This window comes from Gossypium raimondii, chromosome 13 (assembly GCF_025698545.1).
Source record: "Gossypium raimondii isolate GPD5lz chromosome 13, ASM2569854v1, whole genome shotgun sequence".
Lineage (NCBI taxonomy): Eukaryota > Viridiplantae > Streptophyta > Magnoliopsida > Malvales > Malvaceae > Gossypium > Gossypium raimondii.
In genome coordinates this window covers 21,758,248-21,830,336 of record NC_068577.1, presented here as the reverse complement: position 1 = coordinate 21,830,336, position 72,089 = coordinate 21,758,248, and the positions used below count along the sequence as shown (strand labels likewise).

Sequence of the window (72,089 nt, the reverse complement as noted above, 5' to 3'; positions counted from 1 at the left end):
TTCGTGGACCTGAATTGAACAAATGTGAAACTTTAAGGGTAAATTTGTAAAATGTCAAAAAGTGACCAAATTGCATGAAATGAATTGTTTTATTATTTAAATTAGTAAATTGAATGAAATATTAATTTAGATCAAGATTGGGTGGAAATTGAGAAAATAGAAAATTACCAAAATGTCCCTAAATTTTGGTATTTACGTAATTTAGCCTCGGTAAGTTCGTATGAACTATATTCGTATAATTTTAATTAAAGTGAATGTTATTTGGTGATGAATATTATATAGATATGTGTTTTATTATTGGAATTGAATTATTATTGGTAATATGTACAATTATTAGATGCAGTGAAATGATTATCGGAAGCTCGATTGTGGTTGGCAGGAAATGTTGTATTATTTATATTGTGAAGAATTATAAAAGCATGTTAAAAATTTAAAAGTTTTAATAATTAATAGAATTTTATAGCTCGGTTCAATACGTTTACAAGTGTACGTGTTCTAGTAATGCCTCGTACCCTATTCCGATGTCGAATATGGGTAAGGGGTGTTACACTTTCGAATCTTATCAATTGGAGGTCTGTGAATATTTACCGAAACTTGAGGACAAGAGAGTGCCATAGAAGGCACGATTAGGAGTGGAGGTTGTGAACTCGAGGAAGTAGCTCCCATAAACCATTTAAATCATCAATTCATCATTTAAAAGAAAGCATAACATTTCATTTCTGACCCTTGCAGAACGGGAGAATAATGACTAGCTTCCTGATTGGAAGTGAGTAGGTTACTATCAATCTCATCAGGTACTGGTACGACACGATTTGATTCGGTCGACATAGTTTGTCTATAAGAAAACTGAGTCATATCATATCAGAAGGCATCACACTATTACATGTTATTATGGCATGTACTTCTAGACTCAACACACACAACGTTAAATTCTAGAATCGACTAAATTGTAGCTTTGATATCACTAAATGTAACACCCCTCGCCCAATCCGATCATCATGTTTGATGTACAGAAAGTTATGGTTGAAAATAGAATAGTTACAAACATTTAACAAACTAATCAAGTAATACATCGATAACTTCTATCATATTAATCTTTTAGTGCAAATTAAAACTTTTCTCGAGCCTTATACGAGCTTACGTGATCTCTAATATTGACTCAAGATTGAACAAGGACAAAATTGCAAAGTTTCAAAAATTCAGGGCCCACATCACGACGTCACTTCCTCCATGTCGTGACGTCGCCAAAATAGTATGTCACAACCCAACGTTGGACCACTCAATGTCGCGACGTCACAAACTATAGGTTGACTTTCTAATATGGGGAAGTTGTCATCGGGACAAAGAATATATTTTGGTGCAAAATAGACCATTTAACACTTACTTTATACCATCTTTCAAAAATAACCAAAGAGGTGCATTAAACACAACCTATACCTTCTCCAAACTTATCAAATTCATACCAAAGCACACCATTTGAACATCGTTCCAAACATCTAAACTAATATGCCAAAATTGACACAAATTCACATAAAATCTACATATATCATTACAAGCTATTCAACATTCATCTCCTCAAATAAATTCATATTCAATTATGCAACATTAGATACCATTCACACATAACACATCATGTTACTAAATACAAGTACATGTGCCATTTTCCATTCACATCACAAGTTCATTATCAACTAAAGTTCGAAACCAAAATTATCATGTTAAGGTAACATAACAACTCCTAAATACATGCAACATATAATCGAGCTTGTATTAATCAAAAGACTACTGATTCAAGAGACAAATAGTGTGAGCTTCAAAATGATCCGATCGAGATGCTCTGCAAGCCAAAATCTATATGGGAAGGAAAAGTAATGGGGTAAGCAATACGGATGCTTAGTAAGTTTAAATGAAATTACGTAACTTACCTTGACATTAAAATACGTTAAGCTATTAAAACAAATTGGTGTTTAACATGGCATCCTTTGACATCCTTATACTTTCATATACATTTCAACAAAACAACCAATAGGTTAGTTTTCTTACACATCAAACACTTATAATACGAATCATGAAACACCCCATACTCAGCCCGGTCTTCGGACCAAAGTAACAAGACGCTACATCAAACATCAAAGCTTTACACATATACCAAGACTGTCTTTGATGTTACGACATACCCCTGGAGCTGAACCAAGAATCCAGCATACTGCCTTCGATGTTGCGACACTGACTAAATCACGCAGGTATCAATACATATGCCCTGATTATCAATACCTTTGCATAATTCGACAAAAATAACACAAAAAAGGACTATTTATCATAACCATACATATACCAACTAATCATGCATTTATAGGCTCAAAATTTAGCATTAAAATCATCTAAAATTACAAATCAAAGCATCACCGATAGTTTAAGCGAAGCAATACCAATAAACTAATGTCAAACGTCTATAAATTTTGTGAATAAAAAATCCAAGTAATCATCCCAAAACATCAGGGAAACATTCAAGCAACAAGTCTACCATATTGCCTTATTCTCATAGTTCAAAATAATACCTATAATTCACCTACTTAAAGGCTAAACTACTTAGATTAGTCCCTTGGAAAACATTCCACACCGCTCACACCGCAACGCTTAATAGACTACAAAGGTTTAAAAAGAAGTGGATGAGCTTAAACAAGCTCAGTGAATAATCAGAATAACCATTACGCAAAAATGTCATTATGCATTAACGAAGCATTCATATAGCCCAATTACAACATTTCCAACTTTAGCGTCATATTACTTAATTATGCATTATTCAATGGCTTATTTACATAGAAGTCACATACTCATTAAGCTTATATCACATCACACACATACTCACATTTAATGATAATTTGACACTTGAGCTATGAGACATAAAAGTGGGCTCTACCACCACACATCAGATACACGGATCTCCAACACACCAAATGACTCGTAAAGTCGAACATATCTCAAAAGTGAAGCATATAGCTAACACTCTTCAACACTAACATATCCCAGTGAATGGAGCTTAGCTCACATTCCTTATATTTCCAAAACTTTCTCGGGCCTTAATGCCCCAAAAACACAACTCATATAGGTGAGTACTCACAATCTTATGGCATGCCAACTATATCCAATGGTCTCAAAGATCACAAGGCAAAAATATTTGTTATTAAACACACATATTACTTACCGTTTTCTGTACTTTTTTACTGTATATTCACATTATAAGCACAACATAATTACTATCATTTGGCACGTATAACATGCCCACAATAAACTCTTTCACAATAGCCATCATAAGCTTATTTCACATATTAGAATATCATATCTTAATCTACAAATTCACAACACACAATCACATATTAAATCAAGAGTATGAGAAAGCTTACACTCAGAATTTAGAGTACGAGTTTAGGCTACTTCTAAATTCCCAATTAACACAATGAATCATGTTTCCAAGCACCGATTCCATACATTCACCGTTCACGCTTTTACATAGACGCCGAAAGCTCAAACTAGCTTTTTCTTGCCTTTTCTCTTTACTCGTAGAAGGTCCTAACAATTTCGAAGCTTCAACCAAATAATTCACACAACAGCACAATCAACATTTAGCCAATGACTCACCAAAATCATTTAAAAACATAGGCCTAAGCTAAATTCTCTTGAAATTGAAACTTTTGACATAGCAAACTTGAAATTCAAATATCTGAATCTTTTCTCATTCCCATTACTTATAATCGATTCCAATAATAAAATTATATATATAATAATAACTACCAACCTTCAAACTACTCAAAACTATGACAATTCATGGATCTAAATTTTCAACATACAATGGCATTTTCACAAACACTCAATAAAACGTTGGAGTTTTTTAACGAAACTTTAAGGAATGTTTAGAAACCTTCTAATCATGTCAAAACTAATTTTCAAAATCACATTTGAAACCAACATTTTAACGAAACATTTGAAACCACGTTTTTACTCAAAATCCCAAAATCCACCATTAACGACCCAATTTTCGGCTTTTATTCAAAACATACGATTTAATAGCTAAAAACTCAGTTTCAAAAGCTTGATAACATTAAAAACTAATAAGAAAATGATTAATTATCTTTGATGGAAGAAAAATAGATGTTTAGTAGAAAATCTGAAAAAACCCACAAACTTGAAAGATGTCAAATTCAATGATATTTTGGATGTTTTTCTTGAAATTCTATGGAGATTTATGGCTTAGGTGATTATAGAAATTAAATGAATGAAGTTTGGGAATCAAAATTAAAGGAATAGGGTTTGGGAAAATAATGAGTGGCAACAACAAATAGATGGAGAAAAAGTATCGTGACAAATATATAAATGAAGGTGAAAATAGGGTATTTTTAAAACTTTGGGATATTTACCTTAATGGTACTCCTAATTCAAAATCTTTTTTTTCAAAACAGTCCTTTATTCAAAATCAAAGGTCTTTTATACCTTATTTTCAAGAATTGACTTGATTTCCAAAAAAAAAAAACTATAGTAAAAAATAATTTAGGTTACCACAATTCAAAATCTCTTAACCTATTCCGAGCCAAAATTCCCAATTTACCCTTAAAACTTCTAGGCCCAATTTTGGGGGGTGACAAATCACATGTACAAATTCAACAATTCAATGTAGAATAATACATGATATCCAATTCATACTTAATTCATTTGCATACAATTTAATTCATGTTTGATCTTTTGACCATTTCATATCCGTCTAATTTCCATTTTCATTTCATTTCATATCCAGATACACGAGACTAATTTTCTCATGTACACTGACATATTTAGGTTGTTAACACTAGCTTCAAACCAAAGTTGTTAACATTAGCTAGTTTGGTGTTGCTAACACTAACTTCAAAGAATTCGCAACATATGCAGGATCTCAAACCTTCGTATAATACTAATTTGGTTTGATGCTACTAACACTAGCTTTAGAGAAATCTGCAATAGATGTTGGATCTCAAGCCATCGTTTTAATTCCTGATCAAACACACGTTTTCCTTTATGGGATCCTAACGGCATGCCATTCATATTCTAATCGTTTACTACGTTCATACGGACACTATTACAACTCGTACCATTCCAATCTCTGTAACTGTATACACACTTTCATAATTCAATTAGCAATTCATATGCATTTTAGACCTTGTAACATCATCATGTACATATCATCCTATTAGGTAACAACTTCTCATTCATTCGATACCACGCATCTATTCATATTTATCATATATTTCATATTTTATGATTTAGTTCATTCCATGCCAAAACAATATATATAACCAACAATTTAAAACTAACGAGCAAAATAAAATAATACAAACATGTCATGAAATAAAAAATTAAGTCTAAAATGAACTTGACAAAACAACAATGACATGACGCCGATGACTAATATAAAATTTTCTTTTTCCTCGATTGTCTTTCGATTTGTTCAATTCTCGATCTATACGATCATTTATTTCAACTATCAATTCAAAAAATCTTATAACAACCTATTTTAAAAATATATCAATTCAATTTCATTTTTCGTATGTCCCTAAGTTTCTCATTTTATTCAATTTAGTCCCTAAAATCGAAATAGCTATATCTTTTGAATTTGAGCCTCAATTTTGAAACCGATATCAATTACATCCTTTTATAACCCTCTATTATTAATAATTGTATAAATATTTCATCAATTTCAAAAATTATGAACTTTATTACCTATGTTAAAAAACTAGTAAGTATACTTTACAAATTAGTCCTTTTTCACTTCTAAGCTTAAAATCTAACAATTTAACACCAATTTCATCAAGTATTTATTAATGCAAAATTTTAGAAATTATAACATTTTTGAAAAATAATATACGGGCTAGCGAAATCGAGTTCCTACGATTTCAAAAACGTAAAAATTACGATAGATGGGTTAGGAATTGCTCACCATGAAAGGACCAAAAAGATGGAACCTTAAAACAATGGCTTCTTCTTCTTCTTCTTCTTGGTTTTTCAGTGGAGAAAACCAAAATGAAAAGATGATGGCTTTTATTTTACCATTTTTAGCATATAATATTTATTTAAATTTTAATAATAATATGTAACTTTTATAGAAATCACCACCTAACCGTCCATCATATAGTTAAAATGCTCTATATACAATTTTATGCCTTGTTTAATTACTCTATATGTCCTTTAACAAATAAATATCTATAGCGATTAATTTTTATCACTTTTATGGTTTTGTTCTTGAACCTTAATTAACTATCCAATTAACAAAATTAAAGGATCAAACTCTAATTAAACCTCATTCCAATTAACAAAATTAAAGGATCAAACTCTAATTAAACCTCATACTAACCTCATAAATATGACTCAAATATAAAAAATGGGGTTCGAAAACCACTATTTTCGATACCACTGAAAAACGAGTTATTACATGTGGTGCCAACTTCCAAGTTGGCTATCACCTGTCTTTTTCTCTCTCTCTCAAATTGTTTCTTTCTTCTTGCTTCTCATTCACTTCACGTGCCTTCTCTCTCTTCAGTTTGTAGATTTATTTTGTGGGCATCATTGTCTTCATGGACTGTTATGGATAGACGTTGGTGCCTACCATCTAGAACCTTCATCGACCACCAACATTTTCCCTTAGAAAGTGGGTTGGTCGTAGATACTTGAATGGTGGCTCTTCGTTAACACCTTGATTTTTTTTTGTTTTAAGAATATTTCAGAATAATAAAGATTTCATAAGTCAGTTTGGATCTGTGTTATCTTTAAGTTTTATGTGTTTTGTATTGTTTCCCATTATTTAATAAATCTTCCCCTTTTCTTATCAAAATGGTGGAAGTTTTTTTGTCTTATCTTGTACAAGTTTTAGTCTTTCTTTTGCAAGTGTTTCTAGGGATGGATTTGTTACCATCTCTCCAATTTCGTGGATGCTCGATCACTTTAATGATTTTACCCACCACTTTGGACCCTCTCGGTTGGTTCTCTTAATGTGATAAGTGTTTGCAACCACTCTAGATATGACATGCTTGCGTTGTGACAAAAAAAGTGGTTATTAACGTGCTATAATGTTCTATTCTCTCTAGGTGTTAGCTCGGAAGGATCAACTCGTGAACGTCGATAGAGAAATTGAATTGGCCTTTGAGATGTTATGATGGAAGCAATAAAAATTGTGCAACAAATAACATAAGGATTTATAGTGGTTCGGCCCCAATTGCCTACTACACTACCTTAGCTTACCACAACTAAAAATTTCTCCAAATTCACTAATTTGGTAACCTTTGAACAAGGTTTAACCTTACAATTCTCTTAAGATTTATACCCCAAAATCATAAGATTGCACTCCCTTAAGGTTTCTACCCAAACTTTAAGAATTAACCCACTCTCAAAGAGAACAAATAAGCAAACTAAGAAGTAATCCTTACAAGATTAGAATGTTTTCTAATTAAGCACTAATACAAAGAAGAACACTTGAGATACATGAATACAAAGAAAGCTCACAAGTGTTTACAAGAAACTGTATGAAAGAATTTAGCTTTTAGGTTGTTTTTATTGATTTTTAAGCTTTGCACATATTTCTTGTTGTTATAGGATCTTTGGAAGATGGTATTTATATCCTCTAATTAATTTCCAACTGTTGTGGTTGTTGAGAAAGTGAATATAGTCATTGGGATGAAAATGCCAGTTCATTTAATTCACCTACAACAAAATGTATTAATACTTTTTCCATGAGTATTGATACTATTAGCATTTAATGCTTGATTCAGTGATCATTGAAATAAGTTTACAATGATACCAAAGACAAATTATCGAAACCTGGTAAAAGTTATCAATTCTTTTTGTAAAGGTATCAATACTTTTTGTGTAATTTGAAAATAAAATGTAAATTTGGTATCAATTTTAGAATGGGTATCGATATCTTCAAAACTATCGATACTTGGACGAAAAGTTTCGATACTTTTTGTCTTGGAGCAATACTAACTTGTTTGAAAATAGTTAAAAACATTGAAAATGTTTGATTTAATTGAAATCATTTCAACTTGATTTTATCAATTTGTTCAACTTAACTTTGATTCAAAAACGCGTTAATTTGTTATATCAAAACATATTATCAAATAAGGCTTAGTTTAAAGTAAAGCTGAAGCCTTTGTAGTGTTTACAAATCTTGTCCTTTACCACCGACAACGAGTGTTTATTATTTTTGTCTTTTCCATGGATTGTATGATCCCATATTCATTCATGGAATGAATGAATTATTTTCCTTTAAAAAAATATATTTAATATTTTAACGAGTTCTAACCTTAATGATTAAACAAATTTATTAGCAAAACTAAATGCTCGTGTAAAAAATAAAATATCTCTCCAATTTTTTCATTTTCAATATTGAGTAACTTAGCCCTTTAAAAAAATTAAAACAATTTAATCTCTGTCAATTTCAAAAGTGAGCAACTAAGGACTGCTAATGATAATAATTAATTATTTTTTGTCAATTGTACATAATTTTGATTGGTATAATAACAAATTAAGCTCTCAATGTTTATATATTTCATTAATTTGGTTTCGATTCTAAAAATATTTATAAATTAACTTGGCCAACTTGCTCAAATTTGGAAGGATACAAGATTTATTTTACTTAAAACGTTAAGGTTAAAATATACTATAAGTCTTTGTACATTTCAAAATTAGAATTTAGTCCTGTACTTTTATTTCATGAAATTTAGTCTATCTACTTTTCAGCTTTTCTAAACTAAGGTCCAACTGTTAAAACTACTATTTTTTTTTGTTAAATTCAAGTTAATTACAAAAAAAAATTAGCAGTTTTAACAGTTGAATCTGAATTTTGAAATCTACAAAAGTAAGAGGACTAAATTCCGTGAAATAAAAGTACATGGGCTAAATTCATATTTTTCGATAAGTAAGGGACTTGTGGCACATTTTAACCAAAAATAATAATTATCCCAACTATCCCAATAAATATAATAAAAGACCAGGAGAGAAGTTGCTTGGAAACTTCTCAGTCATGTATAATTTTGTGTCCGAGATTTGGACGTGGATCCACGATAGGTAAATTACATAAACGTAAAACAGAAAACTAGATTAAACTCTTCTTCTTTTCTTTGTAAGCGGCACGTTAATGTTCAACTCGGATCCTTAACCAAAAATGGAGATCGAGGAATTACCTTGTGAAGAACATCATCAGATCTTAGACATTCACATTGCCGGTAGTTCATACCCCCCTTTTGTTCTTTCCTTCAAAAACTTAACTTACGATGTCAAAGTTAGCACCAAATCTGGGTTTCCCTTTCGTTGGAAGAAACCAAGTGTTTCTTCAGGAAATACAACCAAGAGCTTGCTCAGAGGGATCTCAGGTGAAGCGAAAGAAGGCGAAACAATGGCGATTTTAGGTGCAAGCGGGTCGGGTAAATCGACCCTGATTGATGCGCTTGCAAACCGGATTTCAAAGCAAAGCCTCAAAGGCTCCATCACTTTGAATGGGGAGGTCTTGGATTCCGACGTGTTGAAGGTGATTTCAGCTTATGTTATGCAAGATGATCTTTTGTTTCCGATGTTGACAGTGGAAGAGACGCTCATGTTTTCGGCCGAGTTCCGGCTTCCTAGGTCGGTTTCCAAGTCGAAGAAGAAAGCTAGGGTTCAAGGTTTGATCGATCAACTAGGGTTGAGAAATGCAGCAAAGACTGTGATTGGCGATGAAGGTCATAGAGGTGTTTCGGGAGGTGAACGAAGGCGAGTTTCCATCGGTATCGATATAATTCATGATCCAATACTATTGTTTCTCGACGAACCGACTTCTGGTCTCGACTCAACTAGTGCGCTCATGGTTGTTAAGGTCCTTCAACGAATTGCAGAGGGTGGAAGCATTGTAATAATGTCAATCCATCAACCAAGTTCGAGGATTTTAGGACTCATTGATCGCTTGATAATCTTGTCACAAGGAAGAACATTATATAGCGGTTCTCCATCGAATCTCCCACAGTTCTTCAGTGATTTCGGGCACCCAATTCCAAACAACGAAAACCCATCCGAGTTCGCTCTTGATTTGATCCGTGAACTCGAAGGAACATCATCAGGAACCCAGATTTTATTCGAATTCAACAAGACATGGAAAGCTTCATCAATGGATGATAATGGCGGCGATGATACTATTTCCAACAGACGATGTACTCTTCCACTTAAAGACGCCATAGCAAAAAGCATTTCTCGTGGAAAGCTCGTCTCTGGGGGCAATGGTGCCAATCATTCATCATCAGTTCCATCTTTTGCCAATCCATTTTACATCGAACTGATGGTACTGTCAAAACGATTGTTAACAAACTCGAGACGGATGCCGGCGAAGTTCGCAGTCAGATTAGGGACGATAACTGTCACCGGAATCGTCCTCGCCACCATGTTTTGGCAGCTGGATGACTCCCCCGCCGGTGTCCAAGAGCGATTAGGTTGTATATCCATTTCCATCGCCACAATCTTCTTCAACTGTATTACCGAAGTTCCCACTTTCATTCAAGAACGATACATTTTTATGCGAGAAACCGCATACAATGCTTATCGACGTTCTTCGTATGTTCTCGCTCGTTCTTTAACCCACATTCCATTACTATTCAACCTTTCCGTCACCTTGTCGTTGATAACCTTTTGGACCGTCGGCCTCGCCGGCGGCGTCCCCGGTTTTTTATTCTTCTTCGTGACAATTCTCGCCTCGTTTTGGGCCGGAAGTTCTTTCGCGGCGTTTATTTCAGGAGTAATCCCCGACGTCTTCCTTGCCTTCGTTAGCGGCATCGCTATTGTCTCCTACTACCTCTTCCTTTGTGGCTTCCTTGTGGCTCGAGATCGGTTACCTAAATACTGGCTATGGTTTCATTATATCTCATTGGTTAAATACCCATATGAAGCTATCTTGCAGAATGAGTTCCTTGATCCAACGAAATGCTTTGTTTTGGGCGTTCAACTGTTCGATCAGTCGGCACTTGCAACACTGCCGGCGCCGGTGAAGAGTGAGCTATTGGAGAGCTTGGGGCGTGTCGTGGGGAGGAATATAACGAGGTCAACGTGTTTAACAACGGGGAAAGATATTCTAAAGCAACAAGGGATCGTGGAGTTAAGTAAATGGAAGTGTGTGTGGGTTACAGTTGCATGGGGCTTTTTCTTTAGGATTTTATTCTATTTAACGTTGTTGTTTGGGAGTAAGAACAAGAGGAAGTAAAGAGGCTATGTTACAATCTGGTACTCATTGCAGGCAATAATATTTGATGAAATTCGAAGCATAAAAGTCTACTTTATTGAGTATAGGAATTTATAATTAATTATTATTTAATTATAAATTAAATTATTAATATATATTTATAATTCTTCAACTATTTTTATATTTAATAATAAAATATTTTATTATTCATCGATAACATATTAATTTTTTGTGTGTGTGTTTTCCTTTATTTTCCCCTAAAAAGGAAGCACACATTTTAGAAATCACCCTTCGCTTCGAGCTTTGACTTCAATTTCGTCTAATAGGAAGCTTGAGGTTTAATTTCTATAAAAATTGATATAACTATTATTTTAATATCTCATCTGTGATGAACTTTTCAATATATTCCTTTTATTTTAGTTCAACATTTTATTTTATTTTATTTTATATAAAGGTATTCTTTAGTAGGTGATGAGGTGAAGTTTTCAAATATTTACAGTAAGAACGAGAGGAAGTAAGAATTTCATGTCAGAATGCATCGACTGTGTGATTTTCTCTATGCTTTTCTTTTATTTTAATTTATTTCACCTTTAACTTTATAAAAAAAGTCAGTGTTAATTTTTTTATTTCAGTTTTAGTTATTTTAATTTATAAATTTATCTAAAAATATATAAAAATTAACTTCGCTTACTTTGCTAACGTAACATTCTTGTGGTAGTCCATGTGTATACCACAATTTCAATTAATTATTTAAAAAAATTAAAAATATTAAAACATATATATTTTTATAATTTTTACTTTTTGAATAATTTTAATATTTTTAATTTTTAAAAATAAATTTTATCAATTTTTAAATTTTAAAAATAAATTAATTGTTGCTGTGGCACTCACATGTTTTATCAATTCTATCCATTTTGGGGTAATTTGACAAATAATGCAAGTTTAAGAACTAAAAGATGTAAAAAAAATGGAGGGCAAAAATAAATTTTCTTTTATGTAAAATCTAAAAATAAAAAAATAAACATGATGAGATTTGGCTATTTTAACAAAAAAAAACCGATTTTTTTTCTAAATTTACCGAAATGGGCCAACTTTTTAATTATTTACCGGAATGGGCCATTTTTCGCGAAATCGCAGCCACGTAAGCGCGATGTCAGGGTACGTGTCAGGACATCGCGGCCACGTCAACGCGACCTGCTGACGTGGAAGGAAATCGCGTCCTTGAGGAAGCAATTTCCTTCCACGTCAGCAGGTCGCGCTGACATGGCCGCGATGTCCTGACACGTAGCGCGATCCCGGGGACGCGGTTTTGACCTGATTTTACGTTTGGGTTTTTTGGCTTTTTAGGGGTTAGGGGTCCCGGAATTTTTTTTTAAGTTGACGTTTCTGGTCAAATAGTGGGAAATCGCCTCCAGCAGGATGCTATTTGAGAAGAAATTGTGAAATCGTGCCCTCATGGACGCGATTTCGCTACAGTTGGTCATGTAGGAAATAATTATTTTTTGACGTTTTCTGAGCAAATAGTATAAAATCGCTGATACCAGGATGCTATATGAGAAGAAATTGTGAAATCGCGCCCTCGTGGACGCGATTTCGCTATAATTGGTCATGTAGGAAATAATTATTTTTTGCTTCGAGCAAATAGTGTCAAATCGCTCGTGGACGCGATTTTGCTACTGAACAAGTTTTAATGAGGCTATAAATTAGGCGAAAATGTTCTTAGAATGCATAACTCACAGCAGAAACATTTTAGAGAGGCTAAGAAAGTTAGAGTTTCAAAATGAGTGAGCGACATCATTGTTATTTACTACGATGGTGAGGTTTGCCACACCAAGAATGGTGTTGTTTTTTGTCGGAGAATACGGTGCATTGTCATTTAGCCAAAACATAGATTTGATGAACTCCGTAAAAGAATTAGGCGTAAAATCTTGAACGACGCCAATGAAAGTTCATCAATGACGATCGATTTTGTTCTTCGTTGATCCGGTGACATATGACTGTTCGACATAAAAGGTGCTCGTAGCTTGGAGGCAATGGTGCAGACTCATCTTGCTAAGCGAGCAACTTATATTGAGTTATATGTACAATTTACGCCGCCAACTAATGTACTTCCGTCCGGTGTTCGAGATGTATACGACCCGGCCGACACTCGGTTAGCGTGTTACAAAATACTGAACAGCCCATGTTCGATAGCGGGTGTGAATGCACATCCCCAAGACACTCGTCGGTGGATGGGACATGTACGTCGGTGGCTCGACGCTTGACGCCGGAAATGCGAATGGGAAGCGCATCAAGTTCTAGTGGATGGCAATCTACATCCAATTGGGGACGTTATCAAATGCCCAGAAGAAGGGATGACGTACTACCTACGACATCAACCGGTGAGGGGACATCGTACGTTGCAGATGATTGTGGGTTAGAAGATGACTCCGATGTGGATCCACCTCGAGAGCCCAGGCCGGATGGTGCAGAGGTGGGATTATTTTCTGAACCGGAGCCTATTCCAACAGAAGGTGAAGATGGTGATAGGAGTGCAGATGATGAAGAAAATCCACAATTCAGAGCATACTCACCTCCAGCCCACATGCATAATGTCGATCTGTCAGCATATGATGCGTTAGAGTTTCCAGATCTACCACACCGGTTGTGCGATCGTACAAGTTCGGGGGTAGATCTCGGTGAACTTGAAGTTGGTAATCAGTTTACCAATAAGGATAGTTTTATTGGTGCTTTGAAACAGCATAACATCAAAAACGGTGTTAATTACCACGTCGTTAAATCAAAATATGATAAGTTTGAGGTGAAGTGTGCGGTGCAAGACGGCACATGTTCATGGAAAATCGTCACCTCGTTAAGGAAGAGGACAGGGTTGCGGGAGATCAAAAAGTACAAAGGTCCACATACATGTGCTGCAGGTACAGTATTGAATGTGTCTGAATAATATTTTTATTTTCCAATGTTGCATTATTTAATGTACTCCTTCCCTCTGTACGTGTTTCAGAAGATCATCCGAAAATGGATTCAGCTATGTTGGCTAGCTTGATACTGCCCACGATAAAAGCAGATCCTAGGACTTGAAAGGGTGATAATTGCCAATATCCGTAGCCAAATGGGGTACACGCCTCTTACCGCAAGGCTTGGATAGCTAAGCAAAAGGCATTGGAGAAGATGCATAGTGGGTGGGACGCCTCATATAATGAAATATGGCAATGGTGTCAGGTGCTAGAGAGATACGTCCCAGGTGCCATCACAGACCTTGAAACGGAACATGCGTACTACAACGGCCGATTGCTACATGGATGCCAAGTGTTCAAACGCCTATTTTGGACCTTTAAGCAATACCGAGACGCATTTTCATACTACAAGCCGTTGGTACAAATTGACGGTACCTTCATGTTTGGTAGGTACACTCATCGGCTATTGGTTACAGTGGCACAGGACGGCGGTGGGAGAATTCTTCCAATTGCATATGCAATAACACCGGGGGAGTCGTCTGATGACTGGGATTTCTTTCTCTCTAGGTTAAGGAGGCATGTGTACCCCCAACCTGATATCTATGTTATTTTAGATCGGGGCGCTGGTATACTAGCTGCATTTGATCGAGAGGGAAGCTTGTGGCAGCGTACACACCATAGATATCGCCTGAGACATGTTGCTTCGAACTACTACAGGCAATATCCATCTAAGACGGAATGACGACAAGTGACCAACATGGGTATTTACTCTATAACTGTATTATTTCGTTTGTCAATTTGAATTAGTTTTATTGGTAGAAGTGGTATAAAATATTCGCTATGTTCTTATATTGGTAGGGTATGAAATGAATAAAGATTGTTTTCACGAGATGTTGGCAATCTTGCGATCCCAAAACGGAGAAGGGGCGGACTACCTTTGCAAAATACGTTTCGAACAGTGGGCACAAACATACGAAGGAGGCCTACGATATGGCCATATGACTTCGAACCTGGCAGAATGCATAAATTCTGTTCTTAAAGGAACGCGTCATCTACCGATAACAGCGGTTGTGCGAGAGACATATTTCCGTTTGGTGGCGCTATTTCCAAAGCGAGCAGCAAGTTATGCATGCCAGATGCAGGGTGGGTATGTATGGTGCAGTAAGGTAGTTTAAGAAATTAACAAGGCGAAGGCGAGGGCAAACATCATGCACGCTGTATGTCACGATCGAGACAATTTATGGTTTCGCGTGACGGAGTTCGACATACCGCACCAAGGTGTTGTTGGCGGGCAATATCGTGTACACTTGCGAAACAGGACTTGTGACTGTGGAAAGTTCGATGCACTTCATTATCCATGCGCTCATGTTATTGCAGCCTGTTAGAAACTCCGTCTGGATCCGCTGAGTTATGTGGACGAAGTGTACAAATTAGAAAACATGTACACCGTATGGAGACACGTTTTCCCACCGGTCCCAGATGAACGTAAGTGGCCGCCCGTATCTTCTGCTCCTTTTAAGCTGTTACCGGATAGAGAATTGCGTCGCAAGCTGAAGGGTCGACCTTGCTCCAGTAGAATACGGAACAATATGGATATCGAGAAAAACCGATCAACAAAGTTATGCGGATGGTGTAGGAACCCGAGCCATACAAGTCGATCATGCCCTAATCGCAATAGTTGAATGTAATTATAGAAAAATTACCTTTTATTCAATTATTAATTGATAATTGTATTAATTGTTAGTAAAATTATCAAATTACTACAATTTCTTAAATGTTAGTACCAGTCAAAACATTTTACTGAAATCCATCATTACGTAAAACTAGGTAAAATTATTACATCCCAAAAACTTTTGTTATGGTTAGTAAACTTATCAAATTATGTAAAATTATTAAGCCCAAAAAGTGTGTTAATGGTTAGTAAGATTATCAAATCCATTGAGTTATGTTAGGGTTTTTACATTAATTAAATTAGGTTAGGGATTTTAATTAAATTAGGTTAGGGTTTTTAATTAAATTAGGTTAGGGTTTTAATTAAATTAGGTTAGGGTTTTTAATTAAATTAAATTAGGTTAGGTTTTAATTAAATTAGGTTAGGTTTTAAATTAAATTAGGTTAGGGTTAGGAATTTTAATTAAATTAGGTTAAGGTTTTTAATTAAATTAGGTTAGGTTTTTAATTAAATTAGGTTAGGGTTAGGGATTTTAATTAAATTAGGTGAGGGTTTTAATTAAATTAGGTTAGGGTTTTAATTAAATTAAATTAGGTTAGGGTTTTATATTAAATTAGGTTAGGGTTAGGGATTTTAATTAAATTAGGTTAGGGTTTTTAATTAAATTAGGTTAGGTTTTTAATTAAATTAGGTTAGGGTTTTAATTAAATTAAATTAGGTTAGGGTTTTATATTAAATTAGGTTAGGTTAGGATTTTAATTAAATTAGGTTAGGTTTTTAATTAAATTAGGTTAGGGTTTTTAATTAAATTAGGTTAGGGTTTTAATTAAATTAAATTAGGTTAGAGTTTTAAATTAAATTAGGTTAGAGTTTGTAATTAAATTAATTTAGGTTAGGGTTTTAATTAAATTAGGTTAGGGTTTTAAATTAAATTAGGTTAGGGATAGGGATTTTAATTAAATTAGGTTAGGGTTTTTAATTAAATTAGGTTATGGTTTTTAATTAAATTAAATTAAATTAGGTTAGGTTTTAATTGAATTAGGTTAGGGTTTTTAATTTTAATCAAATAATGTCAAAATAACTAGGAAAAATTTCTATGTGTATTACATCGTCATAAACTTCTATTTCATTACATCAAATGACCGGGGGATTCGGTTCCACATGGCGGCCGTCGACGGTTACGCGCTGGATTCCTCCTTCCTCTAGCTTTCGGCGGCGGTTGTTCTTCCTCCGGTGGTGATTGTTGTTCTTCCGGTTCAGCATCTGCTTGTCGGACTTGGGATGATGATCCACCTTCAAAGAATAGTGTATGTGGAGTTTAGGATGAGCCTAAAATGTTTGCATCATGAACGGCGACGGAGTTTGAAATCCATGCATTGCTGGCGATTGGTAAAAAGGAGAGCTCCCCGACGGCCCCCCTTGCGACCCCTCCTACGCCGTTGGCTTAGTTATCGGTGGTCCGCTCGGCATTACAGGAAATGGAGCTGATCCGAGCATTTGGCTCCAACCTGCCATAGGATTCGGAAAAGGATACATGTACGGGTTAGGGTACATATAAGGGTTAGGAAACATACCTAGCATCATAGGGAAAGGCGATTGCGTGGGTATCATCTGTTGAATTGCTGCGTCAGGTGACTGCGTCGGTGCTCTTGTTGGGGACGGTGATTGCATTGCCGTTGATGATGAGCCGGGTAAATGTCTGGGCCTCGTTGAGGGCTGCCCTCGTAGTCTTGTCCCCTTGGATTTAGAGGCCCGCGCCGTTCCCTTCTGACACATATTTGCCGCTGCCTCTCCTCTGGCGTAAGTAAATACTGCTTCCCATGGATCCTAAACCATGGCATGTATTCTGGAACGCACGCTAACTCGGGAACGATGATTTGTTCCCGAGTAGGTAGATATTCATGTCGATTTTCCCACATTTCCGTGTACTCTGACCAATATCTAGGCCAATCCGTACCTAATTGCCGAAGGTCGATTTTGTGGTGCTCGTCAAACACCTCAGGGTCCACAGGGATCGGTTGTCTACATCCAAACTGTCGTAGGACTCTGTCTGTCTGGTGGGGCTCCACGGTTGCATAGTTGATCAACACCACTTTCACGTGCCAAGCATTCGGATTTTGCAGAAACTCTTCCGGGATTACTGCTCGGATTGCCGGATCCTCGTATGGTGTCCATTGAAACTACATGAACATGATAGAAATATTACTTATATACATAATACTAAATAGTAAATACTAAATATCAATCCACTAGCGAATGTATGGAAATATCTATTTGCAATAATACTTACTTCTGCTTCCGACCGTTGCTCCAATAGAAGCCGTATATCTTCAAGTTCAGACGGTAATCCACGATAACTCGCCCGATGGTTCCACCTAATTAAATAAATTTTTAGCATATTTTTATTCTTACAAAATCTACATAACAATTTCAAAATGTAATATAAAATTTACCTCGTTACAGTGGGAATGTATATGGGTGGTTCACTCGAGGACGAGAAATGGAAAGCGAAACCATGCCCATGATTGCAGAGTGACAGCAACCTTCGATTTTTCTCTCCTCGGTTTGGTCGCCCAAGACATCTCCCGATATAATGTTGCCAAGACGGCAGACCCCAACTAAATTCACCGTACCGCTCTAAAATCAACGAGTTTTAGCACCACCTTAGATGTACACGGCTCTCGTGACGTGTCGGCCATCGATAGCCTCCAATTATTTGAAGAATGTATGATCGAGCATATCGATTCTTTCAATTTGGTTGAATTTTCATTCAGATCGAGGAAGGTGGCACGTAACCAGCCCATCTCCACCTTACCTCCATCCATTTTATCCTAGCAGCGCTTAAGCTCGTAGCACACTGCCTCCCAATTGCTAGATTGGGCAGACCCGCCATCCTTGGGTGCCCGCCCACCGACAATCCCAAATGCAGATGGACATCTTCTAGAGTGATAGTGCACTCTCCACATGGAAGATGAAATGTGTGCGTCTCGGGTCTCCACCTCTCGATCAACGTACTGATCAGTTTCGGCTCCAGCTTGCATCCCCGGCCTACCATCGCCACGTGCCAAAATCCCACTTCTCGCGCAGGTAGTTCTCTACTAACGATGATGGAGGAGCATGCATATTCCGAATATTGCATTCCAATACCCGATCTTTAGCCTTTTATAACAAAAAATAAATTAATAATTATCTAAAAATACATAAATAAAAATATCTTAAATAAAATTTAAAACTTAAATTTAATACTTACCATGTTCATTTGCTCCACCGATATGTGATTCCTATCAAGACGAATCAATGATCCAACCATTGTTGAAAATATTAAAATTTTAAAATTATTTTAAAAATAAAAATATTTAAAATTTTCTTAAAAAATGAAATTGAATGGAAAAAAATTTAATATGGATTTGGAGATTTTTTGAAGGAAATTGAGAGGATTTTGGAAGAAATTTGAGAGTTTGAGAGAATTTTGGAAGGAATTTGAGAGAATTTTTGAAGTAAATTGAGAGAATTTTTGAAGGGTATGAGATTGGATTTGTTTGTGAAAAAAAGGGTATGGGGTTTATATAGTAATAAAAAAATTGTGACCGTTGGGGGGGGCAACGGTCAAATTTTTGACCGTTAAGCCTTGTTTCAGCGGCGTGGCCACATCAGCGTCCACGTCGTAGCGACTGGCGACGTGGAAGGAAATCGTTCCCTCAAGGACGCGATTTCCTTCCACGTCAGTAGGTCGTGCTGACGTGGACGCGATGTCCTGACACGTACCCTGACATCGCGCTTACGTGGCAGCGATTTTGCGGAAAATGGTCCATTCCGGTAAATAATTAAAAAGTCGGCCCATTTCGGTAAATTTAGAAAAAAATCGGCTTTTTTTGGTAAAATAGCCATGAGATTTATCAAAAACACTGTAATCTTTAATATTTTGAACACCTTTTAACTTTATCAATTTCAATTAAAACTTCTTTTATACCTTAACTATTTATAAATATATTTATTAAATAAAAATTATTATAATTTAGTACTAGTTTTAAAACAAAACCATTTATATTCACCGGTACACTAATTCTAACAATCATGATTTGACTTCAATTTGAAGCTTTACGTGGGGAATGTACAATAAAGTTAAGAGTAAGAAAAGAAGAAACTTCAGAGAAGGTGGCAAAACAAGCAACGCCACCTTGATATCCCCTTACATCAAAGGTTCGTATCTATGGCTACAGCTATAGACGATATCTGCTGCCAAAATTATTTAAAATTTTTGGGTAATCCATTTCAATAGTTACTTTTATTTTGATCATCCCAAAATTTTTATTGTTAGGTTGGTCACCAAAAGAAAAAATTGATCAATTTAGTGTCTTCACGGTTAAATGCTAATAGAGTGTTACCTGCATATTTTCATATTAGTCACTCTAAAATTAAGGTAAACTATCTGTGTTAGTAACTCTAGGGATAGTTCATATTTTGAACACCCCAAACAATAAGTGATGGTACATCGTTAGTATTTTCCTTACCATTTAGTGGTGGAGTAACTAATTTGATACAATTTTTTTAAAGAGACCAAATTGACAAAATAATTTTAAGTGACTAAAATAGAAATGACCATTATCTAAAGTGGCTAATGGGTAATATACCCGTTTTATACAAGTTCTAAACCCAGTTACAAATTACTACTTTATTTAAGATATTTTCTGAAAGCTACTTGATGTAAGAGTTTATTTCAGTTTTGGGGTCCATATTCCGCTCCTAAAAGGAATAAATTATAGTTAGCAATTATTTTGGACTTTGTATTAGAAAAGTTGTTAGTATAAAATCAAAAATTAATTAGTTCTTTTATGGAGAAGATGTCTTGGTATAAATTATATTAGGATCATTTTAAAATTTTAATTTTAGGCATCAATAAAATAGTGTCACATTATCAAAATTTAAAGATAACATAGTATTATTATATACTCGTTTATATCTATTATCTTCTCCAACTTAATTTACTTTTAATTAAATTACTTAAAATAATTAATTTTTTAATTATAAACAAACATCTTTTCTTCTTTTACAATTTTTAATCATTTTGTTTTTCCTAGAAGTTAATATTTTATTATTGTTCAACAAATTTTTTAAAAAAATTTAGTTTCTAGACAGTGGATTTTTCATTTTAAATAGTTTTCTATTTCATACTATACTTTTTTTAAAAGTGAAAATTACATTGCAGTGAATCTCTAGTAACAAGAATTATTTAAATTTTAAAGTTTTTATGTTATTTGATTTTTTTAATTTTAATTACTTATGTTTTTCTAAAATATATATAGAGTTGGAGAATAGTTTGATTATGAATGGGTGCATAATAATAATAATTTAATATCTTTAAAATTTGATGGTATGGTGAAATATTATTGGTGCCTAAAGCCTAAGGTTTTAGGCTCATCCTAATATAAGTTATTCTCATAATTAATGAAAATCATTGTTGATGAATTTGAAGGTTGTTAAACTTACAAATAGAAGTAATGAGAAGTTAACATGAGGAATGCAATGTGGATGATGACATTGAAAATTTACAATATATATATATATATATATATATATAAATTTAAAACATTAATTAAAAAGTCAATAAAATGTATATCCAAAATAAATCTGGACATGGATGCTTAAGTTCATTTGATTTTGAACATTAATTTATCCATTATATTCATTCTGGATGAGTGGAAAATTGCAAAAATAAAAAAAAATATGGCTTCAATAGGGACCGCTGTAAAAATAGATATTCAAAGACTTCTAACCAAGGATTTAGCTACTACACCAATATAGGCTTTTAGCGGCAGTTTTAGCGGCGTTTAGATGAAAAACGCCGCTAAAGTTAGATCATTAGCGGTGCAAAACGAAAAACACCACTGAAAATAAGAATATGCGGCGTTTTTCGGTAAACGCCGTAAAAACCAAAGCCCAACGACACCATTTCCGTGTTTTTGGGGATTTAGTGACGTTTTTAATCAAGCGCCACTAATAATCCTAAGCCAAACGGTGTCGTTTCCGTAGTTTTTGGGATTTAGCGGCGTTTTTGGGGAAGCGCCGCTAAAAAACCTAAGCCAAACGGTGTTGTTTTCTCAGCTTTCGTGGAATTAGCGGCGCTTTGATGATAGCGCCGCTAATGTTTAGGGCTTTAGTGGCGTTTTTAGAGAAGCGCCGCAAAAAACATATGTCCAACGACACCGTTTTCAGATCTTTCGAGGCCTTAGCGGCGTTTTTAGTGAAGCGCCGCTAATGCTTGGGGGTGCCCAACGGCACCGTTTTCTTAACTTTCAATGGCGTTAGCAGCGTTTTCTAGTAAAGCGCCGCTAATGCTTACTTTATGGCGTTTTTAGAAGCGCGCAATAAAACTAAGTTGAACGGTGCGTTTTGAACTTTTTGGGATTTAGCGTTTTTGGGAAGCGCCGCTAATGCTCAGGGGTTTAAAATATTTTAAAATATTCGTTAAAAATGGAAAAATTAAAATACTACTATTTAAAATAATTTTAAAGTTTTTTGGATGCATTACTGATTTTTTTAGATTATATATTAAATAGTTTCTTATATAATCGTAAAAGAGATAGTATTAATTTTAAAATATTGAATTAATTATCTCTATAGTATACGGTTTAGAGTTTAAGGAGTAGTCTTGGGTATGGATTTAGGGTTTGGGATTTAAAGTTTAGGGGTTAGGTGTTATGCTTTAGGGGTTAGGGGTTAGGGGATTTAGGGGTTACAGTTAGGGTTTCAACGTATCAAAGTGTTGAGCAAAATCCATCGTTTTATTTTAGGTTTTAGGGTCTAAAATTTAAGATTTAATGTCAATGGTTTAGGGTTTAGGATTTATGGTATACTGTTTATTAATTTGGGTTAAGTGTTTATGTGTTAGAGATTGAGTTTGGGGTTTAAGGTTTGAGTTTAGGGTTTTAGCTAGGGTTTAGTTTGGAAATTGAAGAACATTTGGATTTTATTCAGATTCATGCCATTTTGTACTACAGCCATATATATAATATAATAATATAAAATATATGCCTTGTACTACACTAACACTGGCCACACGAATTCTCAAAAATATGGTTTAGGTTTATGGTTTAGGGTTTACGGTTTAGAGTTTAGAGTTTTAGGTTTGGCGTTTAGGATTTAAGATTTAAGGTTAACCTTAAATATTGACGGTCGGATTTTGGGGTTTGGTTTGTTGGGTTTAGGGGTTAGATTTTTAGAATATAAATGTAAATAAGATAAATATAAAATATTAATTCAATATATATATATATCAAAATAGGTTAAATCCCAAAAGCGTACATGAAGAACAATTTAATGTTCAATTGTATACATGAACTTTAGTTTAATCTAAATATTGTAAAATATTAACACAATTATTGATATATTAATTAACATCATTTTTCATTTATATATTGCATACATAAATATTTATATTTATTCAATATAAAAATATATTGATGTAAAATTTTTTAGAACATGAATTTATTTTTAAAATGCATTATTCTCCCAATTTTATTAATTAATAATTTCATTTTATAAATTTTGTTTTAATTTTGGATCAAATTGAATTCAATCTTGGAGGAAGGCATTAGCGGCGTTTCAGAAAAACGCCACTAAAGGTCATATATTACCGGCGTTTTTTGAAGAAACGCCGCAAATTTCCTTTAACTGTAACAAAGACGGTGCCGTTTTGTTGTTTACTTTTAGTGGCGCATTTAAAAAACGCCGCTAAAAGTGATATATTACCGGCGTTTTACGAAGAAACGCCACAAATTGCCTTTAACTGTGACAAAGATGGTGCCGTTTTGTTGTTTTTTTTTAGTGGCGCATTATAAAAACGCCACAAATATTTATTACGAGCTGAGGAAACGACGTCGTTTCCTATTTTTATTAATGGCGCTTTAGCTAAAGCGCCGCAAAAATGTTTAATGTTATCTTATAACGGTGCCGTTTTGTCCTTGTTATTAGTGGTGCATTTGAAAATCGCCGCAAAAGGTGATATATTACCGGCGTTTTACGAAGAAACGCCACAAATTTCCTTTAACCGTGAAGACGGTGCCGTTTTGTTGTTTTCTTTTAGTGGCGCATTTTAAAACGCCACAAATATTTATTACGAAATGAGAAGCGGCGCCATTTCCTATTTTATTAGTGGCGCTTTATTTGAGCCTATAAAAATGTTTAATGTTATCTTATGACGATCTTTGTTTTATACGTGTTATTAGTGGCGTTTTTACTCTAAGCGCCACAAGTTTTACTCTAAAATGTGTTAAACGACTGCGTTTGTACTGATATTAGTGACGCTTATTGTTAAGCGCCGCAAATGATTTCAATTTCATAGAAAAACGTCATCGTTTTTTTCCCATACATTTTACCGAAACTTAGAGCCCCAATCGTGACTTATCCCCCCAAATCCCATTCTCCCCCAAATCCCTAAATTTCCCCTAATCCAGATTTCCCCAAAGCCGACCTCTTGCAACGTTGCCATTTCCTCTGCCGCATCACCGTCTCCCTCCGTGGGTCTCCTCTGCCCCATACATTTAACCGAAACTTAAACCCCAACTATTGTGACTTATCCCCAAAATCCATTTCTCCCTGAAATATTGAGAAATTCCCCTAATCCACATTTTCCCAAACCCGACCTCTTGCAACGTTGCCGTTTCCTCTGGCGTATCACCGTCTCCCTCCATCGGTCTCCTCTGCCGCAACAATCAGTAAGTTTTCTCAACATGATTCTTCTGCTGCAAAATATCCGTCCGTACTTACTTCTTGTTCTTCCTGCCCCAATTACGATATTTTAAATTGTTGTAATTTAATTTAATTACTTTTAAAGTGTGCATTATGTAACAGATAAGCTATGTATCCGTAAAAAAATGATTTTGCATCCGTAAAAAATGATTTTGCATTTAGATTTTGCATGCTGGAAGAAAGGGGGTAGCTTGTAAGTGGGGAGCACGATTGAAGGCGAATTGGCCAGCCACTCCAGAGCCTATAGGAAGCCAATCTGATTTTTAATTTTAGTGAAAAGAAAAAATTTGATATGAACTGGATGTTGCTCCCCAGATGTGTTTTATGTATATTATTATGATGCAATGTTCTAATCAAATCATAACAGACTCTTTCTGGTCTAAAATTTGAACACACCAATCAGCTCCCGCTCATGCGGGCACACCAGCAATTATTAAAAATGAAAAGTACCGCATCAGGACATGTGTTACGCAGTTGAAAATAAAAGGATTTGAAGTCGAGTTAGCAAGAAAACTTGGTGTCTGGCTTTTCACATGTTTGCATTTTGAAAACCATTTGAATTTAGTGTTGTTAAAATTTAGTCAGAATAAGCTTAGAATTAGGTTGGACAGAAAGCAATGGAATGGAGCTATTTTGACCAATTTATTTATATTTCTAGGTGAAAGCCCATCAAATATTGAAAACTTGACCACTTTTGAAGCTGCGGTTAGATTCTAATAACAAGTTATCAGGTATAATATCAATTTTTCGCTTTTGTTCTTACATTATGCAATATCGTTTTCATAACGATATTAATTTGAGCATCATTTTATGATAAATATGAGCTTTGCTTTATGATAAAAGTTGCAAATTGAGGGATGTGGTTTTTAAAAAAACATGAAGCTTTAGGCAAATGGTTGTTAAAAAATACGACCTCTTGTTAAAAAAAGATGAGCCTTGTTTGTTGATAGCAGTAGCCATTGCTAGTGGTTCATTGTAAAATATGAGTGTTTTGAACATTGTTATGTAATGACACAGTTTAGCTTATAGGTAATGGCTTATTTTAAGAGAACCCAAATGGACTGTCACGTATTATCAAATTGCTGTCATTCTTGTTGAGTTTTGTGAATAAAGTTTTTGTTACCAAAATGTGTGAAATTTGGTAAAATTATTTCTGTTTTTAAATCAAATCAGCCCATGCCCTGAGCTCGTAACTTACATATTTAGTAGGAAAATGAATTCCACAATAAATTACATCTTTTGGTCCAAAATGTTTAGATTTGGGTTACTACGGCAAATGGAAAGTTGTCTTATTTCGAGGTGATTGGGCCGATGTTAATACAGCTCGTGAATCAAGCAAGATCAATTTGGTTTTACAATGGTGAACTTTGACCGATTGATTCACACAAGACAACAACTGATAGATGAGCCGTATGTATTCTCAAGTCAAGTCAAACAAGTTTTTTACTCAAAAGATCTAACTGATGAGGGTTGGTACGTTGTACTCCGTAACATCCCTAGAGACTTGTTTGACATGGGCAGTGGAAGTAGAGATAACATCGACGACAGATCAGAAACTTTGCCATTTCCAGAACAAAACTTAAACGATAATATCTCAATGGGTTCGTCAAGATACGGATGAAGATATTTACGAATAATGATGTAGTAAGATTTTACGATTGTTTAATTATATGTAACTTACATTAGTATTAAATCTTGGTCTTATTATATATTTCAACTATTTTATATGTTTGTTATTGTTGTAATTAGTTATTAAGTTTAATTACATTTTATGTGTATTGCGATAAAATGCCTAGAAGAAAAATTATAAGGAAATCATTGTTCAAAATAATCCAAACTCGTGAAACAAATAATCTTGAACAATAGACAGCAATTGGATCTTCGAATGTTCCGATTACACACGAGGATCCTACGGAAGTTCAAAGTAACTTACATTAATTACATGCGTGTTGACTTATAATTGATTTATTTTTTCAAATTCTTATATTATAATATACCATTTGTAGCTGAAAATGGTGAGACGCGTAGAGGTCGAGGACGTACGATACTTAGAGAGTTATACGAGTTAGATCCAGTCGAGCGTGTCACGGTATGCAGAAACAGTTTTGGTCAGCCTGTTGGATCAGAAGCTCGACTTCTAGCAGGATACATGGGCATTTTAGCACAAAATGCGAATATGTTGCCTATCAACTACGAGTCATGGCGTCAAATGCCCGATAGCAACAAAAACCAAGCCCTCGATAATATTAAGGTAACAAAATGTTTATGTCATCTGTAATGCTTGGGAAATAGTTTCATTTATATTTACTTTATTAACTTATGTTTTTTGTAGGCGAGGTTTGCTTTAGAGGTCTCGGATGTTTATGTAAAGAAGGCATTGGAAAAAAGATGGAGAGACAATAAAATTACTTTGAAGAAAAATTATTATAAGACAAAAACAACCCTGGATGAGAAATTGCAAAATGTCCCGCCGGGTATGTTGAGGTACCAATGGGAAGATGCGGTTAGATTTTGGCATTCTCAGAAAGGCGAGGTACGACGTATTCCAAACTATTGTAATTATTTTGGTTTATAGTATTTACTATTTACGTACTAAAAATTGTATAACGTAGGATCGTGAGCGAGTTGGAAAAAGCGGGTGACAACAAAATTCACTCACACGGTAAGGTCGAGAAGTTTTGCATGTGTAGTGAGGCGGAGGTATTTTAATTTTTAATTCTCAAATATGTATAACTTTCTATTAAATAATATTTTTACTACTATATTGTAGGAACGGTCGTCCGGTCAAAAAATTAGACGCCTTCAACTTTTCGAAATTACACATAAGAAAAAAGATGGATCTGCTATGACTCCTGAAGCTGGTGAAATTATAGTACGTTTACTTAATACGATTTCACTTGTTTTAGTTATTTATAGTGTTTATTTTCTAATGGTTTAATTCATTGCTTGTAATGCGACTATTGTTATATTGCATTTGTTTTTTTTACTATATATTGCGTTCCTAACTATGTGATTTATTTATTAAGAAAAACTAAAAGAAAAAAAGACGGAGTACGAAGCGATTGCTTCTAGTGATAGTTCTGTTCATCTTGAAGACATTGATAACCGGATTATTCTGAAGTTTTGGGTCTGAAAAGTATGGTCGAGTTCGATTTCAAGGATCTTTTATCATTAACCCAATATTTTGGATCCATTTCGCACCAATACATGGCTTGGGAGTCAATCTCAAGTGAAGTTCAGAGGTTAAAAGACCGGATGACTCGGATGCAAGTGACCACATTTGAGGTTCAAAGGAAATATGAAGAACTTCAACAACCTTAAATCGAGGCGCCAAGAAGGCGAATGATGCCGCAATGAGAGAAGAAGCGATAGAAGCGAGAGGTTGAAAGAAATGTGAAGAACTACATTACGACTTCAAAAGATGCGGCATCGAGAGAAGCGAGAGAGCAAAAGTACGACGAACTTCAACAAAGCGACTTGATTATGATGAAGATGTTTCATGATCATAACTTCCGCCCATCATAGTGTATGTTGCATAAATACTTTTAACGTTTTGTAAAGAAAAGTCTGAAATCCACTTTTATTTATATCAATTAATATTATTTTATTAATTTAATTTGAAATATTATATAAATTTATTGTTTTGGTTAGTTTAGATCTGGTTGCTTTTGATTTGTTGTTGTAGGAGGGCTGAAAAAAATAGAAAATTTTATTTTAAAAAATTCCCAAAATTAGTGGCGTTTTTTAAAAAAGCGCCGCTAAAAGTCATATCAAAACAGTGGCATTTGTGAAACAAGCGCCGCTAAAGAACACTACTTTTAGCGGCATTTTTGAACAAGCTCCGCTATAGAACATTACTTTTAGAGCGTTTTCTTCCAAAAACGCCGCTAAAGAACATGATCTTAGCGGCGTTTTTTTAAGCTACCGCTAAAGAACATGATCTTTAGCGGCATTTTTTCTAAGCTACCGCTAAAGAACATGATCTTTAGCGGCATTTTTTTCCTAAGCGCCGCTAAAGAACATGATCTTTAGCGGCGTTTTTTCTTAAGCGCCGTTAAAGAACATGATCTTTAGCGTTTTTTCTATAGCGCAAAAGTTAGCGACGTTGTTGTTAACGGCATTTTTGTGGCGCTTCTTCAAGCGCTGGAAATGGATTTAGTGGCGTTAAAAAGCGCCGCTAAAAACCTGTTCTGGTGTAGTGAGCTTTCTTACAATGATATTAATTATATAAAATTAAATATATGTAAAAAAAATTTTAAAATTCAAAATAAAATTAATATATATAATTGCTATAATTATTATTTATACTATATAAAATATAACTAATTCAAAAATATACAAAAATTTCTACAAAAATTCAAAGAATAACCTAATATTCAAAATAGTTTATATAAAAAAGTATGCAAATATATAAAATAGAAAAGATTCAAATATATATATCTTATATCTTAAGGCTCGAGTAAGATAGAATCATAAACATAAAATTTAAAAAAAAATTTAAAAATGAATGACATAAAACATATTGGTCAATGTTGAGGCAAGTTTTGAACTAGCCTGTTAAGTGCTTGTCAGAAGTAGCCACTTCCATCGACTCTGTAGCAGTCCAACAAATTTGTCATATTTGGAGTTGACAATTTATTGAAATAAAATCTTTGGGTTTTGAACTATGCTAATATTGTGGATATATGGAAGCCAAACTTTGAACACCAATCTATTAAATGCTATTATCCTTGAAGATTGGATTGGATCAGAATCACATTGAAGACTTCTTTAAAGAATGAATCTCCATTGAGTTTACTTTATATTGCAGCTAATTAGTATATTGCTTTTGCTATTTTTTAGATAATATTATTAAGGGCTTGGATTGTAATTGGTCTCTAGTATGTTTGCAAGTCTCAAAATCTCTTATATATTGAGAAAGTTGTATAGGTTTTGTAAGTGAACATAGAAAGCATTTTATTGTTCATTGAATAACATATTTTATAAATGTAATTGACAGTAAACAAATTATGTTTACAGCCTAAATTCTCAAGGGGAGAATATAGAGGTGAGTGTTCTAACCTTTAGGTACAAAAGTGAGATCTCTATACTTAAAGAGTGACAGGGCTTGATCCATTTGTTGTATTGTGAATTAAAGATAACAAATTACTCATTGAGCTAGGCTCTACAGAAGTTGAAAAACCAAACTACGTAAACAATCATATGTGTTCATTATTTACTTTGTGTACTTGTTTTGTGTAGTGGCAACTAAAGTGGCCACTATAGTCTGACAGTTCAATTCAACATAATTTGTTTAAAGAGTTAATAGATTTAGGTTCCAAAAATTGGTATCATAGTTACACACTTAAAGTGATTAGTGGTGATTCCTAGTGTTATTGATTGCTAGCAATGAAAGGATCTATTTGTGACATCCCAAAATTTCCAATAGCGGACATCTAGCACTATTCTGGTAGTAGATATAGTGAATTGCTAGAAAAATTTGGAAAATAAGTAAGTTAAAGGAATTCTTAGGAAAAAAAATTGATTTTGGATATGACAATTTGTGAAAAGAGTTTTATATGTAAAAACGCGACAAAAGGACTAAATTGCATATTTTGAAAAGTTTAAGGACCAAAGTGCAAATATGACCACATTAGGAAAAGTGAGTCTTTAAAGGTGAACAAGCATAAGTTGGAATATGTATTGGGGTAATGAAAATCACTTTTGGGACTAAATTGGAAAGGTTGGAAAGTACAGAGATTTAGTTTAGTTGAGGATGAAATCAAGTTTTGGAGGCTTGATTTTGTGATTTGGAGCATCCAAAGGTAAGTACCTTGGATTCTCTTACTTATTTTAAAAGTTTATGAAATTGATAATATTAATGTAAAAAGTATTTAAATCATTACATTATATGAAACATACATATATCAGTGGTGAAGAATTTAGTTATTATAAAGTTAATAATAAGTGTTATTTGAGGAGTATAAACTATGTTGTTAATGTGAGAAAATAAATAATGTTATCATAGTAAAAATAAAATTATATTACTTTATTAGTTTCTTCAAGTGGTTGATAAAGTCGATTTTAGGTAAAACATGGAGAAAGGCTATGTAACACCTCGAAAATTTTTATTTACCTTATATTGTTACCAAGGAACTCGGTAAAATTCTAATATGAGAAATTTGATTTTCGATGGATTAATTTATTTTAAATTATTAAGGAGCCTTTATAAAGTAATTTATGTTAACACGATTGTATTTTGATTTTCCTCTAAATTTAATTTAGATATATTAGAGCCCATGAGAAATTAAATATTAGAGTAATTTTAGACTTGTGGTGATGAGATGATGAAACTTTTTCATTTAAATTTTATTATTAAAATGATTTTTTTAATCACATGTTGAATTTGTTATTGACTTGTTGGCCATTTCAACCATTTCTTTTCAAAATAAACATGGGTTAAAAGAGAAACATATATTCTCTTTTATTCATAGCAGCGGCCGACCATCAAGAGGAGAAACTTCATTTTTCTCTATTGTTCCACCAATTCTACTCATTTCTATCCCTATTTCACCATTTTCAACATTTCTTTGTCAAATCTTCATCATAAAATCTTGATTGAGCCATTTCCCTCATCATATCTATCATCCAATAAGTTAGGGTTTGAACTCTAGCAAATGATTGAACTTGGTAGGAGTGAGAAAGGGTTGTTTAAGGTATAGGTTTTAAAGTTTTGATCTCATACATGCCTAATTTCATATTTATTACAAGCTATTGAGTTTTTGAGCCATATTAATGGATATTTAATTATTATATGTTAATTGAAGAAGAAACAAAGAAATCAAGCACGGGGAAGCAGAAAAATAGTAGATTGAGAGTGAAGAAATCTTCTCCATCACTTTTGAGAATTTTGTGTGGTAAGATTCTACGGAATTCTCATAAAAATACTTATCTTGTGATTTAATATTTTTTATATTATATTGAGTATAAAATTGTATGATGGTACTTATATGTTTGTCAAAATATGGTTTCAAACATGTTTGTAAAAGTTTGACTTTGTCGAATGATGGTAAAATTGGTTAATGTCATGAAAATTATTATATAAATGATTTTTGAACGAAGTCTCCTTGTGGAGATGTAAATGAAAGCTTTAAAATTTGATTTTATGCTATGACTGAAATTATTTATTTCTGTTATAGTGGTTCTTGCTTTGAACATTGTTTCGGAACTATAAATTTATTTTGGAACATAAATAAAAATAATCTAGAAATATTTAAACAAGGACCTGGTAGCTTAGATAAATAGTTAGGATACAATTGACATGCTAATAGGGGACATTTATTACATCTGTTTGCAAATGTGGTTTCGATAGTGGCTTAGCCTTTGGGCTCAGTAATTCGGTACTCCTATTATTGGACATTTAATCGAAAATTACCTCAACACTTTCGAGTCAATACTTTACTATAGTCAGATCGACCCCATTTACTTCACCAAACTCCTTACCACCCAACGCCTGTAGATGCTCAACTGGCAGGAGCAGGGTTGGCACCAGGAATCCGCTGAAATGCCCAAATCATGGCTTGCATAAGAGGGCCAACACTCTCATCCGATATGTTTACTCTACAAGGCGGCATAGGTGGTGCAGAGGATGTACCATCCTGTGGAACGTTCCTATTCACATTAACACGTCTATGAGGCATATTATAACTACTATAACCACACACAAACAAATAAATAGTGTGAATGGCGACGATGATCCAAGGCTTATTACTGTAAAAACATTTCAACAAAGACAATGTGTTCTAAATCTTACCCCCAAAACAAGAAATTTCACAATAATTTCGAACAAAGATACTCAAGTCAAACAGTCTAAGTACTATGAAAATCTAGGTCTAAGGGTTACGTTACCCTAGTCCCGGGTATTAACAACTTAGGTTCGAGTGTTCAAATAACCTACACTCTGATACCAACAAATGTAACACCACTAACCCAGCCCAGTCCTTGGACTCGAGTTACAGGATGTTACAACAACTACTAGAACTTATACAAATAAATGCATAGCAACAAATAAGTACAAATGTCATCATAGTTAACCATTACAGATGAAATCATGACTAATTACACTTTTAAGTGGTAATAGAAGTTGATTTCCTTGAGAAGTAAGGACCATTTTAATAAATTTCAAAACTCTATAGTAAGTATCGATACTAAAAAAAAAGTATTGTTTCTTATTTTTTAGGTATCAAACTAAAGTACTTATCGATACCATTTTAGCACTCTACCAAAATTTGGTTCAAAACAATTTATCGATACCTTGTGGAGGTATCGATATTTCTATCACAAGTATCGATACTTGTCTTTGGATATTGATATCAAACTTGGTTACTGTTGATTTTTGAAAACTTTTCATTTGGTAAGGTATCGATACTTTGGTCCTGAGTATCGATACTTCTACTTAGTTTGCTAAAAGTCCTTAAGTTAAAGCATACTTAATGCTCAAAGTAGTGTTCCAGCTTAATTTACAAATGATATTTAACTTAACCAAGCCTAAATTGTGTATTCCGAAAATAATCATGCAACTATTTCCTAACTTTTAACCAGTGAGAATCATTTATAAACATTCAAATTGTCCACAAATCAAAACTTGAAACATATAGAAACCATAAGAAAGTCTAATTCTAACAAAAATATCCCACATTGCTTTTATTCTTAGAACTCAAAACCACAAAACATACTTAACCACAATGGCTTGCATGGATCACTTCCTTGCCACTTCACACTCCCCAAACATATTATTTCTAAGCAGAATTTAGATAAAGAGTTGACTTCAAAAAAACTCAATGAATGTTCGAAAGTACTACTAAGCATACATAATAGCATAGGTTAGACAAAGAAACATTTTCATGCTTCATTATCTTATAAGTTTGTCACATTCAATCACATATGTTCACATACAACACAACATATACATATATATATTACCAATAATGATAATTTAACAACTTGAGAATATGCGACATATAGGTGGATTCAATAACCACACATTGGACAAAACGGATCTCTATCACACCAATAACTCAAAGAGTCTAACATGTCTCATAAGTGTAGCATTAAGCTAAGCACTGTCTAACGCACAAAAATCTCTCGATGAATGGAGCTTAGCTCGATATTCCCTTATCTCTCCAATCTATCCTAGGGCCTTAAAGCCCAAATCACAAAACACAAGGGTGAGCACTCACATTCTTATGACATGCCAACTATATCTAACATTTTCAAGAGTTTAGAAGACCAAAATATCCATAATTACACATATTTATTTATTGTTTAAATGCACATAATCTCTATTCAAGTTTATCAGTTTCACATCACAACTTCATACATGACATGCTTTTCGGTCACACATTTAATTGGAGTAGAAATGTCGCAATTGTGTTCATTGCGCTATCATATATAAAACCTCATAAGTGTGCTTTAAAAATCAGTAAATCACATACCATATTCATGTATTATCACACATTGCCTGCTGCACTAGCGGCACAGGTGGTAAAAAGGATGTATCATCCTCTGAAGTGTTCACATTCAAATTAACACGTCTACGAAGCATATTGTAACTATTCTAAACACACATAAGCAAACCAATAGTGTGATGGAAGCAATGATCCAAGGCATATTCCTATGAAACCATTTCAATAAAGGCAATGTGTTCTCAATCCTACCCCAAAACAAGTAATTTCACAATAATTTCAAACAAAGATACTCAATTCAAACAGTCTAGGTATTATGAAAATCTAAGTCCAAGGGTTACGTTACCCTAGTCCCGAGTATTAAGAACTTAGGTCCAAGTGTTTGACTAACCTACAGTATGATACCACCAAACATAACACCGCTAACTTGGTCCAGTCATAAGACTCAAGTTACAAGATGTTACAACAACTACTAGAACTTATACAAATACATACACATAACAGATAAGTACAAATGATATCATAGTTAAATGTTAAAGATGAAATCATGGCTGATTAAAATTTTAAGTGGCAATAGAATTGGATTTACTTGAGAAGCAAGGAACATTTTAATAAATTTCAAAACACCAGAGTATCGATACTAAACAAGTAGGTGTTGTTTCTTATGTGTTAGGTATCAAACTAAAGTACTTATCAATACCATTTTAGCTCTCTGCCAAAATTTAATTCAAAAAAATTTATCGATACCTTGTGCAGGTATCGATATTTCTATCCAAATTATCGATACCCATATTTGGGTATCGATACCAAAATTGGTTATTATCGAGTTTTGAAAACTTTTCCTTTGGTAAGGTACCAGTACTTTATTCCCAAGTATCGATACTTTTACTTAGTTTGCTAAAAGTCCAGAAGTTAAAGCATACTTAATGCTTGAAATAGTGTTCTTGCTTAATTTACAAATGATATTTAACTCAACAAAGCCGAAATCGTGTATTCCGAAAGTGTTCGTGCAACAATTTCCTAACGTAAAACCAATGAGCATGATTTATAAATATTCAAATAGTCCGCAAATCAAAACTTGAAACATATAGAAACCATAAGAAAGACTAATTCTAAATAAAAAAAATCCCACATTGCCTTTATTCTTAGTTTGAAAACCACGAAACATACTTAGCTAGAATACCTTGCACGAATCACTTCCTTGCCACTTTACACTCTCTAGATGTACTATTTCTATACAGAATTTAGATAAAGAGTTAAACTCAAACAAACTTAGTGAATGTGTGAAAGTACTACTAAGCATACACAATAGCATAAGTTAAACAAAAGCATGCTGAGGCATATTTGCATTATATTTCTTGTGAAGTCAAAGAAACGTTTTCATGCTTCATTATCTTATGAGTTTGTCATATTCAATCACATATGTTTACATACAACACAACATATACATATATATTACCAACAATGATGATTTAACAACTTGAGAATATGCAACATATAGGTGGATTCAATAACCCCAGATTGGACAAAACGAATCTCCATCAGACCAATAACTCAAAGAGTCTAACATGTCCCATAAGTGTAGCATTAAGCTAAGCACTCTCTAACAAACCAAAATGTGTCGATGAATGTAGCTTAACTCAATATTCCCTTATCTCTCTAATCTATCCTAGGGACTCAACGCCTAAATCAGAAAACACAAGGATGAGTACTCACATTCCTATGACATGCCAACTATATCCAACAGTTTCAAGAGTTTAGAAGACCAAAGTATCCATAATTACACATATTTATTTATTGTTTAAATGGACATAATCTCTATTCAAGTTTATCAGTTTCACATCACAACCTCATACATGACATGCTTTACGGTCACACATTTAATTACAGTAGAAATGCCACAATGGTGTTCATTGCGCTATCAGATATAAATCCTCATAAGTGTGCTTTAAAAATCAGTAAATCACATACCACATTCATGTATTATCACACTTTGCCTGCTGCACTAGCAGCACAGGTGGTACAAAGGATGTATCATCCTTCGTAGTGTTCGCACTCAAATTAACACGTCTACGAAGCATATTGTAACTACTATAAAGACACATAAGCAAACCAAGAGTGTGAGTGGTAGAAACAATCCAAGTCATATTCCTATGAAACCATTTCAATAAAGGCAATGTGTTCTCAATCCTACCCCAAAACAAGCAATTTCACAATAATCTCAAACAAAGATACTCAAGTCAAACAGTCTAGGTATTATGAAAATCTAAGTCTAAGGGTTACATTACCATAGTCTCAAGTATTAACAACTTAGGTCTGAGTGTTTGACTAACCTACACTTTGATACCACCAAACGTAACACTGCTAGCTCGGTCCAGTCACCAGACTCAAGTTACAGGATGTTACAACAACTACTAGCACTTATACAAATACATGCTCATAACATATAAGTAGAAATGTTATCATAATTAACTGTTAAAGATGAAATCATGACTAATTAAGCTTTTAAGCAGTAATAGAAGTGGATTTACTTGAGAAGTAAGTAACATTTTAATAAATTTCAAAACACCAGAGTAAGTATTGATACTAAACAAGCAGTTGTTGTTTCTTATGTGTTAGGTATCAAAGTAAAGTACTTATCGATACCATTTTAGTTCTCTGCCAGAATTTGATTCAAAACAATTTATCGATACGTTGTGCAGGTATCGATATTTCTATCCAAATTATCGATACCCATATTTGGGTATCGATACCAAACTTTGTTACTGTCAAGTTTTGAAAAATTTTCCTTCGGTAAGGTACGAATACTTTGCTCCTGAGTATCGATACTTTTACTTAGTTTGCTAGAAGTCCAGAAGTTAAAGCATACTTAATGCTTGAACTAGTGTTCCTTCTTAATTTACAAATGATATTTAACTCAACAAAGCGTAAATTGTGTATTCTAAAAATATTCGTGCATCAGTTTCCTAACGTATAAACAATGAGCATAATTTATTAATATTCAAACAGTCCGCAAATCCAAACTTGAAACATATAGAAACCATAAGAAAGATTAATTCTAAATAAAAAATCCCACATTGCCTTTATTCTTAGATTTGAAAACCACGAAACATACTTAACCAGAATACATTGCGCGAATCACTTCCTTGCCACTTTACACTCTCTAGACGTACTATTTCTATACAACATTTAGATAAATAGTTAAACTCAAGCAAGTTTAGTGAATGTTTGAAAGCACTACTAAGCATACAAAATAGCATAGGTTAAACAAAAGCATGCTGAGGCATATTTGCATTCTATTTGTTGCGAAGTCAAAGAAACATTTTCATGCTTCATTATCTTATGAGTTTGTCATATTCAATCACATATGTTTACATACAATGCAACATATACATATATATTACCAATAATGATGATTTAACAACTTGAGAATATGCAACATGTAGATGGATTCAATAACCACACATTGGACAAAACGGATCTCCATCACACCAATAACTCAAAGAGTCTAACATGTTCTATAAGTGTAGCATTAAGCTAAGCACTCTCTAACACACCAAAATGTGTCGATGAATGGATCTTAACTCGATATTCCCTTATCTCTCCAATCTATCCTAGGGCCTCAACGCCCAAATCAGAAAACACAAGGGTGAGTACTTATAATCCTATGACATGCCAACTATATCCAACAGTTTCAAGAGTTCACAAGACCAAAATATCCATAATTACACATATTTATTCATTATTTTAATGCACATAATCTCTGTTCAAGTTTAGCAGTTTTACGTCACAATCTCATATATGACATGTTTTTCAGTCACACATTTAATTGTAGTAGAAATATTGCAAAGGTGTTCATTGCGCTATCATATATAAAAACTCATAAGTGTGCTTTAAAAATCAGTAAATCACATACCAGAATCAAGTATTATCACACTTTTCCTGTTGCACTAGCAGCATAGGTGGTACAAAGGATGTATCATCCTCTAGAGTGTTCGCATTGAAATTAACACATCTACGAAACATATTGTAACTACTATAAACACACATAAGCAAACTAAGAGTGTGAGTTGCAGAAACGATCCAAGGCATATTCCTGTGAAACCATTTCAATAAAGGCAATGTGTTCTCAATCATACCCCCAAACAAGCAATTTCACAATAATTTCAAACAAAGATACTCAAGTCAAACAGTCTAGGTATTATGAAAATCTAAGTCCAAGGGTTATGTTACCCTAGTCCCGAGTATTAACAAATTAGGTCCGAGTGTTTGACTAACCTACACTCTAATACCACCAAACGTAACACTGCTAGCTCGGTCCAGTCACCGGACTCAAGTTACAGGATGTTACAACAACTACTAGAATTTATACAAATACATGCAAATAACATATAAGTAGAAATGTTATCATATTTAACTGTTAAAGATGAAATCATGACTAATTAAATTTTTAAGCATTAATAGAAGTGGATTTACTTGAGAAGTAAGTAACATTTAATAAATTTCAAAACACCAGAGTAAGTATTGATACTAAACAAGCAGCTGTTGTTTCTTATTTGTTAGGTATCAAACTAAAGTACTTATCGATACCATTTTAGTTTTCTGCCAAAATTTGATTCAAAACAATTTATCAATACCTTGTGCAGGTATCGATATTTCTATCCAAATTATTGATACCAATATTTGGGTATTGATACCAAACTTGGTTACTGTCGAGTTTTGAAAACTTTTCCTTTGGTAAGGTACAGATACTTTGTTCCCGAGTATCGATACTTTAACTTAGTTTGCTAAAAGTCCAGAAGTTAAAGCATACTTAATGCTTGAACTAGTGTTCCTTCTTAATTTTCAAATGATATTTAACTCAACAAAGCCTAAATTATGTATTCTGAAAATATTCGTGAAACAGTTTTGTAATGTATAAACAATGAGCATTATTTATTAATATTCAAATAGTCTGCAAATCAAAACTTGAAAAATATAGAAAGCATAAGAAAGATTAAATCTAATTAAAAATTCTTACATTACCTTTATTCTTAGAATTGACAACCACGAAACATACTTAACTAGAATGCCTTACGCAGATCACTTGCTTGCCACTTCACACTCCCTAGACGTACTATTTTTGTACAGAATTTAGATAAAGAGTTAAGCTCAAACAAGCTTAGTGAATATTTGAAAGTACCACTAAGCATACACAATAACATAGGTTAAACAAAAGCATACTAAGGCATATTTGCATCCTATTTCTTGTGAAGTCAGAGAAACGTTTTCATACTTCATTATCTCATGAGTTTGTCATACTCAATCACATATGTTCACATACAACACAACATATATATATTACTAATATGATAATTTGACAACTTGAGAACATACAACATATAGGTGGATTCAACAACCACACATTGGATAAAACGGATCTCCATCACCGCAATAACTCAAAGAGTCTAACTATCCCATAAGTGTAGTATTAAGCTAAGCACTCTCTAAAACACCAACATGTCCCGATAAATGGAGCTTTGCTCGATATTCCCTTATCTCTCCAACCTGTCTTGAGGCCTCAACGCCCAAATCAGAAGACGCAAGGGTGAGTACTTATAATACTATGGCATGCCAACTATATCCAATGGTCTTAAGAGTTCTCAAGACCAGAATACCAACAATTACACAATTTATTTATTGTTTTAATGCGCATATTATTTGTTCATTTTTATTAGTTTCATATCACAATCTCATACATTATATGCTTTTCGGTCACACATTTTCATGCTTCATTATCTCATGCGTTTTTCATATTCAATCACATATGTTTACATACAACACAACATATACTTATATATATTACCAATAATGATAGTTTGGCAACTTCAAATATGCAACATATAGGTGGACTCAATAACCACACATTGGACAAACGGATCTCCATCACACCAATGACTCAAATAGTCTAACATGTCTAATAAGTGTAGCATTAAGCTAAGCACTCTCTAACACACCAAAATGTCTCGATGAATAGAGTTTAGCTCGACATTATGTTATCTCTCCAACTTGTCTCGAGGCCTTAACGCCCAAATCACAAAACACAAGGGTGAATACTCATAATCCTATGGCATGCCAACTATATCCAATAGTTTTAAGAGTGCACAAGACCAAAATATACACAATTACACATATTCATATACTATTTTAATGCACATAATCTTTATTCATGTTTATTAGTTTCACATCACAATGTCATATGTCACATGCTTTTGGGTCACACATTTAATTGCAGTAGAAGTGCCACAAATGTGTTCATTGCGTTTTCATATATAAAACCTCATAAGCGTGCTTTAAAAATCAGTAAATCACATACCACACTCATGTATTATCACATTTTACTTGCTACACTAGCGACACAGGTGGTGCAAAGGATGCACCATCCTTTGGAACGTTCCCATTCCCATTAACATGCCTACGAGGCATATTGTAACTACTATAAACAGACTAAAACAAACCAAGCGTGTGAGTTGCGGTAATGACCCAATGCATATTATTGTAAAAACATTTCAATATTGGCAATGCGTTCTCAATCCTACCCCGAAAAGAAGCAATTTTACAATAATTTCGAACAAAGATACTCAAGTCAAATGGTATAGGTATTATGAAAATCTAAGTCAAAGGGTTACGTTACACTAGTCTTGAGTATTAACAACTTCTGTTCAAGTGTTGGAGTGACCTACGCTCTGATACTCCCAAATGTAACATTACTAACTCGGTTTAGTCGTCGAACCTGAGTTACAGGATGTTACAACAACTACCGGAACTTGTACAGGTACATACACAACAACAGGTAATTACAAATGTTGTCACAGTTAACCGTTACAGATGAAATCTTGACTAATTAAGCTTTTAAGTGGCAATAAAAGTGGACCTACTTGAGAAGTAAGTACCATTTTAATAAATTTTAAAACTCTAGAGTAAGTATCGGTACAAAACAAGTAGGTATCATTTCTTATGCGTAGGTATCAATATTAAAGTACGTATCGATACTACTTTAGCTCTTAGAAAAATTTGGTTTAAATTAATTTATGGATACCTTATGAATATATCGGTATTTCTATCCAAAGTATCGATACCTATATTTGGGTATCGATACTAAACTTGGTTACTGTTGAGTTTTGAAAACTTTTCCATGGTAAGGTACTGATACATTATTCCCGAGTATCAATAATTCTACTTAGTTTGCTAAAAGTCCAGAAGTTAAAGCATATTTAATTCTTGAAGTAGTGTTCCTGCTTAATTGACAAATGATATTTAACTCAACCAAGCCTAAATCGTGTATTCCAAAAAAATTCATGCAACAATTTCCTAACATATAACCAATGAGCATGTTTTATAAACATTCGAATAGTTCGCAAATCAAAACATGAAACATATAGAAACCATAAGAAAGTCTAATTTTAACAAAAAATATCCCACATTACCTTTATTCCTAGAAATCAAAACCACGAAAAATACTTAACCACAATGCCTTGGGCAGATCACTTCCTTGCCACTTCAGACTTCCCGGACATACTATTCCTCTGTAGAATTTAGATAAAAAGTTAAGCTCGAATAAGCTCAGTGAATGTTCGAAAGTACAAAAAAGCATACACAATATCATAGGTTTTAATAAAGCATACTAAGAATCATTTGCATCCTATTTCTTACAAAGTCAAAGAAACGCTTTCATGCCTCATTATCTCATGAGTTTTGAAATGCCTCATTATCTCAAAGAAACTAATATGCTTAAATGCATGGTTTTGAAATGCAAATTTAACTAACATGAAAGTTACATAATTAAACGAACTTGACTTAATTTAATGATGCAAACTTAACTAACATGAAAGTTACATAATGCATGACTTTATTAAATGCAGAACACATATTAATGATGTGCAAACTATGACATAATTAAAAACACAAACTAAAATAACTAAAAATTAATGAATCAAAGTCCTTATTTTCTAGCAGCCAAATTGACAAACTGAAATTAAAAACTTTATTTTGCACTTGGGCCCCTCGAGTTTGGGCCAATCTCGGTAGCATCGAGTTGTGTCGTAACATGATGCGACCGGGATCGCATCACACCCTCCCTCTTGAAAACGATTTGTCCTCAAATCGGGCCATTTGCTCGCAACAAACCTCTCAAGGTCACAAACCCCATTGGTCATAAACCTGACAAAGTCACTTTCAAGAACGTGAGAATCATATACGGCTCGACAAGAAAGTAGATTATTTGCATGCCCTCCCTCTTTAGGAGGGTACCACCTAACATCGTCACCTACAAAACAATAAAACAAATTGGTGACACAATGAAGATTAAACACAAAAGAACTTTCCAAGATTTTAGTCACAGCTTGAACAAATAAACTCAAAAGAACAACACATGAATCAATACCGAGATAAAAAATAGAAATTGGTTTTACCTTTTTCTTCGATGGAAACAAACCTGATTCACAAGGTATTTGAAGATTATAGTTTCGAAAATTAGAATTCCATGGTCCAAATCCCTTGAACAATGATATGGAACAGCATTCACCGGGATCAAAGAAAAAGTTTTTCTTCACCATTTCAATTCGTCCAGAAAAATTCATGGCTAGTAACTTATGAAGAACTTGAAGCACATTAAAGTTTAAATCATGCAACACATGTTCGAATCCATTAAGCAACAATGTACAACAATCTCCAAAACCAAAAATTTGATTTTGACTTGGCAAACCAACGAAATTCACATGTTTGGCTTTCGAACTAAATAAAGATAAAACTTGAAGCAAATAGAAGGGGTCAACACATTGATTCAAAATACAATTTTGATACTCACCTTCGCTTGACGTCAACTTAGGAATACAGGCTCTGGGTTTAAAAACATGGTTTTGATCGGTCGTTCCGTAACGTAACAAAAACTTCACTTTAACCAAGACATCACACATGCCAAATAAAGAACATGTAGGCAAAAATAAATTCAAACAATCAAATCTCTCAAATCTCATGCAAATATACGAAGATCTCACACTAAGAGTTAAAAAATTTTCATTACCATCACGATCAAATAGATTAAGCGTTTCACATGAAAACTCTTTATCAAACATGATCTGATTTTGTATTTGTGGATTTAATCGAACAACATCAAAAGATTTTTCAACACAAAACTTATTGAGTGAACAACTCTTCATGCCTCCACTTAAAACGAATTTATCAACCACAAATAGCGAGTAACAATTAACCAAATCAAAATAAGGAGATCTTTTAAAAACTCAGTTATCGGAAATTTTATCAACAACTTTCAAACCTGATTGCCATGATTCATTGACTAAAAACTCCTTACCTTGCTTACCTTTAAGCGCTTGAACCTTACCTTTTTCGATCAAATGGAATCGTCTCTCATCAGTAAGGTAATGAAGTTGAAACTTGTCATTTGAATCTCTAGAAACCTGGAAAGAAGAAACAATACGAGGACAACTCGCAGATTGGTTAGTAAAAACATTCCTCGCTTTTTCTTGTTGACTTTCATCTTTTCCACTCGTTTCTTTTTCAACTTCTCTTTCTTTTTCCTTGTTTGTTGAAAACTCACTTTCACTCATCAATTCTCTTTCATTTTCAACAACACTTGTTTCTCGTACTCTTTCTTTTCTTTCTGCAATCTTTTTCTCTTTTTCAATTTTTGTTTCTTTTTCGGTTTCTTTTTCTCTCGTCTCTCTTTTTCTTCTCTCAACTTTATTACAAAATGGAGATAATACAAAAGAATCAGAACAATAGACTTTTCATTGGAAAGAAGTGGAAGAATCTTCATAAGAGTCACAATCAACTCTTCGTGAATAAACCTTTATGGATGAGTTCTTATACGAAACACATTCACTTCTTCGTAAGGATTTTTCCGTAGATTAATACTTTGATGCATACGAAGAATGACTTGTGCTTTCTCGTTCGTTACCTTGATAGGCTTCAAACTCGTAGGTGGATTTATTTCAGCCTAAATTCCTTGAAGAATAGGAATCTGGATAAGGGTCTCTTTTCACATATTCGTCGAATGTTCGTCTCCTTGATGATCTCATTTCTGTCCTTTCATTTGGATAAATTTGCTCCCGTTGGTTCTTGCTCGATGACTCCGCTCTTCGACACGATCCAATCGTTTCTTGATGGGTTTGAGTTTTCGATCAAATAGATGCTCCATTTCATGCGTAAAGGCTTGGAGTGTAAAATCTAGCACACTTCCTCCAACAATTCTTACAGGACGGAATCCAACTCCCTTGTCTGAATTTTTTTCCAGACTTTGTGACATTTTTTTTAAGAACTCACAACAAAGAATCTCACTATCCACTCACAAAGAAATCTCACACACTTGGCTTTTTTCTCCCTCTCGAATAAACTCACTACTCTCTTGCCTCTTTCCACTCACTCATTCTCTCTAAGTTCTTAGGAATTATTTAAACTTAATTAGCAGTTATTGTCGGTCGGCTTACAAACTTGATGTTTGGGCTTGGTAAGAATATTGTAGGACAAAGGAAGGTAGGCTTGAAACAAAGAAATGAAAAGGTTGGGTGTGGCGAGATAGTAGAAGGTAGTAATGACTAAAATTTGGGTAGCAAACAAAAACAAAATTTCAAAACTAGCTTTTTTTTTCACAATTTTTTTTCACGAAATTTTATTATTATTTTTTCACAACTTGATAACCAATCTTTTGAGTTTGAATGGAAACTAATTTTTTTTCGAATTTTTTTTGAATTTTTTTGAGTTTTTTTTGTTTTTTTTAATTTTTGAAAAAAACTACTATACCGTAATGCCAACAACGTCGATTCTTACTCCAAATTCGCTAGCTCTGATACCAAATGATATGATCCACCTCGGTGTTGAGTCGAGTCATATTTGTGTTGCCCGATCGTGAATTGAGTAGAATAGAATCGTTTCGGTTTAAAAGAAACAAAATAGAGATAACGGCTTAAGACAAAGGTAATAAACAAAATAAATAGGAAACAATAACAAATTAATTGGCTAAGACCGAGAATGAACCAGCAATAATGAATTGTTGACCTGAGCCTCAAAATGGTTCTTAGGTGTTTTTCGGTTTAAAGAAACAGCAAGGAACCTTGACCCACTATCAACTATGATAGGAACCAAAGGTATTTTGAACGCCACACCAAAGGTGATAAGTTCAACAACAAAGAAAAGATAGACGCCACAAGCTATGCTTGATAAGTCAAATCAATTCGTAAGAACAAAGAGAATTGGATAGCTCACAATTCAAATATTTCATCTATATTCAGCAAAAGTTCCATCTCTAAGGCTTATTACATCTATTTATAATGCTAGAACAAGGTAACCGAATGGTCAAAAACATCCAACTTAATGTACCATAAAAACTCATGTCTTTTCTTATGCTTGAACCAAATAACTCCTTCCATAAAAATCACTTCAATTCAGCTGATTTGAATGTCTTTAATGGCTTAAAAATGACTCTTGAGTTGTCCTTGGCCAGCTGAATAGACACCATCTTTTAACCAACTCCTTAATGACATTTTAAGGCTTGATTAAATTCTCTTGAAAGCTCCAAAAAACTGCTGGAAGAAGAAGGGTTGCTGCCAAATTTTAACGGTCATAAAATGCTCTTTAAACACTCCTTTAATGATGTTTAAGCTTCCTTTATAACAGCCCCTTTAATTGTAACTGAAAATAACTTGAACAACCACTTAATTAACTGTAAAACAGCCTTATATTGTAACCACTATGAGCTGAAATGTCACCTGCAATAAACACATTAAAATGAGTTTATGAAACACATGGAAAACACTTATTAATCATAACAGACATTAAACTTACTTAAATAAATGAACTAAAACATATATGCAATAATTATTCCAAGAACTAGTTTAATTAAAGAAGCATAATTAAATGAACTTAACTCTTGCATCAATAAATAGTCCTAGGAACTAGATTAATTAAGAACAACACTTATTAAATAATGTTCAACAAAACACTTATTAATTAAAACTAAGATGAGTTGAATAAATGTCCAAAGAACTCATTTATTAAACTAATATGCTTAAATGCATGGTTTTGAAATGCAAATTTAACTAACATGAAAGTTACATAATTAAACTAACTTGACTTAATTTAATGATGCAAACTTAACTAACATGAAAGTTACATAATGCATGACTTTATTAAATGCGAACACATATTAATGATGTGCAAACTATGACATAATTAAAACACAAACTAAAATAACTAAAATTAATGAATCAAAGTCCTTATTTTCCAGCAGCCAAATTGACAAACTGAAATTAAAAACTTTATTTTGCACTTGGGCCCCTCGAGTTTGGGCCAATCTCGGTAGCATCGAGTTGTGTCGTAACATGATGCGACCGGGATCGCATCAGAAACCATAAAAAAGTTTAATGCTAACAAAAAAATATCCCACATTGCCTTTATTCCTAGAATTGAAAACCACGAAACATACTTAACCACAATGCCTTGCGCGAATAACTTCCTTACCACTTCACACTCCTCAGATGTACTATTTCTCTGTAGAATTCAATAAAGAGTTGAGTTCAAACAAGCTCAGTGAATGTTCGGAAGTGCCATAGTTGTGTTTATTGAGCTATCATATATCAAACAGTTTAAGCGTGCGCTAAAAATTAGGAAATCACATACCACATTCATGTATTATCACACTTTACGTCCTACACTAGAGGCACATGTGGTGCAAAGGATGACCATCGTCTAGAGCATTCGTATTCGCATTAGCACTTTTACAAGACATATTGTAACTACTATAAACACACACAAACAAACCAAAAGTGTGAGTTGCAAAAATGATCCAAGGCATATTATTGTAAAAACATTTCAATAAAGGGAATGTGTTTTCAATCCTACCCAAAACAAGCAATTTCACAATAATTTCATGCACAGATACTCAAGTCAAACGGTCTAGGTATTATGAAAATCTAGGTCCAAGGGTTACGTTACTCTAGTCCTGGGTATTAACAACTTAGGTCCGAGTGTTTGAATAGCCTACACTCTAATACCACTAAATGTAACACCGCTAACTCGGCCCAAGCGTCGGACCCACGTTATAAGATGTTACAACAACTATCGGAACTTATACAAGTATATACACAACAAAAAGTAAATACAAATGTTATTACAGTTAACTGTTATAGACGAAATCTTGAGTAATTAAACTCTTAAATGGCATTAGAAGTGGATTTACTTGAGAAGTAAGGACCATTTTAATAAATTTTAAAATTTTAGAGTATGTATAGATTCTAAAAAATCAGGTATAATTTCTTATGTCTAGGTATCGATACTAAAGTACGTAATGATACCATTTTAGCTCTCTACAAAATTTGGTTTAAAATAATTTATCGATAGCTTGTGGAGGTATCGGTATTTCTATCTAGAGTATCGATACCCATCTTTGGGTATAGATACCAAACTTGGTTACTGTTGATTTTTGAAAACTTTTCATTTGGTAAGGTATTGATACTTTGGTACCGAATATTTATACTTCTACTTAGCTTGCTAAAAGTCCACAAGTTAAAGCATACTTAATGCTTGAAGTAGTGTTCCTGCTTAATTTACAACTATTATTTAACTCAACTAAGCCTAAACCGTGTATTATGAAAATATTCACGTAACAATTTCCTAACGTATAACCAATGAGCATCATTTATAAACATTCAAATAGCCCACAAAGAAAAACTTGAAACATATAGAAACCATAAGAAATTCTAATCTAACAAAAATATCCCACAGTGCCTTTCTTCCTAGAATTCAAAATCACGAAACATACTTAACCACAATGCCTTGCGCGGATCACTTCCTTACCACTTATCACTCCTCGGACGTGCTATTTCTTTGCAAAATTCACATAAAGAGTTGAGCTCAAACAAGCTCAGTGAATGTTTGAAAGTACTACTTAGAATACACAATAGCATAGGTTAAAGAAAAGCATACTAAGGCACATTTGCATCATATTTCCTATAAAGTCAAAGAAACATTTTCATGCTTCATTACCTCATGAGTTTTTCACATTCAATCACATATGTTTACATACAACACAATATATACTTATATATATTACCAATAATGATAATTTGGCAACTTCAAAATATGCAACATATAGGTGGACTCAACAACCACACATTGGACAAACGGATCTCAATCACACCAATGACTCAAATAGTCTAACATGTCCCATAAGTGTAGCATTAAGCTAAGCACTCTCTAACACACCAAAATGTCTCGATGAATGGAGTTTAGCTTGACATTATGTTATCTCTCCAACTTGTCCGGGGGCCTTAACGCCCAAATCACAAAACACAAGGGTGAATACTCATAATCCTATGGCATGCCAACTATATCCAACGGTTTTAAGAGTACACAAGACCAAAACATACACAATTACACATATTCATTTACTGTTTTAATGCACATATTCTCTATTCATGTTTATTAGTTTCACATCAAAATCTCATACGTCACATGCTTTTGGGTCACACATTTAATTGCAGTAGAAGTGCCAAAGTTGTGTTTATTACGCTATCATATATCAAATCGCTGAAGCGTGTATTTAAAATCAATAAATCACATACCACATTTATGTATTATCAAACTTTACCTCCTGCACTAGCGGCACATGTGGTGCAAAGGATGTACCATCCTCTGGAGCATTCGTATTCACTTTAACACGTCTACGAGGCATATTGTAACTACTATAAACACACACAAACAAACTAAGAGTGTGAGTTGCAACAATGATCCAAGGCATATTATTGTAAAAACATTTCAATAAAGGCAATGCATTCTCAATCCTACCCAAAACAAGCAATTTCACAATAATTTCGTACAAAGATAAGGAAGTCAAACGGTCTAGGTATTATTAAAATCTAGGTCCAAGGGTTATGTTTCTCTAGTCTCTAGTATTAACAACTTAGGTTTGGGTGTTTGAATAACCTACACTCTGAGACCACCAAATATAATACCGGTAACCTGGCCCAATCATCGGACCCACATTATAGGATGTTATAGCAACTATCGAAACTTATACAGGTACATACACAACAACAAGTAATTACAAATGTTATCACAGTTAACCGTTACAGATGAAATCTTGACTAATTAAACTCTTAAGTGGCAATAGAAGTGGATTTACTTGAGAAGTAATGACCATTTTAATAAATTTTAAAACTCCAAAATAGTATAGATTCTATGAAAGTAGGCAGAATTTCTTATGTCTAGGTACCGATACTAAAGTATGTATCGATACCATTTTAGCTCTCTACCAAATTTGGTTTGAAACAATTTACCGATACCTTGTGGAGGTATCAGTATTTTTGTCACGATTATCGATACTCATCTTTGGGTATCGATACCAAACTTGGTTACTATCGATTTTTTAAAACTTTTCATTTGGTAAGGTATTCATTGTTTGGTCCCGAGTATTGATACTTCTACTTAATTTGCTAAAAGTTCAAAGCTATAGCAGAACTAATGCTTGAAGCAGTGTTCATTCTTAATTTACAAATGATATTTAACTCAACCAAGCCTAAATTGTGTATTCTGAAAATATTCTTGCAACAGTTTTCTAACTTATAACTAATGAGCATCAGTTATAAACATTCAAATAGTTCACAAAACAAAACTTAAAACATATAGCAACCATAAGAAAGTATAATTCTAACAAAAATATCCCACATTGCCTTTATTCCTAGAATTCATCACCATGAAACATACTTAACCACAATGCCTTGTGTGGATCACTTCCTTCCCACTTCACACTCACTGAAAGTACTATTTCTCTACAGAATTTAAATAAAGAGTGTGAGCTCAAACAAGCTCAGTGAATGTTTGAAAGTACTACAAAGCGTACACAATAACATAGGTTAACGAAAAGCATACTAAGGCACATTCACATCCTATTTCCTAAAAAGTCAAAGAAACATTTTAATGCTTCATTATCTCATGAGTTTGTCATTTTCAATCACATATGTTCACATACAACACAACATATACATATATATTACAAATAATGATAATTTGGAAACTTTAGAATATGAAACATATAGGTGGATTCAATCACCACACATTGGTCAAAACGGATGTCCATAACACCATTGACTCAAAGAGTCTAACATGTCTCATAATTGTAGCATTAAGTGAAACACTCTAGAACGTTCCAACATGTCCCAATGAATGGAGCTTAGCTTAACATTCCTTTATCTCTCCAACTTGTCCTGGGGTCTCAACACCTATATCACAAAACACAAGGGTGTGTACTCACAATCCAATGGCATGCCAACTATATCCAATGGTTTCAAGAGTTCAAAAGGGGAAAATATCCATAATTACACATTTATTTACTATTTTAATGCACATAATCTCTGTTTATGTTCATCAGTTTCACATTACAATCTCATACATTACATGATTTCTAGTTATAAATTTAATTGCACTAAAATTGCCACAATGATGCTCATTGAGCTGTCATATATCAAACCTCATAAGCATGCATTAAAATTAAAAACAAATCAGATACCACAATCGTGTATTATCACACTTTACCTGATGCACTAGCATCATGTATCACAACACATCTTACATAAGCATGATGTTACAAAAAATGTGAAAGTATAGGAAGGGCTTACTCTCGAAACTTAGGATAGTGTTTCAGGCTAATCCTAAGCATCCGATTAAAATTATCAATCACGCATACCAATAGCGGCTACGAAACACTCACTGATCAAACTTTTGTTTACTAGTTGAAAGCTCAAACATGTTTCTCCTTGCCTTTTGACTTGCTTGTAAAGGATCTCACTTGATCAAGTACTTTGCACTCACAATAAACACATTGCAAACCCATTAAAAACAACCTTGAACACAACAAAACATGGATTAAGACTCTCCTTTCTCACTATTGAAAACTAGCTAGTCCTCAATTTTATTTCAAACATCCTAAATATCATTTAGTTTCATATATAAATGATTAAATTTACCCACATCTATGGATCTAAGATTTTCGAAAAATTTAAGCTTTTAAGAACTTGTAAAAGGGGAAAATTCTTGATTCTTAAAAATTCGGTAATGATCTATCAAATTAAAGAGAAATACTTTCTAATTAGGTTAAAATGAATAAAAAATCACTTTAAAACCACAAGTTTACTCAGAATTACGTGATTTGCCATTTTTAAATCCAAGCTTGCTTTAAAAACATGAACTGTGAATAAATCTCCATACAATTGTTTAAAACTCAATTTGAATTACCTTAATTTGTTGGAAACAATGAGTTATAGCTAGAACACGAGTTTGAACACAAGAAGAGAAATGACGAGATTTGGAGAAGAGAACGTTATTTTTCTTTGAAATTAAAGGTTATTTGGTGTTTGGGAGGTTAATATATTTGAAAGGATCAATCAATTTCGAAGGAAACCCTCTGATTAGGTTTAGGGAATTTTTTGAAAGAGTTAGGTTTTTGAGAGGGAAGAAGATGTGAGTGACTCCAAGTAAAATTCCAATTTTGAAAAATTGGGCAAATTGCCCTATTGGTAACCCCCTTGTTTCTTTTTTTCCAGTTAGGTCCTAACTCAATTAAAACCCACTAGTTTTAAATCAGATCTCATAATTAGATTTTATTTTAAATTGATTAATAAAATAAAAACCTGATTATATTATTTTAATATCTTTATTAATTAGTTACGACCCTAATTTTGGTATCCGACTCAATCCGTCAATTTAATAACCTAATTCTACTAACACGATTTTTGGGATATGACAACTCCCCCCTCTAAAAAAATTTTCATCCTCGAAGTTTACCTAAACTAAATAGATAAGGATATTGACATCTCATCACATCTTTAGCTTCCCAGGTAGCCTCTTCTGTTTTATGGTTACGCCATAAAACTTTAACCAACAAAACTCTTTTATTCTATAAAACCTTCTCCTCTTGAGCCAAAATCTCAACCAACTCCTCATCATAGGTGAGATCAGGTCGAACCTTGATCTCTTCTACCGGAACAATATGAGATGTGTCCGATAAATAGTTTTGTAACATGGACACATGGAAGACATCATAGTTACGCTCAAGTTCTGATGGCAACTTGAGTCAGTAAGCTACCGGAACAATCCTCTCAATGACCTCATACGATCCAATAAATATTAGGCTCAACTTACCCTTCAATCTGAAACTTTGGACCTTCTTCCAAGGTGAAACTTTCAAAAACACCTTATATCTCACTTGAAACTCGATATCATGACATTTCAAATATATATAAGATTTTTGCCTGTCTGAGGCCACCTTCAGCCTCTTACATATCAACTTCACTTTCTCCTTTTTTTTCAAAACGAAATCTGGCACAATGATCCGCTTTTCATCCAATTCTGACCAACAAAAGGGAGTCCTACAGTTCCTACCATACAACGCTTCAAATAGTTCCATTTGAATACTCGTTTGAAAATTATTGTTATAGGAAAATTTAGGTAAAGGTAAGTATTACATAACTACATAACATATCCTTAAGAACTTTAATCACCCTTTCCTACTATCTATCTGTTTATGGGTGATAAGTTGTACTGAAGTTAAGTTTCATACCCAAAGCCTCTTGCAAACTCTTTCAAAATGTAGAGGTAAAACATGGATCTCTATCGATAATAATGGAAACTGGAACACCATAGAGAAGTCCAATCTTAGCTATGTACAACTCTGCCAACTTCTGCAAAGAGTAGCTAGTACGCACTGCCAAAAAACACACTCTTTGAAAAGTGATCCACAATTACCCATACAAAATCCTTTTTGGGGGTCAAAGGTAAACTCGAGACAAAGTCAATGGTGATCCTTTCCCATTTCCACTCAAGAATCTTAATCGATCGGAGCAAACCTGAAGGGTACTGATGCTTCACTTTCACCTTTTGACAAATTAAACACCTAGTCACGAAATCTGTAACATCATGATTCAAACCAGGCCACCAGTACATCTCTTGGAGATCATTATACATTTTATTGCTACCAGGATACATAGCGCAAAGGCTACTATGTGCTTTGGTAAGTATCACGTGCCTTAACGCCACATCATTTGGCACACAAAGTCTCCCTCAGAAACTCAATATACCATTTGCATTAAAATCAAATTCTCCTTTAACACCTTGTTCTACTTGCCGAATCTTTTTTTACCAAATCCTCATCTATTAATTGCTTTTCTTTAATCTGCTGAGACAAAGTCAGCTTTACTTGAAGTTCAACTAACAACCCACCATCTCTGGTTACACTCGAATGTGCAAACATATCTTGCAATTCAGTCATCTACTTCCTGCTCAAGTCATCTACGACTACATTTGCTTTACCGAGATGATATTCTATCACACAATCATAATCCTTTAGTGGTTCAATCCACCATCTTTGCCTTAAATTCTATTCCTTCTAGGTGAGGAGGTACTTAAGGGTTTTATGATTCCTAAAGAAAATACATATTTCACCATGGAAATAATGGTGCCAAACCTTAAGCACAAATACTACAACAACTATTTCCATGTCGGGAGTTGGGTAATTATGCTCATGTGGCTTCAATTGTCTTGAGGCACATGCCATAACCTTACCCTCATACACACACAACCGAGTCTCATATATGAAACATTACTATAAACCACAAAATTGTTTCTAGACTTTGGTTGAATCGACACAAGTGCTTCAGTCAGAATTGCCTTAAGCTGCTCGAAACTTTTCTGCCTTTCATCCGTCCAATCAAACACTACATTTTTATATAGTAGTTTCATTAAGGCTACAACAATAATGGAAATCCCCTCTATGAACCTACGATAATTACCAGCCAAACCAAAGAAACACTGAACTTTGGCAAAACTATTCAATGGTTTCCATTCCAAAACTCCCTCAACCTTTTTTGAGTCCACACAAATTTCGTCTACCGATACAACATGGCATATTTCTCAACTTTGCATGGAGGCACTTTTCCAATAATATATGCCAAACAACCCGCATATGTGCATCGTGATCCTCCTTAGTCATCTATGATGACAACCACAAACTGATTTAGATATGTCTATGAACGCGATAGGAGAATTAGTTAAACCAAATGACATGACAAGGAACTCGTAATGCCCATACCGGGTCTTGAATGTCATCTTTAAGATGTAAGACTCCTTCACCTTTAGCTGATAATACACTAACCTCAGATAGATTTTTAAAAATACAGTCCCTCCTTGGAATCAATCAAATAGGTCATCGATCTGAGGCAATGGATACTTTTTCTTGATGGTCAACTTATTCAGCTACTTATAGTCTATGCACAACCTCAAAGTACCTTCCTTCTTCTTTACAAACAAAACCAACACACCCCATGGAGATTTACTTGGTTGAATGAAACCACAATTAAGCAATTCTTGCAACTATATTTTTAATTCCTTAAGCTCTTTTAGTGCAATGTGAGAGGGAGAAATAGACACTGGTGCAATAATACCAGGGAAGAGCTGTAACAACCCGATTTTGGGCCTAGTCAGAATAGTGGTTTTGAGAGCACTAATCCGACTAAGAAAAAATTCTTATATTTTTATGATCTACAAATGTACAAAATGATTTCGTGAAAATTTCGTTCAAAAATTTTGACGTTTGGGCACTCAATTTAGTCGAAAGGACTAAATTGTAAAAAAAGTGCAAAACTTGAGTTCTAGAAGCTAGAGGTGTCTAATTGCTATGAAATTTTAAATTGGAGGTCCTTAAAAGGTTAGACCATTGGTTAATTTGTTGGACAAAAATGGACATGAAATAGGAGAAATAGAATTTTTTTAAGTTAAGGGAATTTTAGTAATTTGGTGATTAAATGAATTAAAAAGACAATTTCTGCTCATCTTCAACCCATTGGTCGAATTTCACATGAAGAAGACATAGCTAGGGTTTTTCAAGCTTGCAAGCTCGATTATAAAGAAAGACGAGGAATTGACCTTGACTGGGGAAAAGGCAAGGTCATAGACTAAGACGCAAACATTTGATATTTTGGACCGGGGTAAGTTTTTATGTAAATAATGCATCGTTTTTACTTACACTTTCATATTTTGATATATTTTGTGAAACGTGGCTAAATATTTGATGTATTTGACAAAATATCGACAAGTGAGAAATTTCCCAATTGAACATTAAGAATAGAATAGGATACAAGTAACATGTCACTAGGAACCTATGTGAAAACTATGTGAAATTGTAACTAAGTGAATCCAGGTGCTGGTGTTATAAGTTCTACTAGTGACTGGGCAATTCGGCATGTGTTGTGGATACCTGACCTCTTCTGTGAGCAGGACTGAGTAGTTCTGAATGACCGACAACTTGTGTGAGCAGACCTGCGAATGTGAATAGCTCGAGAATGAGCCTTTGTGTGATAAGTGATGTGAAGTAGCTTTGGCTACAAGTGTGGCACTATGTGCAATATTTTGATGTATCCGTTAATATTCTGATGTGTTCAACAGGAAATGAGTAAGTGTAAATGATTGTGATTATGTGATAAATGAGTGCAGGTACATGTGTATATATATATATTCATGAGCAATGTGCTCGATATGTGACCGAATTTTGTTAAGGTTGATGTGGATTAAGTATGACTATGAAGACTTGTAATTATTTGATAATGACTAGCTATTGGAATGACTAGCTATGGACATGCTTGGTGTTATGTGTGTGTAAATGAAAGTTAATACAAAGAAAACATGAAAGAGTAAAATTAGTAATAAAATAGTTTTGGACAGCAGCCATTGTATAACTTTGAAAAATCACCATAAATTGTGAAAATCAAATTAGAGGTTTAATAAGATATGAAATTAAAGCTTATTGAGTCTAAATTTACATAAAAGAAATGATGTAAGCAAGAGAATTTCATATTATGAGATATTTGAATTTTTATGAGACATGGTCAGAGTGATTTCGGAATCCCCTGTTTTGAATTTAGAAAGTCATTAAAATTGTTTAAAAATAATTATGGGTTACAATTTATATGTTTAAAATTATTAATGAGTCTATTTTCAATAGGAACAAATAGGAACATATTCAAATCTCGTATGAGGAGATAATTAATTTTTAGTGAAGAAGGGTCGAAACTGTTAGATAGCAGAACAGAATGACTTTAAAGAATAAAATGTACTTATCTGCTAAACCATAGCTATTGAAAATTTTATGGTAAGAAGATATATGATCCTAGTTTCAGAGAAATTTAGCAAATCTTAATTTGGAGTTCGGTAGCTCAAGATGTAAATAATTTATTGACTATGACTTGCATAGACAGCGTGATATGAACATGAGTGAATAGTGAAACTATGTGCAAATATGATTGTATTATCTTGAGAACACAATATGAGGATTGATAAAAGCATGTTAATAAATTGTTTATTATTTACATACCAACTTACTAAGCTATATGCTTAGTCCATTTTCTTTCCCTTGTTTTATAGTATCACCAAGCTAGCTTGGGGTACGGAGATCGTCGGAGATCCATCCACACTATCAACACTCTTTTGGTATTTTGAAAGAAATATTATGAATTATGTCATGTATAGAGGACTTAATTATTTTTTTATGTGTCATAATTGATTTGGCCTAAAATGTTGGTCTATGTTATTTGATAGTTCATTTTGTATAGGGGCATTGATGTTGGCTATTATTGGTTAAGTTGTACATTTATGAGAGTGCCATGTTGTGTGTTGAGACATTTGGTATAAGTGTGTAAATATTTGGATGGAAAAAGGCTTGGTAAATAGCCTAACTTTCATCCACATAGCTGACCACATGGTCATGTGCTCAGGGCGTGTGCCCTTGTTTTCATGAATTTTTTTAAAAGTTTTCAAAAGTTCTCGGTTTGGTCCTGAACCACTTTCAAAGTATGTATTGGGTGTTGTAAGCCCATATTAGGGAATTTATGATGGAATATGAAAAGTTTTAATTTGGATAAAATTTCATGACTCGGTTTTGTATGATTGGTTATGTTTAAGTTTAGTAATGCCTCGTACCTTGTCCCGAAGTCTGACACTAGTAAGGGTGTTACATTTAGTGGTATTAAAGCCATGGTTTAGTCGGTTCTCAGACTAACATAGCATGTGTGAGAGTTTAGCCATAAATATACTGTGATAGTGTGATGACTCCTGACGATTTAAATTGTGCTTTCATATTGTAAATGGATCCCGACCGAGCTGTAGCTGATGATGTAGAGAGCAATGCACTGGCTCCTGTGCAAGGGACCGCGCCAGTTGAAAGTAGATCTGAAACACATAGTCAGGGAGATGGGGCTCGAGAAGCCTTCCTTTATATGATGAATAATTGGTACACAGAATTTATTCGGGTGAATCAAAACGCCCAACCTCCTCCAACCCCTCCTATTCCCCAATCGATTCCCTTAGTTCTTCAAGGTACATAAATGGTAAGACTGAATAAGCCTCTGGTTGATAAGATCCGAAAGTAAGGGGCTGAAGAGTTCAGGGCTAATATAGATAATGATCCTAAGAAAACAGAGTTTTGGCTTGAGAATTCTATTCGGGTATTTGATGAACTTTCTTGTACTCCTGAAGAATGTTTAAAGTGTGCTATATCTTTATTGAAGGACTCGGCATATCACTGGTGGAAGACACTGGTATCTGTGGTTCCGGAAGAAAGGGTTAATGGGGTTTTTTCTAGGAGGAATTTAGAAAGAAGTACATAAGTCAACGGTTCATTAATAAAAAATGCAAAAAGTTTCTTCAGTTAAAGCATGACCAAATTTCTGTGGCAGAATATGAAAAAGAGTTTGTTAGACTCAGTAAATATGCCCAAGAATGTGTGTCTACCGAGGCTATTATGTGTAAGAGATTTGAAGATGGGTTGAATGAGGATATCTGACTACTAGTTGGAATCTTAGAGCTGAAAGAATTTGTGGTACTGGTTGATCGAGCTTGCAAAGCCGAAGAGCTGAACAAAGAAAAGAAAAAAGTTGTGATTGAGGCCCGAGATGCAAGAAAAAGGCCAATGAGTAAGTCATTCCAATCTCAGTCAAAGAAGTCCAAAGAGATGAATCCTCGATTGACTATTTCAGTTGGGTATTCACACCGAGACCATAGGAGATCATAATCGGGTTCTAAAACCCAAGCTACTTCAATGGCAAGTGTGGGTAATGTTAAATCCAATAGACTTGAATGTCAAGATTGTGGCAGACGGCACCCCAGTGAGTGTTATATGGTTAGCCGTGCTTGTTTTAAGTGTGCTCTCAAAAACATTATATTAAAGATTATCCTGAGAAGGTTGAGGAAGAAAAATTTAAGAGTGTTAGACCGAATAATACTGCCAGCAGAGGTAGACCACTAAGAAATGCTGGAAATGGAGTTAGCAGTAAAAGTGTAGTGAAAGATTCAACTATGAAGCTAGAAGCTAGAGCACCCACTAGAACTTATGCCATAATGCTCATGAGGATGCGTCATCTCCCGATGTGATTACTGGTACATTTTCTCTCTATGATATTAATGTTATTGCATTGATTGATCTCGTGTCTACTCATTCCTATGTTTGTGTGAATTTAGTATCTAGTAAGAGTTTGCCTGTTGAACTTATTGAATTTGTGATTAAAGTGTCAAACACTTTAGGCAAATATGTGTTAGTTGATAAGGTTTGCAAGAATTGCCCTTTGATGATTCAAGGTCACTGTTTTTCGGCTAATCTGACGTTGTTGCCAGTTGATGAGTTTGATGTTATTCTGGGTATAGATTGGTTGACATTGCATGATGCCAAGGTAAATTGTAGACAGAAAACCCTTGACTTGAAATGCAAAAATGGTGAGATTCTTTAGGTTGAAACAGATGAATCAAATAAATTGCCTATAGTTATTTTGTACATGTCTGCTCAGAAATACATGAGAAAAGGGTATGAAGCTTATCTTGCATACGTGTTGAATACTGATATGTCTGAGTCAACACTTGAATCAGTGCCGGTAGTTTGTGAATTCTCAGATGTGTTTCCATAAAAATTACCTGGGTTACCTCCGATTAGAGAGATTGAATTTGCTATTAATTTATTACCTAATACTGCACCAATCTCGATTGCTTCGTACAGAATGGCTCCAACTGAATTGAAAAAATTAAAAGCTTAGTTGCAAGAATTGACAGATAAGGGAATTGTGAGACCGAGATTTTCTCCTTGGGGTGCTCCCGTATTGTGTGTAAAGAAGAAAAACGGATCTATGAGACTTTTTATTGACTGCCACCAGCTCAACAAAGTGAATTTAAAGAACAAGTATCCGTTACCGAGGATTGATGATTTGTTCGACTAGTTGAAAGGGCCGGTAGTGTTTTCAAAGATCGATTTGATATCCGGTTACTATCAGTTGAGAGTTAAAAAGTTATATGTGCCAAAAACTGGTTTTAAAATGAGGTATGGACACTATGAATTTCTTGTGATGCCTTTCGGTGTAACTAATGCTCCGACTATATTTATGGACTTGATGAACCGAAATTTTTGACCGTATTTGGATAAGTTTGTAGTTGTGTTTTTATATGACATCCTGATTTACTCCCGAGATGAGTCCGAGCATGCCGAACACTTAAGAATTGTGTTGCAGATTTTGAGAGAAAAGAAATTATTTACTAAGTTTAATAAAAGTGAGTTTTGGCTTCGTGAAGTTGGATTTTTGGGACACTTAGTTTCATGTGATGGTATTCGGGTTGATCCAAGCAAAATTTCGACAATTGCTGATTGGAAACCGCCAAAGAATGTATCCGAGGTTAGAAGATTTTTGGGCTTAGCCGGGTATTATAGACATTTTGTCGAGGGATTCTCGATGATTGCCTCTCCTATGACTAAGTTGCTGCAAAAGAATATTAAGTTTGAATGGACCGATTAATGTCACCAAAGTTTCGAGAAATTGAAATCATTATTGATTGAGACACCGGTTTTGGTGTAACTTGAGACGGGGAAAGAGTTCATGATTTATAGTGATGCGTTATTGGATGGTCTTGGTTGTGTGTTGATGCAAGAGAGCAAAGTTGTAGATTATGCCTCGAGACAGTTGAAACTGCACGAGAAGAGTTATCTGACGCATGACTTGGAATTAGCTGCTATAGTCTTTGCTTTGAAAATTTGGCATCATTATTTGTATGGTGAGAAATGTCGAATCTTTACCGATCACAAGAGTTTGAAGTATCTGATGAATCAAAAGGATTTGAATTTGTGACAACAGAGATGGCTCGAATTAATAAAAGATTATGAGCTAGTGATTGATTACCACCTAGGAAAAGTGAATGTAGTCGTTGATGCCTTGAGCAGAAAATCCTTATTTGCTTTTAGAGCTATGAGTACGAGTTTGGATTTGTCTGATGATGGCTCAATTTTGGCCGAGTTTAGGGCTAGACCGTTATTTCTTCAGCAAATTTGTGAAGCTGAGAAGAATGATAGTGAATTGCAAGCCAAGTGAGCTCAGTGTGAATCAGGTTGTGATTCAGATTTGATAATCGGATCAGATGACTACTTGATGTTCCGTGATAGGTTATGTGTACCGAAAGATGATGAGCTGATTTAGAAAATTTTACATGAGGCACACAGTGGTTATTTATCAGTTCATCCAGGTAGTACAAAAATGTATAATGATTTGAAGAAATTGTATTGGTGGTCGGGTATGAAAAGATATTTCTGAATTTGTATCAAAGTGCTTGATTTGCCAACAAGTGAAAGCCGAAAATCAAGTACCTTCGGGTTTACTTCAGCAAGTGATGGTTCCCGACTGGAAATGGGACGGAATCATGATGGATGTTGTGATAGGTTTGCCTCTGACTCCGAAAAAGAAAGTTGTCGTTTGGGTTATGGTTGATAGATTGACGAAATTGGCTCACTTTATATCGGTTCGTACCGACTACTCACTTGATAAGTTGGCTGAGTTGTATATTCCCGAAATTGTTAGCTTGCACGGAGTGCCTATGTCTATTATTTCAGATAGGGATCTGAGCTTCACTTCAAGTTTTTGAAAAAGGTTGCAAGAAGCCTCGGCTACGAAATTGAATTTTAGTACCGCATTTCATCCGCAAACCGACGGTCAATCCGAAAGAGTAATTGAAGTTCTCGAAGACATGCTCCGATGTTGTGTTTTAGAATTCAAAGGTAGTTGGGAAAAATATCTACCTTTGGTCGAGTTTGCGTACAACAACAGTTTTCAATCGAGTATACATATGGCATCATACGAAGGATTGTATGGTCGCAAATGTTGAACTCCTTTGTATTGGACCAAGCTCAGTGAGAAACAGATTTATGGGGTTGATTTGGTTAAAGAAACCGAAGAGAAAGTGAAAGTAATCTGTGATTGTCTGAAAGCTGCTTCAGATCGACAAAAGTCATATGCAAATTTGAAAAGAAAAGTAATCGAGTTTCAAGTGGGTGATAAAGAGTTTCTGAAAGTATCTCCGTGGAAGAAAATTTTGAGATTTGGCCGAAAGGGTAAGTTGAGTCCTCGTTTCATTGGGCCGTATGAGGTTATTGAAATGATTGTACCAGTGGCGCATCGATTAGCTTTACCGGCAGAGTTAGAAAGAATTCATAATGTGTTTCATGTATCGATGTTATGACTATATCGTTTCGATCCTTCACATGTAATTTCTCCGACGGAGATTGAGATTCGACCGGATATGACCTGTGATGAGGAACCGATAAAGATTTTGGTTTGGGAAGTTAAACAATTGAGAAATAAAAGTATAGCCTTAGTGAAAGTGTTGTGGAAAAGACATGGAGCAAAAGAGGCTACGTGAGAACCGAAGGAAGCCTTGAGAAAACAGTACCCAAACTTCTTTTCGGGTAAGATTTTTGGGGACGAAAATCTGTGAAGGGGGAGAGTTAAAACAGCCCGATTTTGGGCCTTGTCAGAATAGTGGTTTTTGGGCCTTTAATTCGATGAGGAAAATTTTAATATTTTAATATTTTTATGATCTACAGATGTACAGAATGATTTCATGAAAATTTCGTTCGAAAATTTTGACGTTTGGGCACTCAATTTAGTCGAAAGGACTAAATTGTAAAAAAAGTGCAAAACTTGAGTTCTAGAAGCTAGAGGTGTCTAATTGCTATGAAATTTTAAATTAGAGGTCTTTAAAAGATAATTAGACCATTGGGTAATTTGTTGGACAAAAATGGACATGAAATAGGTGAAATAGAATATTTTTATGTTAAGGGCATTTTAGTAATTTGGTGATTAAATGAATTAAAAAGCCAAATTTTGCTCATCTTCAACCCCTTGGCCGAATTTCACATGTGGAAGACATAGCTAGCGGTTTTGAAGCTTCTGAGCTTGATTATCAAGAAAGACGAGGAATTGACCTTGACAGAGGAAAAGGCAAGGTCGTGGACTAAGACGTAAACATTTGATATTTTGGACTGAGGTAAGTTTCTATGTAAATAATGCATCGTTTTTACTTACGCTTTAATATTTTGATATATTTTGTGAAATGTGGCTGAATATTTGATGTTTTTGAGAAAATATCGACAAGTGAGAAATTTCCCGATTGAACCTTAAGAATAGAATAGGATACAGGTGACATATTACTAGGAACCTATGTGAAATTGTGACTAAGTGAATCCAGGTACTGGTCTTATAAGTTCTACCAGTGACTGGGTAATCCGGCATGTGTTACGGATACCTGACCGCTTGTGTAAGCAGCACTGAGTAGTTACGAATGACCGACAACTTGTGTAAGCAGACTCGCGAATATGAATAGCTCGAGAACAAGCCTATGTGTGATAGTGATGTGAAGTAGTTTTGGCTACAAGTGTGGCACTATGTGAAATATTTTGATGTATCCGTTAATATTCTATTGTGTTCAACGGGAAATGACTAAGTGTAAATGATTGTGATTATGTGATGAATGAGTGCAGGTACATGTGTATATATATTCATGAGCAATGTGTTCGATATGTGACCGAATTTTAGTAAGGTTGATGTGGAGTAAGTATGACTATGAAGACTTGTAAATATTTGATAATGACTAGATATTGGAATGGCTAGCTATGGACATGCTTGGTGTTATGTATGTGTAAATGAAAGTTAATACAAAGAAAAAATGAAAGAGTAAAAGTAGTAATAAAACAGTTTTGGACGGCAGTCGTTGTATAATTTTGAAAAATCACCAAATATTGTGGAAATCGAATTACAGGTTGAATAAGATATGAAATTAAATCTTATTGAGTTTAGTTTTACATAAAAGAAACGGTGTAAGTAAGAGAATTTCATATTATGAGATATTTGAATTTTTATGAGATAAGGCAGAGTGATTTCGGAATCCCCTGTTCTGATTTTGGAAACTCATTAAAAATTGTATAAAAATAATTATGTGTTAAAATTTATATGTTTAAAATTTTTAATGAGTATACTTTCAATAGAAACAAACATGAATATCATCCGAATCCTGTACGAGGAGATAATTATTTTTTAGTGAAGAAGGGTCAAAACTATCAGACAGTAGAATATGAATGACTTTAAAGAATAAACTGTAATTATTGGCTAAACCATAATTTCTGAAAATTTTGTGGTAAGAAGATATGTGAGTCTAGTTTCAGAAAAATTTAGCGGATCTTAATTCAGAGTTCCGTAGCTCAAGATATAAATAATTTATTGACTATGACTTGCGTAGACAGCTTGATATAAGCATGAGTGAATAGTGAAACTATGTGCAAATATGATTGTATTATCTTGAGAACATATTATGAGGATTGATAAAAGCATGTTAATAAATTGTTTATTATTTACATACCAATTTACTAAGCTATATGCTTACTCCCTTTTCTTTCCCTTGTCTTATAGTGTCATTAAGCTAGCTCGGGGTATGTAGATCGTCAGTGATCCATCCACACTATCAACACTCTTTTGGTATTTTGAAAGCAATATTATGAATTATGTCATGTATAGAGGACTTGATTATTTTGTTATGTGTCATAATTGATTTGGCCTAAAATGTTGGCCTATGTTATTTGATAGTTCATTTTGTATAAGGCCATTGATGTTGGCTATTATTGGTTAAGTTGTACGTTAATGATAATGCCATGTTGTGTGTTGATAAATTTGGTATAAGTTTGCAAATGTTTGGATGGAGAAAGGCTTGGTAAATAGCCTAACTTTCATCCACACAACTGGCCACATAGCCATGTGCTCAGGGCGTGTGCCCTTGTTTTTCAAGAAATTTTTCAAAGTTTTCAAAAGTTCTCAATTTGGTCCCGAACCACTTTCAAAGTATGTATTGGGTCTCGTAAGCCCATATTAGGGACTTTATGATTAAATATGAAAAGTTTTAATTTGGATGAAATTTCATGACTCAGTTTTGTATGATTGGTTATGTTTAAGTCCGATAATGCCTCACACCTTGTCCCGATGTCTGACACGAGCAATGGGTGTTACAAGAGCTGAATGGTCAACTCTTCTTCATGATCTGATGATAAATTAGGTAACTCTTCTTTAAATATGTTAGGAAAGTCCTTTACTATTCGAATATCTTGAACTTTCGGTTCCTTATTGTCCAAGTTCAGTACATAAGCCAGATAAGCTTCACAACCTTTACCCATCATTTTCTTGGCCTTGGTTGCCGAAACCACATTAGACAGAAATTTAGGTCTCTTCCCAACAACCACAATCTCCATCCCATCACCACTACACAAGGTGATCCGCTTTAATTCAAAGTCTACCTTTGCCTTATGCTCGGTTAACCAGTCCATACTGAGAATCTCATCAAATCCATAAAAAAAGATAATTCCATAAGATCTATAGAGAAGACATTTCCCTGAATCATCAAGGGGCACCTATGGTATACCCGATTCACCATAACACTTTCACCAAAGGAACAAGTGACAGTCATACCCAAACTAATAATTTCTTCCAGAATCCCCAACTCACATGCTAAATCGCTCAAGACATACAAATGCGTAGAACCAGAATCAACCAAAGAAAATAATGAAATAGATTGCAAAGTGAAATTACTTGGGATAATGTTGATTGAATCTTGATCCTGTGGCTTCCTAACAGTATATAATCAAAATGGTCCTCCGATCTCAACCTGAGTAGCAATGGTGAAAAGAGAGCAAATTGAAAAGTGTATAATCTTATAGAAAGGTTGTTGATTATCTATTAAGTCCCACAAAATCCTATCACGCTATGAATGATAAATATATGCAACATTAATGAACTTAATCATTTGTGAGTTGTTGATCATATCAATTTATTAATCTTATGGCATTGGCATAAATTTATGTTTATTATACAAAGTTTATTATTGAAATGAAATATTATGCTTAAAATTTATACGAACTTACTAAGCATACGTTAGTTACGTAGTTATTTTCCTTTACTTTACAGATTATTCGAAGCTCGATCGGGTTGGAAGCTAGTAAGAGATCCATCATACTATCCATCGAATTTATCGGTAGATCTTGAGGTTTTAGTCGAGGTTATAATGGCCTGTATAGGTTGACTATGTCTAATGTTTCATTGATGAGTTTGGCATGTATATGTCATTCTGGTTGATGATTATGGCATGAAATGTGGCCTTGGATTTGTGTTACTTAAGGTACTAATGATGTCTTGTTGGTTGTGGATAATATGATCTAATTGGTGCATGGTTTTATGGCCAAAGTGGTATGTGTTGGCATGTATATATATGTCGTTTTATGAGTGATGAAATTTTGACATTTTGGTGCTTAATTGGTTAATGTTGAAATGGTCAAGTAGATGTATGTTTTTAATGATCAATTTGGTATATTTTGTTGAGGTTTGACATATGGTCAATTGTACTATATCTTGGCATGATTATTTGTGGTTGCGTATATTGATTTATGCCAAAACATGTATGTGTTTAGGTTGATTTTAAGATTTATGTTTGAAGTGCCTTTTGGGCATATTGGTTGTATGTAAAAATGCCATATTGATCTAGTTTTGTTATTCATATTTTAGGTATATTTTTGAATGTTTGAAATAGGTGTAAATGGCTTGTATGTATGAACATGTTTTAGGTGAGAGAAATGGCTTGAAAATGGCCTATTTCTTGTCCACACGGCTCTGCGACACGGTCGTGTTTCCCCTGTAGGTTTTTAAAGGTTGCATTTTGAGAGTTACACGGCCTGGTACACGGGACTGTGGCTTGGCCGTGTGAACCAACTCAAAGAGTTACACGGGCATAGACACAGGCTGGGACACAACCGTGTCTCCCTACTTCGAATGTCCACACGGCCTAAGACATAGGTGATTGTCTCAACCGTGTGAGTCACACGGCCTGGCCACACGGTCGTGTGACCCCTGTAGTATGAAATTTTCTATCTTTTTCCATGAAATTCTAAATATTTTCGATTTAGTCCCAAATCATTTCTAAACTGTTTCTAAGGCCTCTAGGGCTCAAAAAAAGGACGTTGTGCATGTGTTTGATTGGATTTTTCAATGATTATGAAATGTTAGAAATGAATGATTTGAGTTACGTTTTTACGGTAATGCTTTGTAACCCTATTTCGGTAATGGATACGGGTTAGGGGTGTTAATATATTTGAAAGCATAAATCAATTTTGAAGGAAACTCTCTAACTAGGTTTAGGGAAAATTTCTGAATGATTTAGGTTTTTCAGAGGGAAAAAGACATGGATGACTCCAAGTAGAAGACCAATTTTCAAAAATTTGGCAAATTGCCCTATTGGTCACCCCCTATTTGTTCCCTTTTTCAATTAGATCCTAACTCAATTAAAACCCACTATTTTTAAATTTGAACTCATAAGTAGATTTCATTTTAAGTTGATTAATAATATAAAAAGTTGATTATATTATTTTAATATTTTAATTAATTATTTACGACCCTAATTTTGGTATCCAACTCAATGCCTCAATTTAATAGCGCGATTCTACTAACTCAATTTTCGAGGTGTGACAATTGAAGCTGATTCTGAAATCAACCTAATTTTGTTATTGTAGAAATGAATTCTTTGAACTTCTAGATGTTATTATTTATATATCTTCTTCATGGAATTAAATTATTCCCTGTTTTCTAAATTGCTAAGTAGTAGCCTTTAACATTGCTTCTAAATGTTTCATAAATCTTTTGAATGAAGTCCAAACCACAGTTTTAAAGGTAAGTATATAAAGTATCATTATATTATCTTCTTAAGCTTTTTTCTTAACATGTTTTTCTTTGCGCGTAGGTTGTCTAGTTGTGAAGCTCGATTCAGCTTTAGGAGCACCATCTCGCGATCATTAGAGAGTATGAAACAATTATATTTGTAATTTATATTCCTAGTGGCATGCACTAGAGGGTCACATTTAAATTGCATATTATTCAGTTTCATCGTAGTAGAGAGTACATTTAAATTGCATATACTTTAGTTTCATGCTACTATAAATTTATAATGGATGTTGTAACTAATTCCATTTTGAACATGTTTGGTAGGCCTTGGGCCATAGATGTCATAATCTTTATGTTGGTTGCATACATACATATGGATTGTTGTACTTTGAACTTGGATTTTGGGACATGAAACTTTGTTTTGTAAGGTTTTATATGGGATTTATCATGGTAGCTATATTCTTGAATGTTTTGACAAGAATTGCTTAATTTTTATTAAGTTTCATGAAGGATATTTTGGTTTTTTTTTTAACTTGAAGCATGTTTCATGAATATCATGGTTTGAAGTTGTTCGAGAGTCATTTTCGGCCTAGAAAATGAGATTTTTAAGTTTTTAAAGTTTTGCTTTTGATATGGTTAAGATTGGGGTTGAAATAGGGGTGTTTTAGGCAGTTTTTGACTCCTGGGGTTGAAGTATCGGTAGTTGGACCCAAAAGTATCAACACTAGTGTTAGAAAAAGGCTTTAGTGAATAGTTCTATACACTTGTATTGGTACAACTGGATAGTTGTACCAATACAACAGTGTTCGGGGAGGATCCCTACATTGTTTTGTTAGTTTTAAGCCTTCCGAGACTCGTTTTGGGTCCCAAATACTTCCGATCACCTCTAAATTGATTCTAAATGCTAATAGCATGATTTTAAACTATTAAAATTTAATTTATCTAATTGATATGATTGTATAAAAATGTTTTAATCTTTATTTTCTTAAAGAAAGTCAAGTATTTTGATATAAAAGTTTACGGTGGCATCTCTTATTCGTATTAGACGTCGGGAAGGACGAGGGGTGTTATAATTAGTGGTATTAGAGCTTGATTTTAGTCAATTATTGGGCTAAACCGAGACATTGCATGGCATCCATAAGTATATGCCACTTAGGGATATTAATGGTGTGATGTGATCCTAACCCAAGCTATTTGAAATTGTGATTATAGAATGTCAGCCAACTCAAGAGAAGTGGTTGAGGAAGAAGTATATAGTAATACTCCAAACTTGGAGCAACATATACAACAACCACTTTCGGCACAAAGAGTGCCACTTGAATCTAAAGGACCACAAAGAGAAGCCTTTTTTTTAAAATGATAAATCAATGGTATCAATAGTTTATGGGGGCTTCTCCTCATGCTCCCATACCCTTAGCTCCTCTCCCTCCACCTTAAATAGTACCTCCTACATCGCAATCTCAAGCCCTTGAACCTGTACCTCAACCCCTATATGAGAAAATTCGTAAGCATGGGGTCCAGGAATTCAATGTTAATAAGGATGATGATCCATCCTTAGCTTAGTATTGGCTAGAGAATACTCAAAGAGTGCTTGAAGAACTACAGTGCACACCTAGTGATAGTTTGAGGTGTGACGTTTCTTTTTTAAAGGAATAAGCACGTCATTGGTAGGTCACTATAACTACTGTAAATCTTAGAGACTGAGTGGATTTGGATTTCTTCATGACAGAGTTCAGAACGAAGTACATTAGCCACTTGTATATGGAGAAGAAAAAGATGGATTTCATATAGTTCATTCAAGGAAATAAGATTGTGGCAGAGTATGAATGGGGGTTTTTTACGACTTAGTAAATATGCTCCTGAGTTGGTGGCTAGTGAAGATATGTGTATCTATTTCAAGTTGGGTCTTAGTAAATAAGACCATATCTATGTTGGGAACTTGAACGGAGACAGTTTACTACACTTACCGATTGAGCCTTAAAACAGAAGATATGATAGCAAATAAAGCAAGGGCAAGATAAGTAGCCAAAGGAAATAGAAGAACTACTTGTCACACCCCAAATGTGGTAGATTTAGTTGGAAGATATGCAGATGTGAGGTTATCTATTTGGCATAATGTAGTCTGCCCATTTACAGTCTTCTAGCGAATAAGGGTTGGCCTCAAGTATCCATTGTTGAAGTAACTAAAGATGTTATTTTAGGTTATTCTTTGATTTAAAGAAATAATATGACAAGTAAAGGGTAAGTGATCTTTGTAATTCGATGTAGCAGATTAAACTAGATTTCGCACTTTAGGAGCTTGAATACAAGCATTATGGTTAAGTTTTAATTATGTTTTCACAATTTTAGTTAAATTTAATAAAGTGTGTAATTTGAGTCTTTTATTGACCTTCGGGGCCGAATGAGGCCTAAAAATGAGCTAATATACTTTGTGAGCGTTCAGGAGACCACTAGAAGGCGTGCTAACTCGATACAAGTCCTTGTGTTGCAACACAGAACACTGAATGTCGCAACATAGGGAACAGAATAAAAGAATTCCAAGACTATCTTCGGTGTATAGAAAACTTTCATATTGCCCTCGATGTCCTGACACACCCTTGAAGGTACCTTTGAAGGTACCCTTTAGTTTTTCACTTTTCTTAGGCTTTAGGTTTATTTTGGTTTTGTTTTTTGTTCTTACAGAAGAAATCAGATTTGTGAAACATAATCAAACTCTATGAAGATTCTGCATTTAGTTCTAATACAAATCAGACTTCTTCTAAACTTTATACTATTGAATTATTATTCATGTTTACTTTTTCAATCAAGTTTATATTGTTTATGAGATCCATGAGGAACTAATCCTCTTGTAGGGGATTAGAAAGTGGAGGTATGATTAATTAACTATTTTGTAGGGTTCTTTCAGCAGATCAACTATTCAAGAAAATAAAAACCTAAACCCTAGGCATGGCAACCCTGAGAAGTTATTAAGGAGGGAATTATCCCAAATTTGGTATGACCTATCCGTGAACACATTAACCCTGAATCGATCTGAACCGTGAGGAGGAGAGATAAGTAGTTCTTATCGACTTGTTATTTTAGTGTAAGATCGAAAGATCCTACTAGTTGATTGAACAAGAAAACCCGAAGCAATAGTTGGTTATGATTACTGAAGTGAACTAATCACCCATACCTAGATTTGAAATATTCTATTATTTGATTTCTCATGATTTATTTTTTTTCTTTTTTTCTTTCATTATTATTATTAACTATAGATCACCAAAACATTTTCTTTCACCATAATATAATTCATCTAAAGCACTAATTAGATCTATTTATGCTTAAGTTAGAATTAATTTAGTGCTTGCCTCTCTTAGGTACAATCCTCGGATTAATCATCTACTCCGTTGCAACTATATTACAACATGACTCGTATACTTGTTGATACCGCCTTTTCATATATTTTGTGCATGATTTCTATGCTAGATGTCGGTACACCCGGAAGAGGTCAGTAAGCCTAGTGAAACTTATAGCTAAAACTATAGTACAGTCAATTTGCTAGAGCAGTATGCTAATTGGGTTTTGTAAAGTGACCTAGTTAGGATCCAACTAAATTATTTAGTAAAATAATATATGTACATAATTCTCATATATATTTCTCCTTGATTTTGTAGGCCATTTATTAGGACAAATTCTTGATACAATCGACACTTATCAAGTTCCATTGAGGGGAACTGGATATATATATGCCGAGAAGGGTTTGTTCAGATGATCTTTCTTAAGTGACTGTTGAATGTGTATATGTGATCTTCGTATAGTATCCATGTGAGTTTAAGTGTGTGATGTGTTGTATGTATGGGTGCATGTGATTCTATGAAGTAAATATATGTGTGTGCATGGAACATATATTATAATGCATCATAGCATTAATATGGGTGAAACATGTAAAGAAGTATGAATCGATTAGGAAAATGGGTATAACCTACATGAATGTGTACTTATGTTAGATGTACGATGCATGATTGAAAATGTTGGAGAAATGGGGGTTTAATGGAGTGATGGGAAATTCTGTAATGTGAGTTTTGACACTGTGGTGGTATGCAACAAAGTCCGTTGGGACAATAAACATAATTTCGGTATGACCATACTAAGGAAAGAAAATGACCATGGCTTATTCTAGAAATAGTAAATGAGTCGCATTTATCTACTACGGTTTCTACATGTTGCAAGGTGATGATGGGCAAACCTCACACTATTATGAGTTGAGACAAATCCATATTGCAAACATGGTAGTTCATGCGGTGCCTTGGTGGCAACCAAATAGAGCCTTTTAAGCAGGTTACCTATGAAACCTGTATGGCATATTCTTTATATGCTTTTGTGGCATTTTCGATGTTGCCTTTGTGGTGAATTATGAAATGCCTATGTTGCATATTCGGGGCTACCTATGTGGCAGAATCTGGTTATCCGCCTTTGTGGTAAGACTTGGGTAAGTTCTGAGATCTTTTCAATAGATAATTCTGTGACAAAGATCTGATACATCTGAAGTTAACTTAGTTTGGTTAGTTTTATGATGAAATTGAATGAGTCTTAAGGGTTGGATTTTAAAAGAAAGTATGTATATGTATTTCTGAAGAGGGAATCAACCATAGTAGTTTGTCAGTATAGGATATGGGCGTATTCATTGTTATGAAAGGTATAAGTGTTAGTTGGTTTGAGTTTGGCTACACTATGTAGGGTTGAAATCTAAGTTATCTAGTATCCGCCATATATGAATAGCATAATGTCTCGTTCCAGGGTTATTTGGATTATAAGTCGTTTATCAATTTGGGTGTTCTTCTGTTATGTAACCTAGACATCTGGAATTCTTCTAAATGATATGGAATGTTTCATCATTAGTTTGAGCTTCTATTGGCTTAGAATCAGGGTATGATCTTATTGCTAGTCTGACGATTATCAAACTAGGTATGGGAATGCGCCTAA

The 72,089-nt window shown here is 34.1% G+C and overlaps 2 protein-coding genes across 2 annotated transcripts; one reads left to right on the top strand and one right to left on the bottom strand.

The window, feature by feature from the left end:
- Positions 1-8,973: 8,973 nt before the first annotated feature.
- Positions 8,974-11,322, top strand: LOC105767414 (ABC transporter G family member 20). The gene has a single exon (XM_012586936.2). The coding sequence runs from the start codon at positions 9,185-9,187 to the stop codon at positions 11,240-11,242; it is 2,058 nt and encodes a 685-aa protein (XP_012442390.1). The 5' UTR covers positions 8,974-9,184; the 3' UTR covers positions 11,243-11,322.
- A 40,660-nt stretch (positions 11,323-51,982) lies between these two features.
- Positions 51,983-52,492, bottom strand: LOC128036151 (uncharacterized). The gene is made up of 2 exons (XM_052627039.1): positions 52,228-52,492; positions 51,983-52,143 (listed from the first exon to the last, which is right to left on the bottom strand). Exons 1-2 carry the CDS (start codon positions 52,490-52,492, stop codon positions 51,983-51,985), a joined length of 426 nt encoding a protein of 141 aa, XP_052482999.1.
- Positions 52,493-72,089: the final 19,597 nt, after the last annotated feature.

Bases quoted from the DNA above. Each gene is read 5' to 3' on its own strand.
- LOC105767414 (XM_012586936.2), top strand. From the start codon at position 9,185: ATGGAGATCGAGGAATTACCTTGTGAAGAACATCATCAGATCTTAGAC.
- LOC128036151 (XM_052627039.1), bottom strand. From the start codon at position 52,492: ATGGAACTATTTGAAGCGTTGTATGGTAGGAACTGTAGGACTCCCTTT. The intron at 52,144-52,227 runs GTAAGTTGAGCC...AGTTGCCATCAG, and splicing joins CCAAAGTTTCAGATTGAAGG to AACTTGAGCGTAACTATGAT.